The sequence below is a fragment of the Podarcis pityusensis genome (assembly GCF_964106645.2).
Source record: "Podarcis pityusensis genome assembly, chromosome: 2".
Taxonomy (NCBI): domain Eukaryota; kingdom Metazoa; phylum Chordata; class Lepidosauria; order Squamata; family Lacertidae; genus Podarcis; species Podarcis pityusensis.
The window spans coordinates 119,206,974-119,271,445 of NC_138029.1; the positions used below are offsets into that span (position 1 = coordinate 119,206,974).

The window sequence follows — 64,472 nt, forward strand, 5'->3', positions numbered from 1 at the left end:
ATGGACCAGGTTCTAATCTTAATCCAGGCGTTAGATGGGACGGAACCTATCTTAATGCAAGTATTGCAGGGGTGGGAGCCTTAACCAGGTGTGCATTGAAATTGCTAAACAAGTGCCAGTAAGAATTGCCACCCCAAGATTTCAGCTTCCATATGCTCTGGTCAGTAGGGAGGCAGCACGAGAGTTCAATCCACCCAACAGGGTTAGTATGGTGATAGGCCCAATAATGCTTCTATTGCTTTTTTGCTTTTGTATTCCCTGCTTGATGCAATGCTTGCAGAATATGATGGGAAAGATGATGTCTCGCATGATGGGACCTCGCGTGATTGCTGTAATGAGAGAATATAGACCCCTACCCCAGAACGAATCTAAGTAATAGATTGTTCAAAAGAAGAGGAGGGAGTAAAGGGAGATGGGAAAAGGTTTCTCTCAATATTTTCTGTGCTTAGAACTCTGTACCTAAGAAAGGTTGCTCTCAAATATTATCTGCAGTAAATTCCTGTGCTAATCCTGTGCTAATCTTACTTCTGCAAATTTTGGCCAGACAGTTAGCACACCGCCAGTGACTGCTTGCAAAATTTGGCTGACAGGTCAAAAGTTCGTTTCCTGCCTAGCCAGCTAGCAAGAAACCGCTGCTGTTAGCAATAACTAACCAGACCTACTAAATTTGGCTGGCGGGTCAAAAGTGCAGATTTAACCAGGCCTGCTAAAGAGGCCCCTTTTCCTGTCTTATGCTTACTAATGCAAAGATGAGAAAAGACACGTGTACAAAGGAGAGGGGAGGAATGTTTAGCAAGCAATAAAATGTGTTTAGCAAGCAAAATAGAAAGACAGGAATGTTTAGCAAGCAATAAAATGTGTTTAGCAAGCAATATAGATGTGCCATGTAAGGGAATAATTTGAGAAGGTATGGGAGGGGGGAAGAGTGCTCAGAGAGTATAAGAAAGTTTGCTGAAGTGTCTTGCTTTACAGCCAGTATATTTTCAGGAGCTATCCAGCTGGTTGTCTCTGTGTACAGATATTGTCTCTGTGCACAGATTTCAATAAACTTTTTCTCCAAAGAAGATTTTGCTTTCCTGGTACTTTTGTTCCCTCCAAGGTCCGGGGATGGCGTGGCTGATGGATCCCTAGGTAAATAAGGCTTCAACACCACATTGGGGCAGGGGGAGAGGAAGGGGAGCTGAGGAAAGAGTAGAGCCACATACTTAAACAGTACGGCCTGGGATCCTTTCGACTGTCAGTTTTGAGGACAAAACATGGGGCCTTATGCAGGGAACAAGGGATGCTGCCTTATAACCCATGGGTAGGCAAACTAAGGCCCAGGGGCCGGATCCAGCCCAATCACCTTCTAAATCTGGCCCGTGGACGGTCTGGAAATCAGCATGTTTTTATTTGAAGGGACAGTCCCTTATTCCAGCGCCATGTCCCGCTGCTGTCCCTTATTGAGTGGATGTCCCTTAAATTTCAAAGGAAGCAGCTCCTCTCCCTCCCTCCCTGCCGGCCAGGGAGGAGGGAGGCTCCAACTGTGCTGCTTGGCTGTGTTGCTCACCCAATAAGAAGTCTAAGAACGACTGGGGGGTGGAGCTTGCATGCCTTGTGTGTGGCTAGTTAATGCAAGCTGAGTGGTTTTTTGAATGCTGGACGCCATTTTGTTGCATGTGCTGCTGCAAACTTTGCAGTGCAAGGCCAGGCCGGGGAGCCATCTTAAGTTGAGGCTGCATAGGCCTTCTGGTGCATGTGATTCAGATTCTATTCAGTTGAACCTCTGGTTACAAAGTTGGTTGGACAGTGTTCTCAAAGCTACCAGCATGAGTTTGACCAGACTTCAGGAGGTCAGGAAGACTGGAGTGCCTGGAACAGGTGAGGCTGCAGGTCCCTTATTTTCAAGGCTGCTGGTCCCTTATTTTCAAATCTGTAAGTTGACAGCTATGGTTTTTACATGAGTAGAATGTGTGCTTTTATTTAAAATGCATCTCTGGGTTATTTGTGGGGCCTGCCTGGTGTTTTTACCTGAGTAGAATGTGTGCTTTTAATAATAAATTAATAATAATAAATTTTTATTTATACCCCGCCCTTCCCAGTTCAAAAACCGGGCTCAGGGCGGCTAACAACAAATTTAAAACACTTAATTGATGCAACAAAAAACAGCATAAAATACAGTATAAAACATGAATAACAATAAATACAGAATTCAGAAATCAATTTGGGGGGGGGGAACCATCCAATCAACATTTAGCTGGCTAAATTAGTCCTATTTGGACCAGCGTGGAGACCAGGGGAGAATTAGTTGTGGGATCCCAGAGTGGGTAATCTTCATAAAAAGGGGAGGGGGAGGGGAGGAAGGGGAATAAAAGATCAGGCTAAGTTCAAGTTGAAAGCCAGGCGGAATAGCTGTCTTACAGGCCCTGCGGAAAGAAGTTAAATCTTGTAGGGCCCTGGTCTCATGGAACAGAGCATTCCACCAGGCCGGAGCCATCACTGAGAAGGCCCTGGCCCTGGTGGAGGATATTCTGACTTCCTTAGGGCCCGTGACCTCTAAACTATGATTATTCATTATTCATGGACCTTAAGGCCCTCTGCGGGGCATACCAGGAGAGGCGGTCCCATAAATATTTATTTAAAATGCATCTCTGGGTTATTTGTGGGGCATAGGAATTCGTTCATTCCCCCCCCAAAAAATATATATATAGTCCAGCCCCCCACAAGGTCTGAGGGACAGTGGAACGGCCTCCTGCTGAAAAAGTTTGCTGACCCCTGTTATAACTACATCAGGCCATTGGTCCATGCAGCTCAGTATTATTTTCCCATATCTGCCTTTTCCAACATGGTGCCCACGGGTGCCAGGGCACCCGCAATGTCCTAGCAGTTGTTGGGAAACCTCGTTATTTCCCTCGCAAAGCTCCAATGACCAGAGGGCTTTAACAAACAATCTCCCTTCCCAGGGAATTATGGGAATGGGGGGGGGTGTCTCCTGACAACTCTCTGCAGGTGGTGCTTGTATGTTTTCTGAAGAGGGGGATTGTTTTAAACCCACTATATAATTTATTCTATCCAGTTTGGAAACGCTTGAAAAAAAACACCACACAACGTGAACTCTATGTTGCATGGCGTGACTTTGATCTGAGAGCGAACGAGAGACAGCCCTTGGAGCAGTGATGGACTGGCGTTAACAGAACTAGCATGCTACTTTGCTGAAAGACCCCGGACATCCTAATATTGCAGATACGAGAGGTGGACTCATGGCCTGTCAAACTCTATCCCGAGTGAAATCTACCAGACCCCATTGTTTCAGGCCTGGCGACACCCTGCTCCCAGCGTTTCCTATGGCTGCCAAAGAGCTCTTGCCATCAGAAAGTTCTTTCTAATGTTTATTTGGAATCTCCTTTTTTGTAATTTGAATCCATTGGCTCGGGTCCTACCCTCCAGAGCAGGAGAAAACAAGCTTGCTCCCTCTTCCGTGAGACAGCCCTTGAGATATTTGAAGGTGGCTATCGTATATCCTCTCAGCCGCCTCTTTTCCAGGCTAGTCATACCCAGATCCTTCAACCGTTCCTCATCAGGCTCGGTTTCCAGACCCTTGATCATCTTGGTTGCCCTCCTCTGTATACATTCAAGCTTGTTGATATCTGAAGGAAGGTGAAGACAGGTGACCCCACCTAGGCCCGAAGTCACCTCCCCAACCAGGCCTCAAAACTGTTCAAAATTCCTTTTGTCTTCTAAAAACCCACAGCTACAGCTTTTCTGTGGATTCTCACAAGATGTTGGTACATAGGCAAAATGTTACTTTTAAAGGCTAATGAATAGGCTCTATCATTGCCAAGAATACTCAGGCCTGAGAAACGAATCTTATCTCATTCGGTTGCAACATATTGGACATGCCGAACCACCAGGGCTCCTTGACCCACCCCCTCGGCTTCTCAGGCCCCCTTTCCTGGGAAGGGTGCCAAGAGTCCCAATAGTCCCAAGACAGCTTTCTGTTCATGCTCAGAGGAACTCATGGGCAGGACTCCTGAGGGAGGAGAAAGGGGGAGGGAACTGGAAATGGGTATATATGTTTGTGCACATGACTGTGAACCCGTGCATGCTTTCTGTGAACTATCACACTTGCTCCTTCTACCAGTTCATGGATGGTAGAAATAAAAGCTTTTTCTCTGAAACTATTCCTTGAGTGTCTGTTGACTCCCACTTCCCTTTCCCGGGCGCAGTATTTTTCCCACCCGAGGGCAAAGCCTCATAAGGCTACAATGTCCTCCTTAAATTGTGGCGCCCAGAATTGGACACAGGACTGCAGGTGTTGTCTGACCAAGGCAAAATAGAGAATATTACTTCCCTTGATCTGGACACTAGACTTCTGTTGATGCAGCCTAGAACAGCATTAGCTCTTTTTGCTGCTGCATCACACTGTGATATTAAGCTTGTGGTCGACTAAGACCCCTAAATCCTTTTTCCCCCCCCACATGTACTACTGGCAAGTCAGGTCCATTAATTTTTATGAGTCTTCTCTGTGTACGGCTCTGTGTACAACCCTTACCATTTTTCTCGATTTTATTTTATTTTGGTGAGTTGGCAGTATTTTTCTTAACAAATTCTGCACCTCAGGTTTTTTACACAGGACCCAGTTCTGGTGGTACTGGACATGCAAAATTTAATATGTGCAAAGAAATTGTCATTCATTACTCTTTATTTGCAGAACATTTTGCCAATACACTAAAAAACTCTTAAAGCAACCATGCATAATAAAGGCAGCCACCTACAACATCCAGTTATTAAAAAAAAACTCAGAAACAAACCTCCACACATAGACGACTCCCTACACAGTGTAACAAAATAGGGGGAGGACTTAATTTGGAGGAGAAGCCATTTGTTTTGCTCTCTATCCTGAATTTACACACAATGGTCAAAGAGAACCCAAGGCAGTGTACATTTGTAAATTCAGTTTCTTTTGAAGAGTTGGCGACTTTTCAAAATGGAGTCCCACATCTTGGGGATCGTGGCGAGCTTTCCCTATTTCCCCTCACCTGCCTTTATTTATCTTCACTTGCATATTAACATGGCGGAAAGTCATATTGCAAGGTACTCCAGATTGCGGTATTTCACAGCAAAAACTTGCAAACACAGTAAACGAACGTGATTAAAATGAGAGGATTTCGACGTAAGACAGGTAACAATAATGTGGACTAAGCATGGATAACAATAAGCAAAATCTAAGTTAAAATATTTTAAAATGTACAGAATGTCTATGATACAGTACAACTTGGAATCCTTGACGTTGATGCTTCGTGACAATGTTAAGGTCGCTGGAGCCCAGGGGAGGGGTGCAATGGCAATCTGAGAAAATTCTGACATTTATCAGTAAATCCAAAGCACAAGATGATTCGGTTAAAAGAAGAAGATGATGATGATTCGGTAAATGACCAAGTATTTTTCTTGCTTCTGTTTTTTGCAAGTGAGGAGTGACATTTAGCATTTATTTGGTTTTACGTTTCCAAAACAAGTATAATGATAAAATTCTTTCTAATACAGTACCTTACTGTAAGTTTCAAGACCAACTACAGTCAGCTAGAATCAATTCTACAAGAGTATCATTTCCCATGGACTGGTTGCAGATCCCTGACAATCAGGGACAGATCTCAAAAATACGGAGTGCCTGGAAAGAATCATACCCTCTTTCTCCATCATTAACTGGTAAATGTCAGCATTTAAGAAGGGCAAGGTTTGACATGTCCAGGATGATTTAAGAAATGAAATGATTTTCATACAATATCCCCCTGTCCCTTAATCATCCCCGTAGATGAGCTACTGCTATGAAACTCTGAGAAACGCCATGCACTATAGCAATTTTCTTTGAATTACAGGATGCTTTTATTGGCAATTTATAAAATGTAACCTCTCAATAGTCAAAAAGCTTAGCATAACGCATTCGTGGAAGGTAATATACCCCACAGAGACGGTCCAGCGTGCTCACCCGACCCTCCGTACTGTTCACAAAACATCCCGTGCACCCACTAAGCCCAGTTCCCCACTAATATTGTTGCTCTCTAGTCTACATTACAAATGACAGCCCAACTGTTTTGCATCTTTATGCAGAAGCAAAGTCCCGCTGCAGTCCGAGAAGCGATTTCAGCATTGCAGGCTTAAAAGTACTCAAAAGTGTTAGCATACGTGTTGGAGTGAAAGGTTGCAGCATTCATCATCCCATACCTTTGATTTAGTCTCAGAATAGCCCATAATATTTGCTTTTAAAACCATACCAACCAACCAACCAACCAACCAACCAACCAACCAACCAACCAACCACAATTGCTTATTGATCAAGAGCTGCTTCCTTTATTAACATTTATTTGGGACTTGTGTGGAGGCGAGACTGTTTTGCCTCTGTGAAGGATTCTTTGCTCCCCAAATTATGTATGGGGGGGGGGGGTTGGTCCTCTGACCAAGCCAAGAATCTAAGCCAGCCTTGTAAGTAAGCTCATAAAAATCATTTGCCCACAAGTCCTCTTCACTACCAGCCACTGAGCAGGCTGGGAAACTAAACAACAACAACAACAACCACAACCACAACAACCACAACCCTGCTTTCTATTAAGCATCCTGGTTGATGTGGGGAAGGAGGGTCTGTCCATCTTCTACCATTTGCCTCCTGTGCTGTTATGAAGAGGGATTTCCTTCCTTTAAGGCTAGAATGGAGTCCAACAAGGCTGGTACAGGAGAACTGGCCTGAGCCCACTCACTCGCCTGCATGGCATTCCTGCTCGCCTGTGGCGACCAAGCGAGCTGTTAAAACACAAGGCTGATCTCGGTGCAGTCCTAAAACGTGTTTACTTGGAAGTAAGGCCTTCTGATTTCAAGGGGGTTTTACTCCCTTGCTATTTTGCATAGGATTGCAGCCTATATAAAAACATTTGTATGATTTTTTTCAAGAGCCCACACAGAGACCAAGGAAAATAAAAGCGCTGCAGCATGCTGAACTATCGTGGCAGAGGTTGCTAATACAAAAAACTAAAGCCCACACATGCCAGTACATTCGGGAATAAGGTAAGCTCCCTCAATATTCATGACGCAGCTATATCGCTTATTCTTAGACTCTAGTTCCCATCAGCTCCAGCAAGCATGGCCAGCGCTCAGGGATTATGGGAATTGTAGCACCAGTAGCACCATTTGCAGGGAGTGTCTGCATCCCAAACTCAATTAATAGGAACCTGTTCTCAGTAATGTATTTTATTTTTGCCAGATTTCAGCAGAACCTGTTAACCTATGTCTCAATCTCACAAATCAGCTGATAACTGTTAAGCAGAGTGCTCTTTCGCATGCTTCCCATTGCAGGCTTGGAGATTTCCAGTTCAGGTGATGTACTATCTAGTTTTGTGATTCTATAACTGTGACTTTCTTCAGCCGTCAAACAAACCCAAATACGCTGAACTGCCCTGCTGCCCAACATTGTGCGACTCCCCCAATGCGGTGCAAAATCCAACGCACATGTTTCCAGAAATATCATTTTGGAAAATAATCCCTTTTTAACTATGTTAGAAGTGTGGAAAACAACAAACCTTTCTGATGATACCCCTCCCTTCCACTTCCATCTCTGCTAGAGCAAATCTATACGATCAGGTTAAAAAATGTGAGAGTCTAGAATTTTTAACCAAACTGATACCAAGAGGCAACGAACCCCTTTTAAAACACCCTCTTTAAAATTTGGTGTGGGTCAGAACAAGCAGGATGGGTGTCCAAATTCCCTCCCCTCCCCCCAAGTTAAATAATGACCATCTTTCGAAATATGGGGGAGGACACAAGCGGGGTGTTTTTTTTACAGACCACCCTGATTGTCATTCATTCTGCCACAGCCCGTTGCTGAATCTCATTCAGTCGTTTTGCTTCCATCTAGTCCGAGAGAGTACAGAATCACCATCGATTTTGGAAGCTAAAGAGAACAACAACTGGGTCAGAACCAAAACAGCATTATTTTTATCTGCCTCTTTTCCCTTTCTTTTGAAGGCATACACCCAAAAATGTAATCTTTGAGAATCCCTGTTCAGTAATGATAGATCTCTCCTCTAAGTCAAGCAGGAAGTGGGCATAGCTGTGAAATGCAAGGAATCTTCCCTGCAGAGCTGGATCTCCCTTTCTGAAGATCCTGTGCCTAAAGATCCAAACGGAGCTTCTGCCAGTCAGATCTTGGATCGATACATCTCTGCTTTCAAACATGCTTCTTTTCAAGAATGTCTAAAGCATGGCTTTCTTCCTTGACCGGACAATCTCACTCGATGGCCGTAGGCCTGGATGAAGCCCCTTCCCTGCTCTGAGCATCCTTCACAGCGTCAAGGTCCTGTCCTCGGTTAACTCTTTCATGACTAGGATGGCTTGATCTCCGACGGAAGTCTCCTCGATTGTCCACAGGTTGGGCACCCCTCCTTCTCCGGCCTCCGCCGAGGGTGCGTAAGACGTAATGGGCCAGTGAAACGTTTCCGCAGGGTGAGCATATCCGTAATAGTTCTCTTGCGTGAAGCCGATGCTCTCTGGAGTGAAGCTCTGAGTGATGTCCAAAAAGATATTGGCTCCGACCGCAGCCTTGGCCTTGCGCGACCGGCCTTTGTGGCGCTGGGCGTCGTGCGTGTTCTGGTGGCGGATGAGGTGAGAGCTCTGGTTGAAGCTCTTCCCGCACTCGGTGCACCGATAGGGCTTCTCGCCCGTGTGGATCTTCTGGTGGCGGAGCAGCGTGGCCAGGTCGTTGAAGCTCTTCCCGCATTCCGTGCATTTGTAGGGCTTCTCCCCGGTGTGGATTCTCTGATGTCGGAGGAGGGTCCTGCGGTCGCTGAAGCTCTTCCCGCATTCCGTGCACTCAAAGGGCCTCTCGCCCGTGTGCACCCGCCAGTGGGCCTCCAGGTTTGACTTGTCGCAGAAACTCTTGCTGCAGCTGGAGCACTTGTAGGGCTTTTCCCCCGTGTGGCTGCGCCAGTGAGTCTTGAGACTGTACTTGTTGTAAAAGCTCTTGCTGCAGCTCGAGCAGTGGAATGTCTTCTCCCTGGTCTCCACGTGCGTCTTTTGATGCGTAATGAGATTTGTGGTCCGGTTAAAGCTCTTCCCGCACTCGGGGCATTTGTACGGCTTCTCGCCCGTGTGGATTCTCTGATGTCTAAGAAAGCTGGTTTTGTCGCAAAAGCCTTTGCTGCAGACTGTGCACTTGTAGGGCTTCTCCCCCGTGTGGATTCTCTGATGCACCTTAAGGCTCGCCTTGCGCGTGAAGCTCTTCCCGCAAACCTTGCACTGGTTTTTTCTTTTGCCTTTGTAAACTTTCGCCGGAGCTGGCAACCCGTTGAAGTCGCTGCCCTGGCAATTGGGTTTATCCCGCCAGTCTTCTTCTGTTTGGTCATCCCCGTTTTGCTCTAGTCCTCCTCGATCTCCAACATTATCTTCATCCTCTGTATCGTCTGACAACACTCCGTATGGTTCCCATTCACTCTCGCTCTCCCAGCCATCACCTAGTAGAGAGGGAGAGAGAGAGATCAATACAAAAGTGAAGGAAATATAAAAGATTCAAACTCTGTGAAATCGCACCAAGTCTATTTCTGCGAAGAACAAAGAGCTGAAAAATGGTTCTTTTGCCTGTAGATCCCTTTGGCATCTTTAAGGGAAGAGACCACAACCTTTTTGACACCTGGGAAGGTTATTTATTTATGCCACTACTGCGGCTTGTGTTCTGTTAGCCCCAAAATAGAAAACAAGCAAAGTCCCAACTAAAGAAGAATGCCAACTGAAACTGATGGAACATGCGCAGCTTGTGGACCTAACATATAGAAGAGAACAAGAACATACATTTAAAGATGATTGGAAAATGTTTATTGAATATACGGAGGAAAATTGTGTATATCTGAAAATGTGGACAGCATGAAGATAAATTCAACAGTGTAAATAAGTTTGGGTGGATGTTATAATGGAATACTGAATGGTTTAGTTTATATAAAATACACAGGGATTTATGTTGTGCAATATGAATCATGGAAAGAGAGGAACGGAAGTCACTGATGTTTTAAGGTTGTTTAAGTGAATATTCTAAAATGTAAAAAAGAAATTTAATAAAAATTATAATAATAAAAAAAGGAAGATACCACAGATCGGTGGTAGACTTGCTTTGCATGCAGAAAGTCCCAAGCTCAAATCCTGACATCTCTGTGCAGGGCTGGGAGAGACTCCCACTTACAGAATCATAGAACTGTAAAGTTGGGACCATAGCTGTCAACTTTTCCCTTTTCTTGCGAAGAATCCTATTCAGAATAAGGGAATTTCCCTTTAAAAAAGGGAAACGTTGACAGCTCTGGTTGGGACCCCAAGGGTCATCCAGTCCAACCCCCTGCAATGCAGAAATCTCAGCTTAAACATCCATGACAGATGGCCATCCAGGTTTGAAACCCTGGAGAGCTGCTGCCAGTCAGGGAAGACAATACTGAGCTGGGTGGACCAAGGATCTGACTTGGTATAAGACAGCTTCCTGTGTTCCTCAACTGACTACAGTGGTACCTCAGGTTACAGACGCTTCAGGTTACAGACTCCGCTAACCCAGAAACAGTACCTCAGGTTAAGAACTCTGCTTCAGGATGAGAACAGAAATCATGCTCCGGCGGCATGGCAGCAGCAGCAGGAGGCCCCATTAGCTAAAGTGGTGCTTCAGGTTAAGAACAGTTTCAGGTCAAGAACGGACCTCCAGAACGAATTAAGTACTTAACCCAAGGTACCACTGTAGTCATACCTTGGGTTAAATATGCTTCAGGTTATGCTCCACGGCACCCCAGAAGTAATGTAATGTGTTACTTCCGGGTTCCGTTGCACGGACGCTCAAAATGACATCACGTGAACGCGGAAGCGGCAAAACACGACCCGCGCACGCTCAGTCGCGTATTATGTTCTACTCAGGATGCGAACGGGGCTCCGGAATGGTTCCCGTTCGCATCCAGAGGTACCACTGTATTGTTATTAAATTTATATCCTTTCCTTTCCTCCAAGGTGTTTCAAGTGTTATACCTGCCCCCCCCCACCTCTACTTTATCCCACAACAACTCTGCGAGGTAAATTAGGCCAAGAGAAAGTGACTGGCCCAAAGTCACCCCAGTGAGCTTCCTGGCCGAGTGTGGATTTGGACTCCGGAGTCACAGGTCCCAGCCTGCCATTCTAACCACCAAAACACACCTGGGGTCAGACGGGGGCAGCTCCATGTCATCGCTACCCTAATCCAACAATGGGTGCCTCATGCCTTGGTGCCAAATGCCCCTCCCAAGCCCCCCCCCCAGTTACCTCACAGGCAACACCCCTGACCAACCCTACCTTGCACCCTCCTTGAACTCTGGTGTTACCACCTGATTGCCTGGATGAAGGCCGGAGGCGGTGGGTGAGAGTTTGTGTAGAAACCATCATGTCCTCTCCCAAAAAATCTTGGGAAGTGTGGTTTACTAAGAACTGTGGGGAGGGCCCTGCTCCCCTCTCAGAACCCCCACTCCCAGCATGGCTTAACAGTCAATCCCTCTTCCTATCGAACTCAGGGAATTGTATCTCTGGGAAGAGAAGGGCTGTGCTTCTTAATAACTATCAGCACCCCTCAACGAACATGGCTTCTGAGAGGGAAAGAAGAAACAATCCCAAACAGGGAAGAATGGCAAACCAAGTTGATGGACTACGCTGAAATGCCAAAATTAACTGGAAAGCTTTAGGAACCAAGAGGACAAGAACTTTAGAAAAAGAATGGGGGGAAATTATAATTTATAAGCGTCTCCACCCCCATCGTTCTGCCTGGACGCTGAGGTCCAGCTCCGAGGGCCTTCTGGCGGTTCCCTCATTGCGAGAAGTGAGGCTACAGGGAACCAGGCAGAGGGCCTTCTTGGTGGTGGCGCCCGCCCTGCGGAACGCCCTCCCATCAGATGTCAAAGCGATGAATAACTACCTGACATTCAGAAGACATCTTAAGGCAGCCCTGTTCAGGGAAGCTTTTAATCTGTGATATTTTACTGTATTTTTTGTTTCTATGGAAGCTGCCCAGAGTGGCTGGGGAAATCCAGCCAGATGGGCAGGGTACAAATAATAAATTATTATTATTATTATTATTATTCAGGAGACCATTGTAAGAAGATGAAAACATTAGCAGGATTTTAACCTCACTTGTAAGGTAACAAAGACTATGGGCAATTTGGATGGATAAAAAAAAGTGGATAATGGATTGATATGCAGTTGTAAATATTGACATTAGGACCCATGGAAGGGATGGTGGGGGAAAATCTTGAGATTTGGGGCAATCTCTTTATATGGACTTTTAATTGATTTTGTTGTAAGTTTCTATTTTTTTAAACCAAATAAAAATTATTTCAAAAAGAGAAAAGAAACATGGCTTGTTTAAAACGGGATAAGACCACTTTGGTTGTCTGGTACAGATGTGGCCACAGTCAAACAGCATCTGGTGGGAAGGCAGAGGGGCCCCATCCTGGCTCGTAGCGGACACTCACTCTCTGCAGCTTCAGCCACAAAAGAAATGCCCTCTTGGGATCCTCCTGGTTGTGCCTCGAGTGGCTCTTCCAACAAAATGCCTTCGTCTTGGGAGTCCTCTATGCTGAGGGAGGTCCCAGTCGCGTTATCTGTAGCGAGGGGGAAGGGAGAACAGATCACTTTCTGTCTGAATTGGACAGAAAACCAGGATATGAATCTTCAAATAAGTAAATCTACCAGCTGATTCCTTCTGCCATGTCTCTCTCGGCTGATTTCCCTCAGGCGTCTCGGCTTCTCTTCCATTTCCAACGTTTTCCTTCGGCTCCTCCATCTCGCTCTCTTTCGGAGCCACTTCAGCCGGTCCCCCGCTGTGTTCGCTCCCCCAGAGATCGGCCACTGAAATAGGAGACCAAGAAGATCGTAAGGGGAAAATGGCACCTTAAACCACGAGATTTCCCCCCCAAACCCTGGGGAGATGCCTCACGAATCAGACGGTGGCCTGGTTCACACAACAGGCCAGGCCAAAACTTGGCTTGGAGAAGCTCCTGAAAAGGACCTCACAGCTGCTTTTTGCTTTGCTCCTTCTAGCTGCGTTTGCTGTCCAGAGCTCAGCCATGGTTTGGCTCAGCGTGGCCTCCAAACTGGGCCTCGTGGTAAAGCTCTCTCCTACCTAAGGACATAACCTTGTTCCTCAGTAACCATGAACTATGACCAAGGGAAGGAGCTTAATCACGAGCCCCGGGTTTGGAAGACATGCTAAGTCAATCCTTGGCAGCAAAAACCAGGGAGGGTCAGAGTTTCCTTCTCCTAGATGGGCTACCTTCCCAGGTTGACAAGCCCCGCCTGCCCCCCTAAAAGGTCCCAAATGCTGCAATTAAGAATCTACCTGTTGGTTGTTCTCCTTCTTCAGAGTTCTGGTCAAATATCTCTTCTTTTTCTTCCAACCAGGAGATGAGATCAGGTTTAGGAACCGGAGGTCCTTCTGGAGAAGAATGAAAAAAGCCCATCACACACACCAAAGCTATTATTTCTGGCTTTCTTGAGGAACTTCAAACCAGCCACTCTGAAACTACCCTGGCCACTGCCACTCCAGCACAATATTTGGGAAGGCAAGATCTTCTAACTGAGGGACTGAAGGGGAATCTGCTGCAGGCTTTCAGATTTTCTTGGACTCCAGTTCCCATCCGCACTGCAGCCAGCATGGGCAGCAATCAGGGAAGATGGGAGTTTAGGGTCTTGCAGGTTCTGCAGGCCAGGAAGTTCCTCACCTTGAGAGTTAGAGAGATCCTGTCAATGGCTGTTAGCAATTATCTGCTACTTATTTTAGAAAGTGGTCTGTTCATCTGTCCTCTGTAGGCTTGGACGCCTCTCAAGATATTGGGGATTGAAGCTGGGATGTCCTGCCTGCCTCTACCAGTGAGCTGTGGCCCTTCCTTATGTCTCAACATAAAGGTAAAGGGACCCCTGACCATTAGGTCCAAGTCGTGGCCGACTCTGGGGTTGCGGTGCTCATCTTGCTTTATTGGCCGAGGGAGCCGGCGTACAGCTTCTGGGTCATGTGGCCAGCATGGCAAACCAGAGCAGCGCACGGAAACACCGTTTACCTTCCCACTGGAGCAGTACCTATTTATCTACTTGCACTTTGATGTGCTTTCAAACTGCTAGGTTGGCAGGAGCAGGGACCGAGCAACAGGAGCTCACCCCGTCACGGGGATTCGAACCGCCAACCTTCTGATCGGCAAACCCTAGGCTCTGTGGTTTAACCCACAGCGCCATCTGCATCCCTATGTCTCAATAAAGAATGGCTCAAAATAGAATCAGAGTTGGAAGGGACCCTGGGGATCATCTAATTCAACCCCCTTACAATGCAGGAATATGCAGCTGTCCCATACGGGGATCGAAGAAGAAGAAGAAGAGTTTGGATTTGATATCCCGCTTTATCACTACCCGAAGGAGTCTCAAAGCGGCTAACATTCTCCTTTCCCTTCCTCCCCACAACAAACCCTCTGTGAGGTGAGTGAGGCTGAGAGACTTCAGAGAAGTGTGACTAGCCCAAGGTCACCCAGCAGCTGCATGTGGAGGAGCGGGGAATCAAACCCAGTTCCCCAGATTACGAGTCTATCGCTCTTAACCACTACACCACACTGGCTCTCAGCTCTAACCAACTGAGCTATCCAGCTGACATATTTGAGATGACTTCACCCAGAGACGTGATAGAATTATAAGAAGATGCTTTGTCCCAAGCCAGACCACTGGTCCACCTGTTTCAACACCGCCTACATTGACTGGCAGCAGCCTTTAAGGGTTTCAGGCAGGGAACATTCGCAGCCCAGAACTGAACCTGGGACCTTCTGCATGCAAGGCCCGATTCTCTGCCACAGGGGCTGCAAGTCCTTCCTCAGTGTCCCTCCACCAAAGAGCGAAGGGATCCTTACCCAGAGAGGCGACGTTCCCATAGTTCTCCACCATGACGTCCCTGTAGAGGGCTCTCTGGTCTGGGTCCAGCAGGCCCCACTCCCCCTCCGTGAAATGCACAGCCACTTCCTCAAAGGTCACAGGCCCCTGGAAGGAAGTGGGGATGGCGGGAAGTCATTCTCACAAAGAGTCCCACGCAAGGTGGAAAACTTTCCACTTCCCTGTATCCCAGGATTGGAGAACCCAGCGCTATTTTTTCTCCCCCCCCCCCCTTATATTAATTTTATTTTATTACTACTATTATCATTCAAATGCTATTTTTTCTTTTAAAAAAATGTTTACGGGTTGTCTCATTTTGACTCAAGAAAATCACCATTTTATAGTTCAAATCGGGGGGGAAATAAAGACAGTAAATGGACAAAGAACATGCATTACTCATATTGAAATACTGCCCCTCAACGAGGCCAAACTTTCATCAGTAAAACACCACACATCCACATTCTACATTGCTTCACACATTAAACGCCCGCTTCCGTCTGAGACTTAGGAAACACCGGGAAAGGAAATGAAGCCGCCATCAGGCGTAGCAGCGGAACTGACGATTCACCGTGCTAGAGAAAAAACTAAAAACTTTAATTTTTTTGGTTTCTTCTCCCCTGCATCCCCCCAGAATAAAGCACTGAGGGAGCCTAAGACTCAAGGGCCAAATGTGGACCTCCAGGGTGTGTGTGTGTAACAAAAGGAAGTCCCTTTGAGGGTCTTTGCCTTACCTGATCGGAATCCATAGCATCTGTTTCTATCCCAGCACAAAATGAAGATGAGCCATGACTTATTTCAGCAAACAGCTCTCCACCTGCAAAGCAGACAACACGATGACAAGGCAGTTACCCTCTCAACACATTTAAAACGTGGCACTCGACTCCTGTCATTATTGGTGTGCTAGATAAGAAATAACTCTAAAATGTGTTGAGAGATGTAAAGAAGAAAGAAAGAAAGAAAGAAAGAAAGAAAGAAAGAAAGAAAGAAAGAAAGACAAAACATACTTTGATAAGCTGCGAACCTGTTTTGAGTGCACAAAAATTGTTAGAATTATTTATTCAATTTGTAGGATAATAGACTATACAGAACTGGCCAAATTTAGAGAATCTAATGCTGTTTTAAGGAAGAACGGATGCCTTTTCAGACTATTATAAAGAAATATTATAGTATGATGAACTTGTGAGCAGGATTTGAGCTATGAGCTACAGAAGTAATTAGATTATTATACTGTAGTTATGATTTAATAGATAGACGATAAAGGGCAAAAGGGGGGGAGCAAGAACATGGAAAATGGGGTGAGAAGTTGATAAAAGTAAGAGAAAAGATGAAATTTTGTTTTGACTGTGTATGTTAAAAACACTGTAACTTAATAAAATGTAATCAAATAATAATAATTTGCGTACCACCCTTCATCCGAAGATCATGGGACGGTTCACAACATAAAAACGTATTCTTACGTACACTACGTAACAACATACTCCATTTATTCTAATTCAATCACTAAACTATATCTTTCACCTGGAATGAGGTGTGGCACTCAAAGCAATAATTAATTGCTCATTTTACCAGAACAAAATGGCTGGGATGATCCCAATGACAAAACTAGGCTTACTCTTCTGGATTAACACACGGTCTCTCTCCACTGTGCTAATGCTCAATGTTTCGTTAAGGATTCTCCATTAAAAGAACAAAGGAAGGTATCGCTTTCCAGTCCATCGTGCTTGAACTGGAAGGCTTCCAGAAGTAAGGATAACTAAAAAGTTTGGGTTGCAAGGACAACTGTTAGCACTCACCCATCAAATGAGAATTGGAAAAACATTCTGGTCTGCGGTACAAATGTTAACCGCAGTTTTTTGATTCACTGTCACAGGTTTAAGGTTTTTTAAATAGTGACTAGACTCTTGAATTACAGGGTAAGGTAAAGATAAATGTAACAAAACCCTTATATTGTTGCTGCTGAATCGTATATTGAATTCCACAAAAGAGCAAGACAAGGAGCTATAAATGATGTTACTTTGCTATGATGGCTAAATTAGCATCTTATTAAGAGTAGGAGCCTCAAGCGATAGAAAGAATACATTTTGGGAAAGTTGGTCCAACCTTCCAAAATACAGTGGTGCCCTGCAAGACGAATGCCTCGCAAGACGAAAAACTAGCTAGACGAAAGGGTTTTCCGTTTTTTGAGTCGTTCCGCAAGACGAATTTCCCTATGGGCTTGCTTCGCAAGACGAAACGTCTTGGGAGTTCTTGCGAGTTTGTTTCCTTTTTCTTAAAGCCGCTAAGCCGTTAATAGCCGCTAAGCCGCTAATAGCTGCTAATAGCCGTGCTTCGCAAGACGAAAAAACCGCAAGACGAAGAGACTCGCGGAACGGATTAATTTCGTCTTGCGAGGCACCACTGTATATAGGTGATCCAGGGACCTTCAAGCACCAGAAATTCTTACCAAGAAAATCTGTGTCGCCATCATTTTCCTGCGCCATCACTCTGAACAGGGGCCTCTGCAAAATGTCTGATGGAGCTCCTGCCTGGGACGAGTCAGCAGCCACGTCCATGAATGCCACCTGTACACAGAACAAAGAGAGGGCATCAATGTTCTGTATGCAGATTTAATAAAAACCAATATGAATTGGAAAAAAAAAAAAAAAACAAAGAGAGGGGACCCCCCCCCTCTAAGTCAGGAAAATAAAAGGGGCCAGCTCTTCACGCATAAGCCTGACCGGTCCACTCCAGTCTTCCAACGGGGGCCCTGCTCCTGAAACAACTGCCAGATATTGGGCATGCAGGGCCTTCTCTGTGGCACCACCCAAAGTAACGCAAAGGATTGCGAGATCAGGAAACTGGCAACAAACTTTCTCAAAGCCTTAGGTTTTCTGCTTTCAAACATTGCTGCCCTGGGCTGGCTCTTCCTTGCTGGCTTCCCAGTAATCAATTCTCTTCCTTCCCACCACTTTCATTAATTGTTCACCCTAAACCAGTGGTTTGTAATATTGTTAAATTCAGAACAAAATTGATCTAAAAATAAAAGTTTTTTTTAAAATCAGCCTTACTTCATTTGGTACCATTAGCAGTATTAAGCACTTTCAGAAAATCATTTTAAAATATTTGACTGCTGTTTTACACTGTTTTGCTTAACAGTGGAGACTCCTGCCACAGTGAAACATTTGAGAATCGCCCGACTAGGATGACCAGCATACCTGTTAAAGGTAAAGGTAAAGGGACCCCTGACCATTAGGTCCAGTCGTGGCCGACTCTGGGGTTGCAGCACTCATCTTGCTTTACTGGCCGAGGGAGCCGGCGTACAGCTTCCGGGTCATGTGGCCAGCATGACTAAACCGGTTCTGGTGAACCAGAGCAGCACACAGAAACGCCGTTTACTTTCCCGCCAGAGCGGTACCTATTTATCTACTTGTTACCAGTGCTTTTTTTCTGGGAGGACGCAGGGGTACACATACCCCTAAACATTTTGTGAATCTAACGGGAGAATAAACTATTATTATTTTTTTAAGTTTCTTCTCTAGCACAGTGAATCGCCAGTTCCATTGCTACCCCTGATGGTGGCCTTTTGTCCATTGACTGTATTTATTTTTCCCAATTTGAACTATAAAATGGTGGTTTTCTTGAGTCAAAATGAGAGTACCCCTAAACATTTTTTTAAAGAAAGAATGCACTACTTGTCACCCACCTGCGGCACCAGATAATCACTTGGAAAAATACCAGGATGCAACTCGCTCACCTGATCATCTTCTTCTTGCTTCTTCATGAGGAAATCTTTGGCCAGGCCAGCGGTTGGGATACAAGCCTCTCCGTCACTCAACCTCGCCACGAAGCTCTGCATTTCTTCAGCTAGGGGTTGTTCCTTCGTGGGCCAAGTCGAATTCAGCATCTGGTGCAGAGGCGCGTCTAAGGGGATTGCATCCTCCTCGCTCAGGACAACCGCTGCTCCGTTTCTTTCCCAGCATCCTCTACTGCTCCCAGCCTGGGCGGCAGACAGGTCCACGGCCACCGCTTTGGGGCCGACCACGTCTTGCGAGTCTTCTGTCTTCACTTGGTTCTCCAGCGCGGCCTCCAACTGCAGACCGACAGCCAACGGGTCTCCTTGTTCTGCTCTCATTCTGTCGTTTCTTGGGGGAAAGGCAGAATTTGGAGGGGAGGAGGAGGAGGTCGGATGCTAGTCGCGGGCCCGCAAAAGTCCGCAGGCTGCTGTTCTGCCACACTGCCAAATGAGGCAGTCACATCACATCAGAAAGGCAAAACTGAAGGGTTCCAGAAAACCATTGGGTCTCATCCCTACAGGAAAGGGAGAGAAAGGCCGAGGATGAGAAGAACAGAGAAAAACAAGAAGGGTGTTTAAGCATCTTCCCATCAGTCATTCATTCGTCCCACACTTTTCCACACTGTCACTTTCCTAACTGCAAAATGTGGGTGTTTTTGAAAAAGCAGGTTTGCTGGAACAGAGCACTTTGAAGGAATAATAATAATAATTTTACTATTTATACCCCGCCCATCCAGCTAGGCAGCCCCAGCCACTCTAAAACCTAAATTTCCAGAATGCAGTAGAATCACTGCAGCAAAATACTGTACAGTGCATTTTCCTGTCACTTTCCTAACTGCAAAAAGTCGATTTCTTTCTGTAAGTGCTTTTTTTTGCAACAGAGAGAGCACCTTAACTGCACATAACCTAATTTTCTCTAATGTGCTTAAATCCCTCCGGCAAAACACTGGCTGGGAGGAGACCTATTCACTTGGGATAATTATTTTTTAAAGGTGAGGTAAGGACTTCTGTTTTGCCTAAAGCTATAGCCACATGCATGCCTACTTCTGAGGAAACACACACAGGACTAGGCTGCAACTCATTGGCAATACTGGCTTCTAGTCAGCTGCTGAGCTAAATTCAATGTGCTGCTTTTGGCATATAAAACCCTATACCTAGAAGATCGTCTCACTCCTTATATACCTAACTTTGCACTGCACTCTGCAGGAGGGGGAATCCTGCAAATACCGTCCTATCAGGAGGTCCATCCTGCACAATATTGTGATATTGGGCCTTTAGTATACCTGAAGGAGCGTCTCCACCCCCACTGTTCAGCCCGGACATCGAAGTCCACCACCAGGGGCCTTCTGGCAGTTCCCTCCCTGCAAGAGGTGAGGTTACAGGGAACCAGGCAGAGGGCCTTCTTGGCAGTGGCTCCCACCCTATGGAACTCCCTCCCATCATATGTCAAGGAAATAAGCAATTATCTGACTTAGAAGACATCTGAAGGCAGCCCTGTTTAGGGAAGTTTTTAATGTCTGATGTTTTATTGTGTTTTTAATATTCTGTTGGGAGCCTCACAGAGTGGCTGGGGAAAACCAGCCAGATGGGTGGGGTATAAATAATAAAATTTTAATAATTATAATTATATTGTGGATTTCCCTCCTCTCAAATATTAGACAGGCATCGTCTCTTGTTTCCTACTGAAGACCGTCTTCTTCCAACAAGCTGATTAAGCAGAGATTCTCCCCGACCTGCTTCAGTATGGGAATTGTTTTAAGTATGTTTTTTTAAATAAAATAAAATATTTTAATATATATTAATGAAAACAATTATCATATTAATCCTAGGGAAAAAATGATTACGTTTTGCTTTTTATGTTGTGGTCAACTTACTATGCCTCCCTGGTTCTGAAAACTGGTGCAAGGCAGGCTCCTGCACATTGTTGTATTATTAAAGTTTAACAAATAAATAATTCATTTTTAAAAGGCAGGCTACCGCAGGTCGCAAATGAATTTACTGGACATTTAGCAGAGAAGAATTTGGCAATTTGTTCTTGTTGCTATTATCAGGACCCGTTCAAAAGCACTGCAGTGTGGAATGCAAGCGGGTCCATGCCCTTTCTCAGAATATTCCATTCCGTTCCTCCCTCCCAGTTTTCCCTTCCTCCTCACCACAACCACCGAGAGGCCTCAGAAACCCTTGAATGAATTGGGGCATTCCCTTAATTTCATCCCCCTAAGTACAGTGGTACCTCAGGTTAAGTACTTAATTCGTTCCGGAGGTCCATTCTTAACATGAAACTGTTCTTAACCTGAACCATCACTTTAGCTAATGGGGCCTCCTGCTGCCGCCACGCCGCTAGAGCACGATTTCTGTTCTCATCCTGAAGCAAAGTTCTTAACCCAAGGAACTATTTCTGGGTCTGTAACCTGAAGCGTATGTAACCTGAAGCGTCTGTAACCCGAGGTACCACTGTATATTTTTCTGCTCGTGCAAACTTTGGGGTCCTCACCCCCACCGCGGCCTGCTGCTCCCAACCTCTTGGGAGCCGTTTTGCCCATGTAAGGATTTGAGAGTCCCACTGGTACAGATAATTATTAAACATTTATATTCCACTGGCAAAGCACCTGGGAGGGCTGCTTCCATGAGGCTCAGAACAAGTGTGCAAAACTAGTCCTTCCTTTTGCTTGTCTACCAACATCCGGTTTCATTAGCATCCTAAAATTCTAGAATTAGAAGGGAGGGAAGGAAAACTTTTTGTGACCCACTTTTTGTGACACACCCTGCATAATCTTACATGTCCCCTCTTACTTTCCCTTTTCTCTATAAACAATGCCTCCCCCCCACAAAATGCTGCAACCTTTTCATAGAATCATAGAGTTGGAATAGACCACAAGGGCCATCGAGTCCAACCCCCTGCCAAGCAGGAAACACCATCAGAGCACTCCTGACATATGGTTGTCAAGCCTCTGCTTAAAGACCTCCAAAGTAGGAGACTCCACCACACTCCTTGGCAGCAAATTCCACTGTCGAACAGCTCTTACTGTCAGGAAGTTCTTCCTAATGTTTAGGTGGAATCTTCTTTCTTGTAGTTTGGATCCATTGCTCCGTGTCCGCTTCTCTGGAGCAGCAGAAAACAACCTTTCTTTTCATCATATGCTCCAACCCCCTTGATCATTTTGGACAACTTTTTCTGAACCTTTCCACAGCTCTGCGATCTCCCATTTATTTGTTTTTCAGGTGCGGCGGCCAGATGGATAGGGAAAATGACCTCAGGTGGATGGGGAAAGTGACCTCAACGGCCGCCCTCCTTGCCTTGGGGGTCAAACCGGGCTGCGTTTTCCTTGCCCCTCCCCTTTCCACACTCTCACAATTGAAAACTGCCTTCTCCCCTTTTTTCTCTTTTTTTTGGGGGGGGGGGCTTCCCAAAATCCCACCCCACCCTTCAAATTAAAAGGCCAAGCTTGCTTCCATCTGCCCCAACTGGGGAGGAGGATGAAGAAGGGGGCAGGAGAAAGGGAGCACATGTGGCAAATTATTGGACACCCCCTTGAGTTTCATGACAACTCTCATGCTGCAAATCTCCCCTGCACCGCTCTCTTTAATCTACCCATGCACACTTTTGCAAGAAACTCACCAGATCCCCTCCAGCCATGGACATCACCGCCTGGATCTTACCCACAGTGGCTGGGGGAGGGTTTTTTGGGGAGAGAGAGAGAGAGAGAGAGAGAGAGAGAGATGAAAAGCAGGAAGTGACTTAAAGCAGTTTACAACCCTCCTTCCTCAAAGGTATCCTAGGAATAGAGACTCGGTCAGCTTAACCCTTAGAGAAGCATTTCAGATGTATTGCAAAGGCAAAACACACACAGACAAGCAAACACATCACAACACTTTGAGGGCTAGTCTGATGCACATGCACACACACACACACACACACACACACATCTGGGTACTCTAAGGACAGCTCTGTTTTCCTGCAAACACACCATACAGAAAAGACAGTGCCCGCACACTGTCCCTTTAAAGCAGTTACCAAATTGCTGTTTCCCTCTCAAAGAATTCTGGGAGCTGTAGTTTTCTGGGAATGGTGGCTCCGCCCAGGGTAAAACTACAGGGCCCAGAATTCTTTCAGAGGGAAGGATGTGTTTCAAAGGTGCTTTATAAGCCAAAGAGCCATAAAGAGCTTTCAAAGCCCGACCTGACCGTGACCAGAAGGAGGAGTACCAGGAAGAATGGATGAAATTTAATGGCTATTTAGTTAAATACGTTAAGTTAAATTAATTGGAAAAAGCTTGCAATAGCCAGATAGGCTTAGGCTTTAAATATGTAAAATGATGGATTAATATGTTTAACGCTGAATGAATAAGAAAGAAACATGTTAAGTGATTAAGTTAATTATATAAGAATTTGGAAAACCGTTAAAATGATATACATTGAAATTCAACTAGGGGGATATGAGGAAGTCACTTAACAATGTTAATAAGATTAGTTTTAATAAGGTTATGATTTATGTTAGTTTATTTGTTTGTTGGTTTATAATTTTGTGAAAATCAATTAAAAAATTGGGGGAATCGTGGGGACCTGTTGTTTGTAGACGACACCCCCCCCGAGCTTCACATTCAAAATAAACATTTCCTTGCATTACACCAAATATTTTACTGATAAGAAATACACTGGGAAACAAAACAACTCCTAGCTGTGCTTGATTCATAACATAAAACACAGCTACCATATAATATCACCGGAGGATATCCAGGCAGTATAAAACAAAGCAGCTACGTAAAAGCGCTGCTCCTTCCCAATGTAGACCCCCCCCATTAATACATTTATACATACATATTACGGATATACAAACTGTTGTAAACAAAATCTGCCCTTTTCCCCTTATGGGGTATCCAAGAGTCCTTACATAGGCTCCCTATTGGTAGGAGAAAATAACAGAGGCCAGCCAACCAACCAAACAAACATTCATTTCAGACAATCTTTAAAAATATTCATACATACCCACACTCAGTCCCACCACCGCCCCTCACCCCCACCCTGTGCGTAACAGAATGTGTAACAGAAAAAGAAGTAGAAAGTTGGTTTAATAGTGTGTGAAAGAAAGTAATAGAAATGGAAAGAGAATGCAATTGAGTAGATTGGAAGTACAATGTAAAATATTGATAGGCCTTGCATCTTCCTGCCATCCTTGCCATCCTCTCCTGCCACAGCCTTTGAAAACCACTGGAACACTATATGAAGCTATGCACCTCAGGTATCAAAGGACAGAATACCGTATTTTTCGCACTATAAGACGCACCAGACCACAAGACGCATCTAGTTTTTGGAGGAGGAAAACAAGGAAAAAAATATTCTGAATCTCAGAAGCCAGAACAGCAAGAGGGATCGCTGTGCAGTGAAAGCAGCAATCCCTCTTGCTGTTCTGGCTTCTGGGATAGCTGCGCAGCCTGCATTCGCTCCATAAGACGCACACACATTTCCCCTTACTTTTTAGGAGGGAAAAAGTGAGTCTTATAGAGCAAAAAATACGAGAGTTTATTATTCTCTCTCCCCCCCCCCATTGATTTTCCATTTTAAACAAACAAAATACAAACAAAGTACAATAAATTTCAACAGTCATCCACACACTTCCTTATCCATCACTCTGCCGAGCCATGACTTCCCTCCCTCCCTCCATCAGGTTTTCGTTTTCAGTCTACTTCCCGCAGTTTCTTCTTATTTTGTCAAGTCCACGTCGTAAGATTTATTTCAGTCCTGCTAGTGTCTTCAGATTTCTACAGTTATTATTTATATAGTCCATGAATTTACTCCAATCCCTTTGGAATTTTGGTTTTGGATCCTGCAGGTTAGTTTTGCTAGTTCTGCATAATCCACCATTCTCGTCTGCCACTCCTCCACCATTGGTAATTCCTGTACTGTACTTTCCATTTTTGGGCAAACAAAGTTCTAGCAGCAGTCGTTGCATACATAAATAACCTTTGATCCGCTTTTTCAGTTTCCTCTGTCAGCATTGCCCTTGAGCCAGTGCCACCAACTGGACTCATCCACTTCAGCCCCGACTGGGCTAGGCGAGCTGGGTAGCACTTCCAGAGACCACCTTCTGCACAGGAACAGGTCAAAGTGCTGTGGACTCACAGCTTGGAGTTGTGAGCACCGGATTCACTCCCACAAGAAGACAGTCGTCGCACAGCAGAGTACAGCAGAGTCTAGCAGAGTATATAAACAACTCGGAGAGCAGCTCTATAGAATATCTTCTTTATTCTATAACTGCAACTATTATACAACTATATACAGAGCTAAATGGGTCTAAGCATAAATGAATGCTGCACTGCACTGAGTGTCTGCAGCTGCTCTTAGCAGCAACCTTATCTCTACACATGATCTCTAACACTCAGTCTCTCTCTCTCTCTCTCTCTCTCTCTCTCCCCAACACTGACTGACTGACTTGGTGCTGGAGCAGAATAAGTAGAGAGCAGAACACGCCTCCTGCTCTCTGGAGAATCAGCGGACTTAATCATAGAATCATAGAATCATAGAGTTGGAAGAGACCACAAGGGCCATCGAGTCCAACCCCCTGCCAAGCAGGAAACACCATCAGAGCACTCCTGACATATGGTTGTCAAGCCTCTGCTTAAAGACCTCCAAAGTAGGAGACTCCACCACACTCCTTGGCAGCAAATTCCACTGTCGAACAGCTCTTACTGTCAGGAAGTTCTTCCTAATGTTTAGGTGGAATCTTCTTTCTTGTAGTTTGGATCCATTGCTCCGTGTCCGCTTCTCTGGAGCAGCAGAAAACAACCTTTCTCCCTCCTCTATGTGACATCCTTTTATATATTTGAACATGGCTATCATATCACCCCTTAACCTCCTCTTCTCCAGGCTAAACATGCCCAGCTCCCTTAGCCGTTCCTCATAAGGCATCGTTTCCAGGCCTTTGACCATTTTGGTTGCCCTCCTCTGGACACGTTCCAGTTTGTCAGTGTCCTTCTTGAATTGTGGTGCCCAGAACTGGACACAGTACTCCAGGTGAGGTCTGACCAGAGCAGAATACAGTGGCACTATTACTTCCCTTGATCTAGTTGCTATACTCCTATTGATGCAGCCCAGAATTGCATTCTCAGGAGATTCTTGGATATGGGAGGGGTGAAATCTCCTCATCCTCTCCCATCAAGCCCAGCAAAAAAGGCTTCTGACTTTTTTGGGAAGGTATATTTAAGCATCTTTTTCAATTCGTTGCAAATCAGTTCCCAAAATGATTTTGTTTTCTCACATGACCACCACATGTGATAAAAATCGCCATCCTTCTCTTTACATTCCCAACATAATTTACTACTCATCCTATACATCTTTGCCCATTTCGTAGGTGTCAAGTACCATCGGTACTTATATTCTCTTTCAAGGTGGCACATGCTGTAAATTTTAGACTCTCGTTCCACCATCTCACCTACACTTCGTACTTGATATTGTACCCAAAATCTATTATTTATTCTCAGAACAGTTAATGACCCCTGTACTTTGCACCAGTTTACTTCTCAACCCAGCCGACCCCACAGGGTTGTTGTGAAGATAAACGTAAAGTGAAGAGCTGCCCATCAGGAAGGGTGGAGTCAAAATGCAATTAATTGTTAATAAATAAATGTGCATGTATATATGGACTGCAAAATCTCATCATGCTTCTGTCACCTCCAGGTGTATGTGGGACTCCAACTCACATCAGTCCCAGACAGCAAGGTCAATGGTCATGGATTATGGGAACTGTAGTCCAGCAACATCTTGAGGACCACAGGTTCCATCACCCCTGCTCTAAGGAGTTCTGGGCAACGTTGCAGGAGTCCCTTACTCTGCAAATTCTATTCCCAATAACAATTCTATGAAAAAACTGAGGCCTATAGAAAGTGACTAGCCCAAGCCTAGTCAGGTAACTATGTTGTTGTTTAGTTGTTTAGTCGTGTCCGACTCTTCGTGACCACATGGACCAGAGCACGCCAGGCACTTCTGTCTTCCACTGCCTCCCACAGTTTCGTCAAACTCATGCTGGTAGCTTCAAGAACACTGTCCAACCATCTCATCCTCTCTCGTCCCCTTCTCCTTGTGCCCTCCATCTTTCCCAACATCAGGGTCTTTTTCAGGGAATCTTCTCTTCTCATAAGGTGGCCAAAGTATTGGAGCCTCAGCTTCAGGATCTGTCCTTCCAGTAAGCACTCAGGGCTGATTTCCTTCAGAATAAATAGGTGTGATCTTCTTGCACTCCATGGGACTCTCAAGAGTCTCCTCCAGCACCATAATTCAAAAGCGTCAATTCTTCGGCGAACAGCCTTCTTTATGGTCCAGCTCTCATTTCCATACATCACTACTGGGAAAACCATAGCTTTAACTATACGGACCTTTGTTGGCAAGGTGATGACTCTGCTTTTTAAGATGCTGTCTAGGTATGTCATATGAATGAGCAGAAAATTGAACTCAGTGTCATGTTGGGCAAAGTCTAGCACTAAGCCCTCATCAGTCTTAATAATAATAGTAGTAGTAGTAGTAATAATAATAATAATAATATAGGTTCCATTTTAGGGCAAAGCCCACCCAAGGGAGCTTGCAGGAAAACCAGCTGTAAAACACCAAAGCACATTTAGCATATTTAGCAAATTTATATGCCATTCCACAGCGTGAAGTCACAGAAGTGTTGTGTGATATAAAAGCGGAACTTAAAATAGCAGCCTAAAATAATATAAATGGCCCTAATATAAACAGCCTAAAAGAATAAAAATAATATGAAGATAAATAACAGAATATAAAATAGAAATAATATAAACAGTCTAAAATAAGACAAAGCAGTCTAAAAACAAATTTCAAATCAACAGCAGCACTACATGTTAATTTTTTTAAAAGAAAAAGCCGCCTTCAATATGTAGGTATTCAAAGTCCACTTAAAAGCTTTGGCTCACTTGGTGTTGTTGGACTACAACTCCCATCAGCCTTGAATACAGGCCATATTAGCTGGAGACGCAGTTCAGCAACACTTGGAGGGACAAAAAGTCTGGTCTATACTGATAGGATCATATGCGTATCACTTTGGAGGTTGTTTTGTAAGAGTGGAGCTACCAGCAAGAAGGCTCTGCTTGTTTCTCCCAGAACACTGATTGATCTTACAGGCAGGATTCTGATCAGGACTTTGGGAAGTTTAGTTCTGTGAGAGAAAACAGGAATCTCCTAACAACACTCAGCACCCTTAACAGACTACGGTTCCCAGGATCCTTTACAGGGAAGCCGTGGCTGTTTAAAGTGACATGTAAAAGGTAAAGGTAAAGGGACCCCTGACCGTTAGGTCCAGTCGTGACCGACTCTGGGGTTGCGGCGCTCATCTCGCTTTATTGGCCGAGGGAGCCGGCATACAGCTTCCAGGTCATGACTAAGCCACTTCTGGCAAACCAGAGCAGCTCACAGAAATGCCGTTTACCTTCCCGCCGGAGCGCTACCTATTTATCTACTTGCACTTTGACGTGCTTTCGAACTGCTAGGTTGGCAGGAGCAGGGACCGAGCAACGGGAGCTCACCCGTCGCAGGGATTCGAACCGCCGGCCTTCTGATCGGCAAGCCCTAGGCTCTGTGGTTTATCCCACAGCGCCACCCATGTCCCTTAAAGTGACATGATATGGCTCTAAATGTATAGTGCAGGTGGGGCTGAAGGCTGCCCTCCTACACAACAAAGGTGGAGAAACTGTTGGCAGAGAATGAAAACCTTAGTCTCAGGGTTGTGGGTTCAAGGCCCACGTTGGGCAAAATAGTTCTGCATTGCAGGGGGTTAGACTAGATGACCCTCGGGACCCCTTCAAAACTCAACAGTTCTATGATTCTGTAACCTCCGTCCCTCCCGATGTTGGTGGACTCCCATCATCCCTGGCCCATTGGCCATACAGGAAGTCCTGCAACCACTAGAGGAACGCCACAGCTTCCCCCTACATTTCTCTACCCCAGAGGTGCTGGTGGTGAAAACTTGTGGCCTTCCAGATTTTTGTTAGACTCCAACACCCATCAGTCCCAGCCAGCATGGCCAGAGGGCAAGGATGATGAGAGTTGTAGTCCAGTCCTATCAGGGAGCATCGCAGGTTCCCCAACCCTGCGAAGTTCATCCACTTACCTGGGAATCAGTCCCACTACACTCACTGGGACTTACATCTGAATAGACTTCTAATCATAGAATCGTAGAGCGAAAAGGGACCCTGCGGTCATCTAGCTCAACCCCCTTGCAGTGCAGGAATCTTTTGGCCAATGTGGGGCTTGAACCTGCAACCTTGGCATTATCAGCACCAGGCTCTGACCAAGAGAGCTATCCAGGCTGCACTTTGAGGTTTACTCACCCAAACTCCTCTAAGAATCCGATCTGGCCGAGAGACTGCTCCAAATCTCCCTGGAGGATTCAGCTGGGCTTCTCTCCTCCTTTCTTCCCTTCTTCCTCCATCTGGACCCCTCATTCTTCCCTCCTTCTCACCAGCCACCTCCTCCTGCTCCTCCTGGTTAAGGAAAGAAACGGGTGCAACAGCAGAGGCCATGAGCCCCCAGCTCCTTTGCGTGCATTTTAATACCCAAATTGCTATAAAACAACCCAAACAGGCAAGAGAAAGGAGAGGCACACAAGCACACTTTGGCTCTGGAATGGTTAAGGGGACAGAGCTCTGGTTCCTAGAGAGGCAGGAAATGGAGGGCCACAGGAGGGGGGGTGCTGTCCAAAGTGGAAGACCTTCCTCCTCTGCCCAGCTGAGCTCCTGAATCTTCTGCAGGCTGGCTGCAATATTTTTTTCTTGTGGGGAGCCTGTAAGTAGAAGGTGCATTTGGCTGGGGGGCAGAAAAGGGGCATTGGGGGGAGAAGAGCAGGAGATTGCAAGCTGAGGAGTTAGCAAAAGGCAGGGAAACACATGTTGGAATGGGGAGGGGGGAAGCAGTTTGTGCCAGAGTCAGACCACTAGTCCATCCAGCCCCAGGGCTGCTGCCTCCTTGCACGGGCAGAGGATCTCCAAAATTTCCCAAGCTCCTAGTAGCTGGGAGCTTCCCAGTTTGAGATGTTGCCTGGCATTTTCTGCCTGCAAAGTGAACACAGAAATCAGCCTCCTACGGAGTCGGTCAACTGGGTCTGTCTCGCTCAGCATTCCCTACACTGACCAGCAGCAGCACTTCAAGGTTTCAGACAGGAAGCCTTTACTAGCAGCACTTGGGAGATTCTAGGGGGTCAAACCTTCTGCATGCCAAGCAACTGTCCCGCCCACACTTCTGCAAACCTTGCAGCTCCCTGGAGCCTCCCGATAGCTCCCTCTTCCGTCTGGGTGGAACTGTTTTGGCCCCATAACAAACAGCGCAAGGGGAAGCAAGATTGTTTTCGTTCTGTGTCAGGATGGGGAGCCTTTTCTGGGCAGCCTTTCGAGGGCCACACATCAGCAGGAGGCAGCACTAGAGACAAAAGCAACAGAGGAACAAGTGTAAATGCTGCTGTCACACAGTAACTGTAAAGTAAAGGGACCCCTGACCATTAGGTCCAGTCGTGACCGACTCTGGGGTTGCGGCGCTCATCTCACTTTATTGGCCGAGGGAGCCGGCGTACAGCTTCTGGGTCATGTGGCCAGCATGACTACGCCGCTTCTGGAGAACCAGAGCAGCGCACCTTCCCGCCGGAGCGATACCTATTTATCTACTTGCACTCTGAGGTGCTTTCGAACTGCTAGGTTGGCAGGAGCAGGGACTGAGCAACGGGAGCTCACCCCGTCGCGGGGATTCAAACCGCCGACATTCTGATTGGAAAGTCCTAGGCTCTGTGGTTTAACCCACAGCGCCACCTGCGTCCCCACAGTAAGCCAGTTTCTATTCACACTCTCCTCTCTGTCCTCAATCTAAGGAAGCAAAGAGGTGCTGTCAGAGTTCAGGGGCATATTCCAGCCAGGCAAAAATGCCCAGGAATGGGGCCAAAGCAAGACTGTTGAGGGTGTGGCCTGGGCAGAGGGGGTGTGGCCTTGGGAAGATTCTGAGGGCCAGATACAGAGAGCCCCAGGGGCCATATTCAGCCTGAGGTCCATGATTCAACACACACTGCATTCTCCCACTGTACTGCATGTTTCATTCCTCCAGGCTTCTTAATTCCCAGGTCTAACTGGAAACCCAGATGGTGTAAAGTGTTTTGGGGGAGAGGGCTGCTGCCCACCACGACATCTCCTTGTGTGTCAGCAGAACAGAGCAACAGGCAGGCCCCTTCCCTGCTTCTCTAAGAAGCGATGGAGGGCCCAGACTAAGCTGGGTCCACAGGGAACCATCCTCTCTCCCGAGTCGCCAGCTCCGGAGACACAAAGCCAGAGAAGAGATGGATGCTGGAATCATAGAATCATAGAGTTGGAATAGACCACAAGGGCCATCGAGTCCAACCCCCTGCCAAGCAGGAAACACCATCAGAGCACTCCTGACATATGGTTGTCAAGCCTCTGCTTAAAGACCTCCAAAGTAGGAGACTCCACCACACTCCTTGGCAGCAAATTCCACTGTCGAACAGCTCTTACTGTCAGGAAGTTCTTCCTAATGTTTAGGTGGAATCTTCTTTCTTGTAGTTTGGATCCATTGCTCCGTGTCCGCTTCTCTGGAGCAGCAGAAAACAACCTTTCTCCCTCCTCTATGTGACATCCTTTTATATATTTGAACATGGCTATCATATCACCCCTTAACCTCCTCTTCTCCAGGCTAAACATGCCCAACTCCCTTAGCCATTTCCAAGCTTGAGGCCAGAGCAGAGAAAGGCATGGGAGATGCCCTCCCTATCATCCAAGTGGAGGCAGTTGGGCAGTTTCTAAAATGGCCGTTGCTGAAACGTGTTAAACGGGAGCAGGACGAGGGGCTGCTACAGCAGAGCTGGCAAGCCCAGTGGAAAGACTTCCTCAGAGTGGTTCAGCCCCACAACTCCAGCATAGAGAGCCCACAGCCGCCGTGGGGGGACACCAAATTATCTTTTATCCACACCGAGGGACCCACAACTGCTGGCCCGCAGGCTGGATGTGATGAGCGCATACTTCGTGAGCTGGTTGAGGATATGCGTGGCTCGCCGGATCCCAGAGACAGAGAAGATTATGGGGAAGTGGAGGGAGATGGCCAACATGCCCTCGGCGCAGACGGAGAACGCCGGCTGTTCCGGCAGTTCTCCTACAGGGAGGCGGAGGGGCCCAGGGAAGCATACAGACAGCTCCACAAACCTTGCCATCAGTGGCTCAAGCCAGAGAAGCAGACAAAGGAGCAGATCTTGGAGCTGTTGATCCTGGAGCAGTTTCTGGCTGTCCTGCCCCAGGAAATGCAGAAGTGGGTGGGTCGCCCTGAGACCTGCAGCCGGGCGGTGGCTCTTGCAGAGGATTTTCTGCTGAGGCGAGGAGAGGCCAAGACACAGGAAGAGCAGGTGAGGAGAGTTTTTCAGGCTGTCCTGTGAAAGGCAGGGCAAAGAATATCTGACTTTTAGAAGACATCTGAGCTTTTAATGGTTGACATTTTACTGTTTTTATATACACTGGCATCTTGGTACTCAAACGGCTTCGCCCCCAAACAAATCGGCTCCTGAATGCTGCAAACCTGGAAGTAAGTGTTCCAGTTTGCGAACGTTTTTTGGAAGCTGAACGTCCGATGTGTCTTCCGCGGCTTCCGCTTGAGTGCAGGAAGCTCCTGCAGCCAATCGGAAGCCATGTCTTGGTTTTCAAACTGTTTCGGTAGTCAAATGGATTCCCGGAACAGATTAAGTTCAAGAACCAAGGTACTACTCTATGTTGGAAGCTACGCAGAATGGCTGGGGAAACCCAGTCAGATGGGTGGGGTACAATATTATTATTATTATTATTATTATTAAGCTAGTATAGGTGTAGAAAACTGACTTTTGTGTGGATGTAAAGTAGGATTCTGTACAAAATGAAAAAGGTCACATCTGCTTCCCCAGCTGCTTTTGTCTCTGGCCCTGTCCATCCTAAGCATTTGGCCCCCAGAGAGTTGACCATGTGGGAATGTGCCCACTTCAAGACTGGAAAAGGTTTCCTCCTGCCCCTCCATTAGGAGAAACTGCCTCACCGTAGGAGCTTTCATTGCAGTTTGCAATTTGGGAATTGGCTGTCCTCTGGTGACGAAGAAGAAGGGGGGAAAGTGTTCACTGTTCTTTCAGGAGCTGGGCCTAATCCAGGAGGTGGCGGTGAGCTTTGCAGAGGCCGAGCGAACTGTGTCCGAAACTGCTCCGAGGCATCTCATTGGAGAGGCTGGGAAGGGGAAGGAGGCCAGTTCGCCAGGTAAGGATTCCCTGAGCTTGAGGTTTGTGGAGGTACATCTGCCCCTCCCTTAATAATATTCAGAAGGAATTTGAAAACAATTCTGTCTATGGAGGCAGCTGAGGGCTGAGGGATTTTTCCAGGCAACCCAGTGATTATTATTTTACTATTATTCATTTTGCTTCTATACTGCTTTATATTTTTAAGAGGAAAAAATCTCAAAGTTGTTTGCAAGTTGCATTAAAACTTAAAGCAACCCAGAAGGAAAACATTACAGAAGGAAGTCAAATATACATTCAAAGCTAGCTAATTAACAGGAAACTAAAATGTTATCTTAAAGATTTCAAAATGAAACGTTACAAAGGGTGTAGGTCAGCTACAGAATGCACATTTAACATAGCAAAGTTAGCAAAAATAAATAAATCTTAAGCATTCCAAAAGGAAACATTATTAAGGGAAGTCAAATATAAGATGCACATTTCATACAGCATAATTAGCAAGAGGGGGGGAAATATTAATTGTAAACACAGAAGGTAACCTGCCACCTTTGTTGGCGATCCTGTCAATGGTGGTTCACGGCAGGAGGTGGTTTGGGAAACTCAGGGCTCCATGACCTGGGTCTGCACCAAGAGCAGCCAAGATGGTCTCTGGCCTCTTCTGCAGCTTCTGCTTTTGTAGCTGGAGTCAGTCAGGCCCCGCCCTCCCAAGTAGGTGGGAAAAGGCCAGCAAGGCAGGGAGCAGGACCTCCAGGACTCACAGCCGATATAACTGTTTTTTGGACTGCTGCTAGACTGTTTCTAAATGCTTTTAAAAATGTTTTTGCAAAATGTTTTATTACTGACGTGTTTGCCGCCCTGCACTCCCTACAGGAGTAAAGATGGGATATAAACTGAATTATTATTAGTATTACAGTGGTACCTCAGGTTACATACGCTTCAGGTTACATACGCTTCAGGTTACAGACTCCGCTAACCCAGAAATAGTGCTTCAGGTTAAGAACTTTGCTTCAGGATGAGAACAGAAATCATGCTCCGGTGGCACGGCAGCAGCAGGAGGCCCCATTAGCTAAAGTGGTGCTTCAGGTTAAGAACCGTTTCAGGTTAAGAACGGACCTCTGGAACGAATTAAGTACTTAACCTGAGGTAACACTGTATTAGTATTATCAGGGATGCGGGAGGCGTCGTGGTCTAAACCACTGAGCCTCTTGGGCTTGCCAATCAGAAGGTCAACAGTTTGAATCCCCTCGACGGAGTGAGCTCCCGTTGCTCTGTCCCAGCTCCTGCCAACCTAGCAGTTCGAAAGCACACCAGTGCAAGTAGATAAATAGGTACCGCAGGATATTGCAAGCTGAGGAGTTATCAAAAGGCAGTGAGAAGGTAAACGGCGTTTCCATGCGCTCTGGTTTCCGTCACAGTGTCCCATTGTGCCAGAAGCGGTTTAGTCATGCTGGCCGCATGACCCGGAAAGTTGTCTGTGGACAAATGCCAGTTCCCTCGGCCTGAAAGCAAGATGAGCACCGCAACCCCATAGGCATAGCTGTCAACTTTTCCCTTTTCTTGCGAGGAATCCTATTTGGAATAAGGGGGAATTTCCCTTTAAAAAAGGGAAAAGTTGACAGCTATGCCCATAAGTCACCTTTGATTGGACTTAACCATACAGGGGTCCTATACCTTTTGCCTACTTATTATTAGTACTATTAATATTAGTATTTCCATTTCCCTGAATAAATAGGTCCATTCGTTTGGTCTGTTCACTCTTTTGAGCCTTCCTTTCTCCTCTCCTGTTCTTATCACTCTCTTTTTTTCTTTTTTTCAGGTGGTGATGGCTGGATGAGTGACAGCGATGGGGAGCCATAGGGGATGTCGTCCAAAAGAGCCCGTAGTCTAGAGCTGGAGCAGATTTTTTTTAGTTATGGTGGATCCAAGAGAGACGATGGAAGGGGAGACTGGAGGAGGGAAGCCGTTGCAGGCCCAGAAGGCTCAGCCTGCAAAATAGCCCCGCAACAACGGATACGCAAAGGAAAGGGAAGGAGTTTGTACACTTTGTGTGAGAAAAGCTTCAGCACTAAATCGAGTTTTAATAGGCACCAGAGGATCCACACAGGAGAGAAACCGTACAAGTGCTCGGACTGCCAAGAAAGCTTTCTCGCCAGATCCAACCTCATTAGGCATCAGAGGATCCACTCGGGAGAGAAGCCGTACAAATGCTCGGACTGCGGGAAGAGGTTCAGTCGGAGCGCGAACCTCATTACCCATCGGAGGAGCCACACTGGAGAGAAGCCATATAAATGCTCCGGCTGTGGGAAGACATTTAATCATGAGGCACCAGAGGACACACCTGAGGGGAAAGCTGTACGAGTGCGCCGACTGTGGGAAGGGGTTTGCTCACGGGATAGCTCTTAACAATCATCAGAGAAGCCACACCGGAGAGAAGCCGTACGAGTGTTTGGACTGCGGCATGAAATTCCGCAATAAATCAAGCCTTAATAGACACCAGGGACTTCATAGGGGCAGAAAATCGTACCGGTGCCCAGACTGTTGGAAAGGATTCAGTCGCTGTTCGGTACTAGCCAGGCATTGGAAAACGCATTTGAGTGAGAAGCCAGGCCCCTGCTCACACTGTGGCAAATCCTTCCTTAGCACATCGGACCTTACTGCACACCAGAGAACCCACACAGGAGAGGAAGTTGTGTAAATTCTCAAGGGTTGTGGGAGAGAGATTCTTTCAGAATCGTGCACCTTACTAGAAATCAGGGAATTCTCATGGGACAGGGGGCATAAGGCTAGCTCACACAATAGCCTGGGAAGGAGCAGGTACCCAGGGTTGACGCCATGGCATCAATACTTGCCATTGTCCTTGCCAGTAATTCCAGTGGCACCTGTAAAGGTAAAGGTAAAGGGACCCCTGACCGTTAGGTCCAGTTGTGGCCGACTCTGGGGTTGCGGCACTCGTCTCGCTTTATTGGCTGAGGGAGCCGGCATACAGCTTCCGGGTCATGTGGCCAGCATGACTAAGCCGCTTCTGGCAAACCAGAATAGCGCACGGAAACGCCATTTACCTTCCCGCCGGAGCGGTACCTATTTATCTACTTGCACTTTGACGTGCTTTTTAACTGCTAGGTTGGCAGGAGCAGGGACCAAGCAACAGGAGCTCACTCCGTCGTGGGGATTCGAACCGCCGACCTTCTGATTGGCAAGTCCTAGGCTCTGTGGTTTAATCCACAGCGCCACCCGCATCCCCTGTACAAGGTCTCAATAAATAAACCCTTAAAAATCCACAATACGCTCCTCCTGCTCAGTTCCTGTTCTCAGTGGCTTGAACACCTCCCCTTAAACATGTCTGCATTTCCATTGAATGCCAGGACCCTGACTTCCATTATGAACTGAGGAGAGGTGCCAAAAGCTTCTCACTGTGAGAAAGCGTGGCAGCGGCTAATGTGGGTTCCTTTCAACCCATAGATACTGGGGGCATGGACATTTTCTGTTTTTTCAGGTGTGGCAGCCATTTTGTCATCGTCCCCCGCCATGTAATGCTACCCACAGATACGTGGCAGCCATTTTGTGTCATGCCACACACTCTACGGCAGCCATTTTGTGACTGGCACTCATGGCGTTTTCTCAAAATTCCAAAGATGCCCACTAGTGAAAAAAGATGATCAGCAATGGCCAGAGGCCTGTGGCTGCTAACAGTTTTCAGTTCTGGCAGCTGCTAGCGGCAACTGTGGAAAAGCCCTGCTAGTTTCTTACCAGCCTTCAGGAAGGCGATGATCCAAAGATTTAGCAGAATACAGTGGTACCTCAGGTTGCATACGCTTCAGGTTACATACGCTTCAGGTTACAGACTCCGCTAACCCAGAAATAGTGCTTCAGGTTAAGAACTTTGCTTCAGGATGAGAACAGAAATCGTTCTCTGGCGGCGCGGCAGCAGCAGGAGGCCCCATTAGCTAAAATGGTGCTTCAGGTTAAGAACAGTTTCAGGTTAAGTACGGACCTCTGGAATGAATTAAGTACTTAACCTAAGGTACCACTGTAATTGGGAAGAGAATAGAAGAGGGCACCATTTGTGGAGCAGAAATGAAAAGTGGTTTGGGAGAGTCACTCTGTTCTTTTATCTCTATGACGCCCTGCCTTTTTTATTGGTATTGGTTATTCCACACATGGGTAGCTTGTGGCCAGCTTACAGCTTTGGGGCCCATTGTTTAGCGACTCTTATCTTTCCTGTCTCCATGGCTCAGAGTCCTCCTTTATACACCCTTCCTTGTAAAGTTTAAAAGCCAATCTGCGCATGCAGTAGAAGAGACGCTTTTATTGAATTCTACCATCTTTAGAAATGTGAGTGGAGCTGGATCTAAAATGCTCTCCCCGTGTAAAACACAAAACATCCTGCACACAGGGAGCTTTAAGGAGAAAGATTATGGTCTACTTCAGTTTTCTACGTGCAGCGAAGTAATCAAACACAAGTGCCTCCTAAGCTGCATTCTGATGTGGAACTGTTTTGACATGCGATTTTACTTGCGTGTATGGCATTTCAACAGTCAAATTCAATTATATTTTGTTTAAAAAAATATATAAAATGGGCTTTTACTGTACTGGGCTGTGATTCTGTTTCATGTTTTTTGCGGGGAGTCAGTCCTATTGAATTAGGCGGTACTTATTTACTTCTACAGGACGCGGGTGGCGCTGTGGGTTAAACCACAGAGCCTAGGACTTGCCGACCAGAAGGTCAGTGGTTTGAATCCCCGCGACAGGGTGAGCTCCCGTTGCTCAGTCCCTGCTCCTGCCAACCTAGCAGTTCGAAAGCACGTCAAAGTGCAAGTAGATAAATAGGTACCCCTCCGGCGGGAAGGTAAATGGCGTTTCCGTGCACTGCTCTGGTTCGCCAGAAGTGGCTTAGTCATGCTGGCCACATGACTCGGAAGCTGTACGCCGGCTCCCTCAGCCAATAAAGCGAGATGAGCGCCGCAACCCCAGTCAGCCTCAACTGGACCTAATGGTCAGGGGTCCCTTTACCTTTACCTATTTATTTCTACAAGGCAGGTACAGGGTCTCTCTGGCCTTCCAGTTGTTGTTTGGACTACAAATCCCATCATCCATTGGCAATCCTTGCTGAGGTTGATGGGAGTTGTAGTCCAGCAACATCTGGAGGGCCAAAGGTTTCTCCACACCTTCTATGAGATCACCAGGAGGAGCTCTGCCAAATCCAATCCAAGTTCCTTCTAGTCCAGTAACTTGTTTTCCCAAAGCGGCCAATCAGATGCCTCTTGAGATGATACCAGGCAGGCTAGAGAGGCGCTGCCCTTCCTGACTGCTGCTGTTCCGCATCTCATATTCAGAGGTACACTGCTGCCGAAGATGGAGGTTCCATATATCCTTCATGCCAACGGGCCATTGATAGCCTCATCCTTCATGGGATTGCCTGGTCCCCTTTTAAAAGTTAGCAGCCATCACCGCCTCCTGCAGTGCTGTGAAAGACCATGCATGAAGCAGGGACAAAATAAACTTCCATTTGTTTAGCTAGTTAGCTAAAACTTTTGCTTACCTGGAGGAGAGAATTATCAGGTGAATATGCAATTTAACATTTAAAGCACGTGCCATGCCACGTCAATCAGCCATGGCTTCTCGAAAGAATTATGCAAACTGTAGTTTGTTAAGGGTGCCTGGGAAGCAGTGGTTATGCGTTGCTGGCCTCTGCAGCCACAGCAGGCGCTGTGATCCCCCATCCGTTTGACTTCACCTTTGGAGGCACATGTGACATTAATATATGAGAGTGCTGGAGGTGAAATAGTTAAACAGCTTAGCCAATCAGAACCCAGGGGGTGGAGTCAGAGAGATTATAAAACCAGCTCTGGGAGGGGTGAAGGGGGAAGTTCATTGGGAGTTGGGTGGTTGGTTGGTGTGGGAATGAATTGGGATAGAGTCTGGGGGTAGGTTGAGTTACTGTAGTGAAATAAGCTGAGTCAGGAACAGTTAGGAGCTAGGAAGACAAGTAAATATCTGAGAGGTGGTTTAGTGAGTGAGCGCAGGTAGCAGAAGTTATAGGTCTGGATAGGCACCCCATTATTGTAATTGACCGATACCATTTATGAAACCACACGCTTGTTAAACTGCACTAAATAAACAGCAGTTTATGTTCCAATTTAACCCTGACTGGACTCAGTATTGTACCAGGTAGGGCCTGGGTGGTGGCAGCGAGAAATAAAGTGGTGGCACAGGGATCAATAGACGGTGAAACGTCTGGGGACCCTGTGTGATCGCCACAGCGCACTCCATTGTCTCTCAAGACAGGCAGATGCCAGCCATTTTAAATACCTATTGGGCAGCATGTGAACAGTTGCGATACCTGCATTTTGCACCAACTGATGGGCAAACAACATTTGGAGGGCCGAAGGTTTCCACCGTTGATCTGAGGAGCTCGTGGCTTTTCCTCCTTGCGGAAAACCAAACCCAAGCAGATTCTTACGGGTGCTCTTGTTTTGTGGAGTGGGTGGCAAACATTTCTGTGCCTTCCACGAGCTCAGCAACACTGATCTTCGCCGAAGACGCCAAGCCAAGAGGCTTGAAATAGCATCGGCCTTTGTTACAGGACAGATCCTGTTTATATTCCTCCATTGTGAAAGCTGACGGTTGGTCCCTCTGCCTCTGCTTCCTGTTTTTTAACCGTGGTTCATCAGTTCAGGTCAGAACACATACTCCCCCCCCCCCCATCAACTGAATGGGTTTCCTGATGGCTTTCGACACACAGCCAGTTTGTCGTCACGAACGGGTTGCTGTTTCCCAGCAGATGTCCCTAGCAAAGCACCCCCTGGACGTGGAGAAACTTATGTCTCTCCCGATATTGGTGGACTCCCATTACCCATGGGCCATTTTCCGTATGTTTAGTTGGAAACTTCAGGCTGCTCTGTGTCCTGCCTTTTCCCTTACAAGCAGTCCAGAAAGTGGCTCTGGCCGTCACCTTCCTCCTCCTCAGCTTTTGTGTTGCCCTTGCAGAACGCAGCAGGGAAGAGGATGGGGACTCTATGTCATTGGCTCTCTGGCGCCACCTACTGTTGGGCTCCTTGCCTTCTGCCCTACCAGCCCCGATGGGCACCAGCCACCACTGACCAGGGACTGGAGACCCAACACCCAGAGATGTCCAACTGGAGGAAGGCTGAGGAATGGGAGAGACCTGGCACACCACCTCTAGATGCACAAGCCCCCACCCCTGTGATGTCACGGACTGGCTGGATGCAGAAGAGTGGTGGGAGGCAGCAACCGGGGAACCCCCAGGGGAAGAAGGCTCAGAGCCTGGGGATGTGTGGTGGGACAACAATGAGTGGTTAGAGCAGGCATCCCCAAACTCGGCCCTCCAGATGTTTTGGGACTACAATTCCCATCATCCCTGACCACTGGTCCTGTTAGCTAGGGATGATGGGAGTTGTAGTCCCAAAACATCTGGCGGGCCGAGTTTGGGGATGCCTGGGTTAGAGGGAGAAGACTGGGAGGTGGAGGTGTCAGAAGCTGGAGAGCTAACAGGGTTTAGTGAGCAGGAAGAGGCTGTGGCAGAGAGAGCAGTTCAGAACTAGCGGCAGAAGAGGAGCCTGGAGAGGTGAGGGGCCCAGAGGCAGAGACTGAGTTAGCTGGTGAAGCATCATGTGTGTCTCCTCCTCCCCTCTCCACTGGTCTCCCAGGACCAGGAGAGGAATGAAGAAGGTGGAGCGGTGACAGACAAGGCCTTGGAGTCTCAGATTGCTCTGGAAGGATCTGAGGGAGAAGACTGTAGGAAGGCCTTCAGTCCTGCCTGATAGAGGCAAGGCCTAAAGGGAAGACTGGCTTTGCCTGGAAAACTGTTGCTATGGAAGTTGCTGCGCTCACTAGGCCTGAGACGCTTTGTTTCTTTGAATAAAGAGTTAACTTCACTGACGCCTTGTGAGTTACTGCTGACCTGTGCCTTACATCCACCCCGACACCTACTCTTGAGCCTCCATGATTATCCCCAAGACCCCAAGAGCAGAAACGGGATGGGTCTAAGCCAAAATCTGAACCAGAAAGCACAAAGCACGCTTGGCAGGAAGGGGACAGGCTCCAGAGTTGCCTCTCTAAATCCTTTCATTTGCCTGTTGTTGGGGCAACATCTCATTTTGAACAGCTACTAGATTTGCACTCTAGTTCTGGACGTCTGGGGAAATGGGGAATCTAAGCTGGACGGCAGTGGTGGAGACCGGAACAACAACAAGACACCTAGCCTCAACCACAGATCTTGCAAGAAATGCATTATTATTTTTTATACAGGACCAGGGAGAGGAGAAACGCAAAGGGAAACAAGTTTATCTCGCACAAGGTGCAAGCAGATTGGAACAGGTACAAAAATTTTAAAAAACTGACCATCTAGTATCTAACGCTCTGTCACAACAGAGGCCATGATCGGCTCCACAGTTGGAGGCAGTATACTAGGTGCTGGGAACTGCAGTTTGGAGAGGGTACCATTTGTGCTCAGGGTCTGCTTGGTGGCTTCACACTGGGGCATCTGGTTGGCCACTGTGAGATGATGATGATAATAATAATAATAATAATAATAATAATAATAATAATAATTTGGCTCCCAACAAAATATTAAAAAAATACAGCACTAAACATTAAAAACTTCCCTAAACAGGGCTGCCTTCAGATGTCTTTTAAAAGTAAGATAGTTGCTTATTTCCTTGACATCTGATGGGAGGGCATTCCACAGGGCAGGTGCCACTACTGAGAAGGCCCTCTGCCTGGTTCCCCGTAACTTTGCTTCTTGCAGGGAGGGAACTGCCAGAAGGCCCTTGGAGCTGTACCTCAGTGTCCGGGCAGAACGATGGGGGTGGAGACGCTCCTTCATGTATACTGGACCGAGGCCGTTTAGGGCTTTAAAGGTCAGCACCAACACTTTGAATTGTGCTCGGAAACGTACTGGGAGCCAATGCAGGTCTCTCAGGACTGGTATTATATGGTCTCGGCAGCCACTCCCAGTCACCAGTCTAGCTGAACCTGATCCAGAAGGGCTCTTTCTTATGTTCTTATCAGTTGTTTGAGCACTACATTTACTTTTTGTTTTGATTTATTAATGAAAACTTAGCACATTCACACTTCCAACTCTATAGCTCTACCTTGCTTATACTACTAGGATGGGACTGCAGTCTCTGCAGGGGAAAAAACCCCAGAGGGATCTAGGAAAACGTTACATGCACATGAAACTGTTCTGCTGCAGAAGTGGAGGGTACCCAAAGGGTCATCCAATCTACCACCTGCAATGCAGGAATCTTCCACCTCTCATTTGTGTGAGCAATTTCCTTCTCTCGTAAGACATCATCTAATGTGTCATTCTCTTGTGCGCTGATTGATGCTTTTATTTTTTTCATAAAAGTCAAAAAGCCGTCGTTACGTGTTCTGTCTGGCGTGAATTTTCCAGTGCCGAATGAGATTTGGACTCTGAGTGAAGCTCTTCCCACATTCCGAGCACTTGTAGGGTTTCTCTCCAGTGTGGAGCCTCTGGTGCCTGATAAGATGTGAGCTCTGGTTAAAGCTTTTCCCACACTCGATGCACTTATACGGTTTTTCTCCCGTGTGGATTCTCTGGTGTGTGAAAAGGTTTGTGCTCTGATTGAAGCTCTTCTCACAAATGAAGCATTTATAGAGCTTCTCTCCTGTGTGGATTCTCTGGTGCCTGATAAGACTTGATTTGTCGCAAAAGCTTTCGCTGCAGTCCGAGCATTTATAAGGTTTCTCCCCTCTGTGGTATCTCTGATGTGTAAGGAGGCTCCAGTTGCGACTGAAGCTCTTTTCACACACTGAGCATTTATATGTTTTTTCTCCCGAGTGGATGCCTTGATGTGTCATAAGACTGGTTTTGTCTGAAAAGCTATTGCTACAGAATTTGTATGGTTTCTCCTCTAAGTGAATTCTCTGATGCTTAAAAAGGTTGGAGCTCTTACTGAAGCTTTCCCCACAGTCAAAACATTTATAAGGATCTTCTTCTGCATATATTTCTGGATGTCCAAGAAGACTCATGTCATCAGAGATGCTCTTGCTAAAGATTACGGAACTACACAGATCCTTCTCTCCTTTGTGAATTTTCTCATGTGAATTGTACTTAGACTGAACAGAGAAGCCCTTGCTGCCTTTGGAGTGATTACGGGGTTTCTGTGTCGTGTGGATTTTCTGGTGAGCAATAAGGTTTGAGCTGCGGCTGAAGCTTTTCCCACAGTTCAAGCATTTATAGGGTCTCTCTCCTGTGTGGATTCTCTGATGGGCGTTAAGACTCGATTTTTCGCAAAAGCTCTTGCTGCAGTCTGAACAGCTATACAGCTTCTCCCCTGTGTGCAGCCTCTGATGTGAAGTGAGTCGCGTCCTTCGGTTGAAGCTCTTTCCACAAAGTGCACATTTATAGGGCCTCTCGCCTGTGTGGATTCTCTGATGAGTAACAAGGCTCGATTTGTGACTGAAGATCTGCCCACACACAGCACACTCGTTCCTCCTCCTTACTTTGCACGGTTCCTTTTGGAACGAGCTTTCGTGGAACTCCACATCCTGCAAATAAAGGAATCTGTCCTTCACTACCGGCTTTCCAACCGGAATCTCTGGTCCATCTTCACTCACAAATATCTCCTTCACATCTCGAGTCTCAGTTCCCTCCGCAGCAGCCTCATAAAGTTCATTCTCGTTCTCCCTCTTCCAGCCTGAAATAAACAGAGATGCTTGTTTATTTCCTACTTCTAAGTTGTGAACAAATAAACGGCCTCGGTCCTGTATACATGAAGGAGCATCTCCACCCCCATTGTTCAGCCCGGACACTGAGGTCCAGCGCCGAGGGTCTTCTGGCAGTTCCCTCATTGCGAGAAGTGAGGCTACAGGGAATCAGGCAGAGGGCCTTCTCGGTAGTGGCGCCCACCCTGTGGAACGCCCTCCCATCAGATGTCAAAGAGATAAACAACTACCTGACATTCAGAAGACATCTTAAGGCAGCCCTGTTCAGGGAAGTTTTTAATATTTAATGCTGTATTGTTTTTAACACTCGATTGTAAGCCGTCCAGAGTGGCTGGGGAAACTCAGCCAGATGGCGGGGTATAAATAATAAATGATGATGATGCTAAAAGAGAGAAACAAAAGATGAGTCTTTTGCCCACCTTTAAAACTCTCCCCTTCCTCAGTACACTGCTCAATGAGCTCTTCCTCTTCCAACCGGCAGATGAGGTCAGGCTTGGGAATCAGCAGAGCTTCTAGATATTCAAAACATAAAAATCAAACAGCTGGTTATGTAGGGGCCGCAAGAGAGCTTCCAAGATCTTTCCATCCACGCAGGAAGGACTGTTGCTCGGTGCTACAGCATTTACTTTTGTATGTAGAGAGTCCCAAATTCAATTCCTGGTACCTCCAGGTACGTCTGGGAGAGATTCACCGGCCTGAATCCCTGGACAGGGACTGCTAGTCAGGCCACATTCACACCTCACATTTAAAAGCACTATCATGCCACTTTAAAAGGCAATACTAGAGTTTTCACAGCCGAGTCCTCAATTCCTTATCACTACGGCTTGGCTTGCTTTAAATAGGGCTGTGTCTTAAACTTGCTATTGAGGTTTTCAAACCTTTTTTGTAAACTCAGGGGAGCGTTTCAGCCCTGTTCTTGAGTTTGTTTAAAATCATTTAAGGTTTATGATTTTTCTATTTCCTTCTGAGGAAACTGAATAGTTCAGTGAAATGAGGTTTGTAGCCAGCATCCCGTTAAGGTTTTATTCAATTCTAGGTTTTTCTAATTTTTCCCTTAAACTTTGTGATTTTTGTTATTTAGTTTAATATTTTTAGTCGATTACTTCTCGTTTCAGGGATTTTCATGGTATTTCATTTGTTTGGTGTTGTTTTTGGTTCCGTGACTGTCTTTTTTCTACTACTTTAAATGATCATGGCTTCCCCCAAGGAATTCTGGGAGATGGTGTTTGATAAGGCTGCTGGGAGTGGTTAGGAGCCCCCCTATTCCCATTATAGAGTGAGAATTATAGAGAGGTTTATCTGATTTGGCATGGGCTGGCCGGTGGTGGGGGCTGAGGGAAGTTGGAATCCAACAACACCCCCTGCCTCATCTGCGGCCAAAGGCATCCTTACCTAGAGAGGCCACCATCCCATAATTCTGCAACATGACCTCCCGGTACAATGCTCTCTGGCCTGGAACCAGCAGGGCCCACTCCTCCTCTGTGAAGCTCACAGCCACCTCCTCAAAAACCACAGGCTCCTGAAACACATACGAAACTATTTTCTTTTTCTTTATTTTCTTTATGCTTTTCGGGTTTATACATTTCAATCATTCTACAATCATTTTAACATTTCAAAACTCGTCTTCCTTCCCCCCTCTTTCTGCGGTCCCTCAAGTTTATTTTCAATATCTTCTGCATATCCAAATGAACTTTATCTGCTCATTTATTCATCTGCTTTAAATGTATACTCTTATAAAACTGCAGGTTATTACAATAATCCTGCGAATGTTCTTATCTGTTTACAATTTATCTGTAAATATTCAATAAACCACTTCCATTCTTTTACAAAAAGTTTGTTATCTTGATTTCTTATTCTTCCGGTTATTAATTCTGCGTATTCTGCAAGTTTTTGTATTCATTCTTCCTTTACTGGGACTTCTGCTTCTTTCCATTTGGGGGCGAATAACATTCTTGCCACTGTAGTAGGATACATGAATAAGTTTCTATACAGTTTGGGTAATTCTGTCCTTATAATACAAAACTATTTCCTAGCCAAACATCCCAGAAAATGGGGTGATGACTGCTCTCCTTCCATCACACGCCCAAAGAAGACAATAGGAACAGGTGGTTGTTTTCAGGGTGCAGAATCTGCAGGTGATATTGGACTTTCTGTTCCTCATCAGGCAATGGTGTTTCCTCCTGCCTTGCCCCACCTAGCCTTTCCCAGACTATGACTTTGAGAATAGCAGCCGCAGTAGCTGGCAACAGAGGAGTTCAGCGATATTTTTTAAAAATAGTTTTATAAGTTGTGCTTATAAAAGTGTGGTGTAGTGGTTAAGAGCGGTAGTCTCATAATCTGGGGAACTGGGTTCGTGTCCCCGCTCCTCCACCTGCAGCTGCTGGGTGACCTTGGGCCAGTCACACTTCTCTGAAGTCTCTCAGCCCCACTCACCTCACAGAGTGTTTGTTGTGGGGGAGGAAGGGAAAGGAGAATGTTAGCCGCTTTGAGACTCCTGAAGGGGAGTGAAAGGCGGGATATCAAATCCAAACTCTTCTTCTCTTCTTTGTTTCTCAGCTTGATCCTTTTACATGGTTTTGTATGTTTTGTGGTATTTTACGTGATTTGCTGTTACTTTTATTGATTGATAATTCTTTATTGTGGTTGAACTGTTTATTATTTGCTGATGTTTAATTTTACTGTTTATTAGATTCTGATGGATTGTTTTATATAAGTTGTTTATTTTAAAGTTACTGTGATTTTTATATTGGATCAGTCTGTTACTATTAATGTTTGATGTTTTATTGTGTTTTTATGTCTTGGAAGTCGCCCAGAGTGAAATATTACATTATTGTTGTTGTTGTTGTTGTTGTTGTCATCATCATCAGTCACCCAGCCAGCACAGCTGTCAGGCATGATGGGTGTTGCACTGCAGCGACACCTACAAGGCAACAGGTTCCGCATCCCTCTTCTGCAAGATTCAAAGGTTCATAGCGTCAAAATGGGCTGAACTCACAGCTTTCCCCGTAGGTGGCTTTGAGGGCTTTGAACAGGAATGAGGAACCCCCGGAAAGTTTTTTGGATTTGATATCCCGCCTTTCACTCCCTTTTAAGGAGTCTCAAAGCGGCTAACATTCTCCTTTCCCTTCCTCCCCCACAACAAACACTCTGTGAGGTGAGTGGGGCTGAGAGACTTCAGAGAAGTGTGACTGGCCCAAGGTCACCCAGCAGCTGCATGTGGAGGAGCGGAGACGCGAACCCGGTTCCCCAGATTAGGAGACTACCGCTCTTAACCACTACACCACTACACTACACACACACCCTCCCAGCCCCTCTGTGGGGATGCAATAGAAAAACAGCACCCTTGTGCAAGATTGTGCAAGAGGAAGCATCTGCTGACTTGTTCCCCCACACGCCTGGGTCACTGTCGCGCTGCCTAACCGCAAAGCTTATGCGGCTGTCTGGAGTATGGTAGAGAATAGTTATTCTAAGAAATGCAAACCCTAGCTGTTTTCCACCCGAGTGCTACACGTGTATATGCAACATGATGTAATGTGCGCAAGGCTAATAAACATGCAAGGCTGCTGGGAGAGAGAGCTCACTCCTTGCTTAAACCTTCACCCATGACTCCTCGTCATTTTTCCTCCGCACCTGGTGGGCTGGTTCCCCGACAAATGGTGCCTCGTGTGATTGCCTGAACGGCTTCCAGGACGCGTGCTGTCAAAGACGGTCCTTCCTGCTACTCACCCGCCCGGCTGTGGCTCAAGGCGCCTTCTCATCTTCGGATCCCCGGTGAGTAGCTATTTTTCTATTTTTATCATGGGTTCTGCGCTCTCCAACCCTCAGAAACAATTTTTAAAAGACATGCAGCACCTCCTTCGGGAAAATAAACAGCAAGTACCTGAAGGTGATCTAATTGCATTGATTCTGGCCATAGATGAACATTGTCCATGGCTCCCTGACAACGGGACATGGGAAATTCCAGACTGGGATAGGATTGGCGACCACTTTCATGGCCATGGCCGCATAAATGTTCACGTCCTTAGTGCCTGGGCTAAAGTCCGTGGCTGCATGGCAACTCTTACGCCCAAAAACATCCTCTTGGCTTCGTTGCAACCACAACAAGAAACAGTCCTGAATATGCCTTTCATATACCCGGCTGCACCGCTTCTACCACCACCTTTTACTCCGCCACGACCACCAGATTATCAGCCTCCGCCGACGCCACTGGGGACTGCAATTAAACAAGCAGCCCCCCTCTTAGGTCTTTCATCTGGCACGCCAGTGGCTAAAGTCATACTGCTCCCTGCGGATGCCACAACTCCTACAAATCCCCCCTTAATTGCTGCTGCAATGCCTCTCACAGCTCAGCGCCCTACCTTAAAAATGACACTGGGTGGACGTGAGGTAGAGGGGGTTCTGGATACAGGGGCAGATGTTACTGTGATTGCTAAACAAGACTGGCCTCCCGAATGGCCCACAAAGGCAGCTGCGCAGGTTTTGGGTGTCGGGGGAGAAGCGCCAGCCTGTCAAAGCCTCCACCCAATTGATATCCTTGTGGCTGCACAGGACATATCAGTGGAATTATTAAAAGACCTTACATCTGCCCTGAGAGATTTTGGACTGTGTATTGCCCCAGATAAGGTTCAGCAAACTTTGCCTATGTTATATCTTGGACATAAATTGACACAACAAGCTGCCATTCCGGTTGTTCCCCAATTGTCTTTTCCTGCCCGCCTACGGCTGGTTGACCTTCAACAACTTTTGGGACACCTGAATTGGATAAAGAATTACCTTAATCTGCCTACTAGCACCTTGTCATCATTGTTTTCTGCCTTACAAGGACACAACCTACCCGGAGAAGTCATCCCAGTTACAGAAGAAATGCTACAAGCCTTACAACAGGTTAATGCTTTATTAAGAGACCGAATGGTGGATCGCATAGACACTCTGCACAATGTGCAGTTATCCTTGGCAATTTTTTCCACACCTTTGCTGCCTACAGCCATTCTCTACTCACAGAAATCGGCTGCCCCCTCGGGTGTCAACATTGTGGAATAGATCCACCTTCCGCATACTCCACCGCGTAACATTTATTCCTCTCCAGCGGCTGTAATGGATTTGGTAATTAAAGGGCGCGCTCGAGCAAAAGCCCTCTCTGGACTGGACGTTGAAAAAATTTATTTGCCTTTTTCACTCACAGAAACACAACACCTGATTTCCACCTCCGTGGCTACTCAAGTAGCACTTGTGGATTTTTTGGGAACCATCACGCATAATCCCCCCTCTGATCCATGCTTGTCTTTCTTTCTCAAACTGTCTATACTTTAAAAACTGCTCTTTCTCCAACCCCCATCCCCTCTGCCCTTACCCTTTTCACTGATGGGTCAAAAACGCGGGGGGTGGTGGCATGGGAAGAGGGTGAAAAATGGAAAACTGAATTTACTGAGCAACAGAGGTCCGCCCAGCGGGCTGAACTTGCTGCTGTAATCCTTGCCTTTCAACTCTTTCCTGATAAACCTTTTAATTTGCTTGTTGATACACAATATGTGTATCGCCTTCTGTCTTCCCTGCCTGTTTCTTATATCACGCCTGTGTTAGATGCTGATTTGTTTGTTCTTTTTTCTACCTTGCAGTATCTTATTCAAGAACGCCGTCATCCTTTTTATGTTGCACACCTTCGTTCCCACACCAATCACCCAGGGTTTTTGGCTCAGGGAAATGCCGTGGCAGACGCTGCACTGCGATCTGAAGTGTTTTCCTTGTTTTCTGACCCTATTCTCTCTCATTCTACCTTTCACCAGCCTGCTAAAGTTTTGGCAAAAATGTTTAAAATCCCTATTGCACAGGCACGAGACATTGTCTCTCAATGTTCTATCTGTTCTAAGGCTCCAACCATGATTCCCTTTGATGCGGTGAACCCTAGGGGTACGTCCCCTCTTGCGGTTTGGCAGATGGATGTTACTCACACCCCTCTGCTCGCCCCATTTTCAAAAGTTCACTTGACAGTGGACACCTCATCTGGATTTATCTGGGCCACCCCATTGAAGGGTGAGACCGCTCGTCACGTCATTCAGCACACCCTGCGCTGTTTTGCGGTGATGGGTAAGCCACAAAGCATTAAAACGGATAATGGCCCAGCCTATATTTCCTCTCAGTTTTCATCCTTTTGTGATTTATGGAATGTGAAATTAATCCATGGTTTGCCTTTTAATTCAACAGGACAGGCGATTGTGGAGAGGGCGCACTTGACCTTCAAGACTCTGCTGTCCAAACAACTTGGAGGTCGAAATGCCCCCTCTGCCGAGATTCCTTCAATTGTGCATACTGTTTTATTCACTCTTAACCATATTTGTATCCCATAATAGGGAATATACACCGGCTGAGATTCATTTTCAAAAAGCAGAGCCTTTGGCTCGGCCTCTTGTATCTTACAGACAGCTGCCTGATCCAACATGGCATGGTCCTGTGCCACTCATCTCCTGGGGACGCGGCTACGCGGCAGTGGACCTGGATGGACGGCCTACCTGGTTACCAGCGCGCTGTGTGCGACCCTGGCGAGCTTCTGCCTCGGAATGAAATTTATGACTCTGATTAAATAATATAAAAAAGGAGGGCATGTGGGGATGCAATAGAAAAATAGCACCCTTGTGCAAGATTGTGCAAGAGGAAGCATCTGCTGACTTGTTCCCCCACACGCCTGGGTCACTGTCGCGCTGCCTAACCGCAAAGCTTATGCGGCTGTCTGGAGTATGGTAGAGAATAGTTATTCTAAGAAATGCAAACCCTAGCTGTTTTCCACCCGAGTGCTACACGTGTATATGCAACATGATGTAATGTGCGCAAGGCTAATAAACATGCAAGGCTGCTGGGAGAGAGAGCTCACTCCTTGCTTAAACCTTTACCCATGACTCCTCGTCATTTTTCCTCCGCACCTGGTGGGCTGGTTCCCCGACACCCCTCTACTGTACAAAGGTAAGAGTTGCATTTGCTGCTCTGCCTACTTTTGCCTCTGGCCCCGCCCACTGCTGGCCTGTGGCCCCTGATAGGCTGCCCAGAACACAATGTGGCCCTCAGGCTTAAAATTGCTCACACACACACACACACACACACACACTCCTTGATATTGAGGACTGAAAAGAGAAGGAGGGGAATTGAGAGAGGTTCTTTTGTGGAATTGTGATGATAGTATGTAATTATATTCTTTAGGGAATTGTGAGAATCCTTATTGGGGGTGCTAACGATGGTACTTTGTGAGCGACGACGAGTTATTGTGCTACCCTTCCTCCCAAAGAAGCCCAGGGATATATAAGAAAGTGGCACCCCAGTTGTCTGAAATAGGTCTCCCCAACAGGCTTTCTCCTACCTGAGTTGGCTGGATGGTGGCTTTCACCCCTCCAGCAGAAAAAGGAGAAGATTCAGAATGTGCCTCAGGTGCCATTTCACTGTCTGTTAATGAAACGGAGGTAGAATCAGAAGCAGAGGGCCAAACAAAGATTTAAAATCAGCCTCCTAGCCAATCAGGGTTTATTTTTTAATCAGCCTCCTAGCCAATCAATCAAGGTTTATTTTTTAATCAGCTTCCAAGCCTGAAGATGCAAAGCAAAACAAAAGAGCACATTATAAAGTGTCACACCCTGGTGGATCACATTAAGCTTGTGATCCACTAAGACACCCAAATCCTTATTGCGCGTAGTATTGCCAAACGAGATCTCACCACCTCCCACAACACTAAATGCAGGATTTTACCTTTATCTCTGTGGAATTTCATTGTGCTGGTTTTGGCCCCACGTCCCGGCCTGTCAAAGTCGTCCGACGGAACCTTCTTTCCACCAGATAAAGGGCCGGCCACCTCCATCAACGGCTCCTGGACCTAAAACAGGAGAGAGTATTAAGGGCATCAGAATATGTTCTTAATGGACGGCCATCTGTCATGGATGCTTTAGCTGAGACTCCTGCAGAGCATGGCGTTGGACTAGATAACCCTTGGGGTCCCTTTCAACTCTACAATTCTGTGATTCCCCCTTTTCTACTCCTTTCTCAACTCCATTCATTCATTTAAATTTTATTTAGTTTTTCAGATTTTGAAATTTACAAACGATTATCAAACAAGCAACATAAAAAGAGGATTCCAAAGAATCTCCTGGATTCCCCTCCTCCCCTCTGTGGGTCCTTGTCTTGCTCCTGCATATTGTCTATTAATCCATCATTTATTTATTTTAGGTGGGTGACCAGCAGAACAAAGCTTCTGAGAAAGGCTGTAAAACAACTTCCTTGTAAAACAACAATTTCTTCATGCCCACAGCATGAACCACCAAAATGTAACCCGCTCACCATTTGCCTTCTGTCCTCCTGCTGCTTCAGTAGAAAACCTTCCGCCAGGGCTACGGCCTGGACACAGCTCCCTGGGCGGCCTTCCCTGACCCAGCTCTGCATCTCCGCGGGCAGGACGGCCAGGAACTGCTCCAGGACCACCAGCTCCAACATCTCTTCCTTGGTGAGTCTCTTGGGCCTCAGCCACCGGCAGCAAAGGTCCAGGAGCCGGCTGCAAACCTCCTGGGGACCAATGGCCTCTTGGTACCTGAACTGTCTGAACTCGGAACTGGAATTTGGAGCATCCTGGTTCAAGATCTCCGGAGTTGTTTTTCTGCAGGTTTCCATGCCACACCCAGGCCGAGCGCTTTCGGTCCTCCTTCTCTCTGCTTTGAGGGCAGCTGAGTCTTGCAGAGCCTCCTCGGACTCCAGTCCCACAGCCAAAAGATCACCTCGCTTTACGGCAGCCATGTTCTCTCTCTCTCTCAGGACTGGCAATGGGGCTCAGTCCCACGGTTCAACAGCATTTGATCGAGCCAAGCAATATATCCAGTTACCAAGAGGAGATTCTTCTCCTTATGGAAACAGAAGCTGAATATAGTGGTACCTCAGGTTAAGAACTTAATTTGTTCCGGAGGTCCGTTCTTAACCTGACACTGTTCTTAACCTGCGGTATCACTTTAGCTAATGGGGCCTCCTGCTGCCGCCATGCTGCCACCGTGTGATTTCTGTTCTCATCCTGAAGCAAAGTTCTTAACCCGAGGTGCTATTTCTGTGTTAGCAGAGTCTGTAACCTGAAGCGTCTGTAACCTGAGGTACCACTGTAATAATAAAACAAAAGGTAAAGGAACCCTGGATGGTTAAGTCCAGTCAAATGCGACTTATGGGGTTGTGGCGCTCATCTCGCTTTCAGGCTGAGGGAGCCGGTGTTTGTCCACAGACAGCTTTCCGGGTCATGTGGCCAGGATGACTAAACCGCTTCTGGCACAATGGGACACCATGACGGAAACCAGAGTGCACGGAAATGCTGTTTACCTTCCCACTGCAGCAGTACCTATTTATCTACTTGGACTTGTGTGCTTTCAAACTGCTAGGTTCTGTGAGGGGAGAGACTCCATCAGGCAAGGCCTCCTTCCACCTGCCGTGCCCCACCCTCTGACCCTAGGAGTCCTCATAAGGGAGCTGGTCCTGGAGGAAGAACTGTGAGGGGGGAGACTTCATCAGGCAAGGCCTCTTTCCACCTGCCTTGCCAGACCCTCCAGTCTCTGCTTCTCATTTTGTATTGTATTATGTTGTGCACTGTGGCTTGCAGTTGTTTTATTGATTGGAGTTTAGAAATTACTTATTGTAACTGTTAAGAGTGGATTTCTGTTTAATCTTGAAATGCTGGTATTTAATATTCTATATTATTTTAATGAATGTTGAATGTTATTTTATTTGCATATTGTATATTGTATTATGCATATTGTCTGATTTATATGATGTTAGCCACTCTGAGCCCGGCTTTGGCCAGGGAGGGCGGGATACAAATAAAAATTATTATTATTATTAGGTTGGCAGAAGCTAGGACACAGAAATGGGAGCTCACACCATTGAGGGGATTCGAACAGTTGACCTTCTGATCGGCAAGCCCAAGAGGCCCTGTGGTTTAGACCACAGCACCACCCACATCCTGGAAGCTGTATATTGTACTGAGTCTCAGCTCACCCTAAGAAACTGGAAACATGCAATGGTGTGGGGAGAGAGCAGCTGAGCTCTGCTCTCCTAAAAATGATTAAGGACCCAAACCTTCACGTAGGTTGAGAGACGCAAGATACAGCACCCGTGTTTCTGCTCAGTCTTCTGAAAAATTGGGGAACGGCCATATCTTACTGGCAGAGTATGTGCTTTGCATCTGGAAGATTCCAGATTCAATCCCTGGCTTCTCCAGGTGGGGCTGAGAAGAACAGACTCCCATTTCAAACGCTGGAGAACAACTGCCAGCCAGTGTCAACAATTCCAAGCTACTTAGCTGTAATGCTTTAAGGGAATATGAAAAATGGGTTGTTAATAGGGAAAAATCTAATGTTACTATTTTAAGACCAAAGATTAGGATGGAGTCGGTGGAAGAAGATTGGAAAAAATTTAAAGTATATTTACAAAAATATTGCAAAATTAATGAATGTTAGAAGGATGCTGGAATGAAGCTATATGGTTTTAGCAGAAATGTAATAAAGAATTAAGTAAAAGCTGATTGATAATTGGCCAAAATGAAAAAATAAGGTTAGACCGTTAAGATAAATTATAGAACAAAAATTGTGAAAGATGGAAAGAATTTGCTGAAATAGTTAATTGAACTAGAATACAAAAAAGGGAGGTCGATGAAACAAGTAAATGAAAGGTAAAGATATGGTTCTTCTGGTTCTGGGAGACAAGGGGGGAGGGGAGCTTGTCACACCAGGAGGAGGAGAAAACCCATGATTCCTCACCAGCCTGACCCATCTCTGCCTCTTGGCCTTCCTCATCCCACTCTCCTGCTTCTGCTTCTGCCTCTGATTCTGGGCTTCACTCTGCCACAGATTCTCCCCGCTCACTAAGCCCTGTTACCTCTTCAGCTTCTGACACCTTCTCCTCCCAGTCTTCTTCCTCTGACCACCATTCCTTTGCATCCAACCAATCCGTGACACATACATATAGGGTAGTATCCAGACTTGAGTTTCAGTCAGTTCCCATTGAAACCAACTGGACTAAAGCCATTATTAACTTTTCCCAATGATTTTAAGCAGCCTAAGCACAACTGACTCAAGTCTAGATACAACTCAAAGTTCCTCCGCCTTTTTAAAATTATCACTATATCCTTGAAAAGAGATAGTGACTGGCTTACAGTCACACAGTAACACTTGAAGGTGAGGGGATTTGAAATAGGATCGTACCTGTCCCACTCCAACCACTACACCACGCTGCCTCTCAGTTTAATAGCTGGGTGGTTAACATAAAGAGTTCTGTGGAACTCAAAAGCTTGCTCGCTAATGGGTAACAACTGCAGGACAATCGCCCTAACTGCAAATCATAGCATACACCAAACAGCAATTACGTAAAACAAGGCATCATTGATTTGAAGAAAGGGAGCAGGAATTCATAAATATAATCTGCTAGCTCATTTCTAGCTTAACATCCGCCAGACCTCTGAATCTCCTACACAACTTATTTGCAATACTGTCTAGCTCTCTCTTTCTAATCTTTCTTGCAGCGCCACTCCACGCATCACAAATCTGCCAGCGTCGCACAAAAAGAATAAACCGTTTCTGCTTCCCGGAGTTAGCAAAGGTTTCAGGAATTGGTCTCTTGGATAACCCTACATTTAAAGTATGCTTCCCTCCCTGCCCCCACCGCCGGAACCCTGGGAACTGTAGTTTGCAAAGGGTGCTGAGGATTGTAGTTCCGTGGGGGTCGGACTACAGTTCCCATGATTCTTTTTTTGGGGGGTGCAGATTGGGATTTAAACATCCTTTAATTGCATGGTGTGTACACAGTCTTAAATCCCAATGAATAAATGGGATTTTATTCCCAGGTAAATGCAAGCAGGACTGTGGCCTTCTCTGCTCGCGGTAAAGGTGCCTTTATCACTACCATTACTTTTAGATATTTCCCCCACCCTCTCAATAGACCAACCTGCAATTTCTTTAAATAAACATATATTTGTGACAATCATTCCTACAAATATGAAATCTGGTCTGCAATATTTTTTTTTCTGCTACGCCAGCTCTTCAATTGCACCCTTTTCACCCCAAATGCATTTTGCACTCACCTCTTTCCAGGAGAAATTCCAAAGCCCATCCACCCCCCTTTTTTATTTTTTGCAAAGGTAGAGCGAAGGGGGATAGGCAAGGTTGGCCGGAAGTGCCTCCACCAACGAATCAACCTCGCCTCCTGAAGGGACCCTCTAGGAATGCAGCACTCGGTCAGATTAACCCTTAACCTGTAAGGCGGGGGGAACCCACTACCCTGGAAAAGTGGCATCTGGCTAAATAATGTTTTTTTCTTTTAAGTTTACAAAAAAAATATATATTATTATTTTAAATGGGAAAGGCTATTAAGAACTCAGAGAGCGGAAGTTTGGGATTTGCAGTCAGGTGTAGAAAAAAGGTTGTTGAAACCATATTCAATAACAGTGCAATCCTTCTGGGTGAGTCAATCGGGCCAGACAAAATGACTTGCTGTTTGGCAGAGAGCCCATCGCGAAATTATACTGTGGAAGATATAGAAGCTGCCCTACTAAGAGCAGCCGGTCCGTTAAGTTCAGTAATGTGAGATGCCCAGGATTTCATAGGAGAGGACTCTCCCAGCTGTGCTTGGGGATGTCAGGATTTGAACCTGGGACCTTCCGCAGGCAAGGCAAATGTTCAACCACTACTTACACAAGGGAGCATAGGAAGCTGGCTTCTTCTGAATCAGACCATAGGTCCATCTAGCTATGTATTGTCTGCACTGACTTGCAGCAGCTGTCCAAGATTTCAGGCATGTCTTTCTCCCAGCCCTGCCTGGAGAAGCTACAGGATTGAACCTTCGGCACCCCAAAGAGATGTTCTACCACGGAGGCAAACCCCTTTCTCTAGCCATCATTTAATTTCACTATTTAATCTCAGAAACAGACCCCATTTTCACGTAGGGAGCAGTCAGAGATGGCTATCCACAATATTAGCTGATTATTTTATTATGCCTACTTGTTTTTAAAGTCTTTATTGTATCTATGCATTCTTGCGTCTATGTTATACAATTTCATACAGTCCACTTAGAGGTGCTTTTTTTTAAAAAGGTAGTATATAAGTAAAATTAAAATCAAGCTAGCTGCTGATCAGTCAAATTAACAGGATGGCAGAGTTGGAAGGGGGCCAGAGGGTCATCTAGCCCAACCTCTGCAATGCAGGAATATTTTGCCCAACTGACATGCTGGAAATATTTTATTTTCCTCATCCAGGCCTGCCTGAACTTCAGGTAGCCAAGGGTGTGCAAACAGGTAGGTAGCTGTGTCTCCTACTTAAAAAAAGACTGAAATTTGGAATACAGAGTACCAGTTCTGGTCACCTCTCCTCAAAAAGGATATTACAGAGTTGGAAAAGGTTCAAAAAAGGGCAGCCCAACTGATTATTTCATTTCTATACCACTTAATATATTAAAAATATCTCTAAGCAGCGTACAGAAGACTGAAGCAACAACAGACAATGATCAAAGAGGTGGGCCAACTCCCCTATGAAGAAATGTTGAAGCATTTGAGAACGTTTAGAGAAAAGAAGGCTGATAAAGGCTGATGGTCAAAGGATTGATGCTTTTGAATTATGGTGCTGGAGGAGACTCTTGAGAGTCCCATGGACTGCAAGAAGATCAAACCTATCCATTCTTAAGGAAATCAGCCGAGTGCTCACTGGAAGGACAGATCCTGAAGCTGAGGCTCCAATACTTTGGCCACCTCATGAGAAGAGAAGACTCCCTGGAAAAGACCCTGATGTTGGGAAAGATGGAGGGCACAAGGAGAAGGGGACGGCAGAGGACAAGATGGTTGGACAGTGTTCTTGAAGCGGCCAACATGATTTTGACCAAACTGTGGGAGGCAGTGGAAGACAGGAGTGCCTGGTGTGCTCTGGTCCATGGGGTCACCTTATCATAGCCGATTTAACCGTTTCATCTTGTGTATTCCATTTTAACAGCAAGTTATACATCCTTGAAAGTACCTTAGTCTTTGGTTCTAACAATTCTGTTTCTAGTTTCGATTTCTCCACCTGGAACCCTAGTTTCTTGTCATTTTTAAAAACTTCTTTAATCTGAGCGTAATGTAACCAGTCTCGCACTTTGTCTTTCATTTTCTCCAAACTCTGCAATTTCCAGTTATCTCCATCCTTTTCTAGTATTTCCCAATATTTTGGCCATTTAGCCTCCATATTGGGTCTTTTTCGGGCCTTAGCTTCCAAAGGTGAAAGCCACCTTGGTGTTTTATTTTCCAGCAAGTCTTTATATTTTGTCCAGACATTAAACAGTGATTTTCTGACAATATGGTTCTTAAAGGCCTTATTTGCTTTAACCTTGTCATACCATAAATATGCATGCCATCCAAAAGCATTGTTAAACCCTTCCAAATCTAACACATCAGTGTCTTCAAGAAGTAGCCAGTCTTTTAGCCAGCAGAACGCTGCGGCTTCATAATACAACTTTAAGTCTGGCAGGGCAAAGCCCCCTCTTTGTTTTGCATCAGTTAATATCTTAAACTTAATTCTGGGCTTTTTGCCCTGCCAGACAAACTTAGAAATATCTCTCTGCCACTTCTGAAAGCATTCCGTTTTGTCCAAAACCTGAAGTGTTTGAAATAAAAACAACATCCTTGGCAATACATTCATCTTGATAGCAGCAATTCGGCCTAACAAAGAAAGTTTCAATTTTGACCAACTATCTAAGTCTCTCTTAATTTCTGTCCAACATTTTTCATAGTTATCCTTAAATAGACTTAGATTTTTTGCTGTTATGTTTACCCCTAGGTATTTTACTTTTTTAACCACATTAAGTTCCATCTCATTCTGAAACCGTTCTGACTCTGTATCAGTCAAATTTTTCCCCAAAACCTTAGTTTTCTGTTTATTTAATTTAAATCCAGCCACCCGACCAAAGTCATTAATCAGTTGTAATACTCTTTTCGTACTAGGCTCTGGCTTCTGCAAGGTCAAAACCAGGTCATCTGCAAAAGCTTTTAATTTGTATTGTTTCTGTCCGACCTGAATTCCTTCCACCAACCGATCCCCTCTAATCATATTCAATAGCACTTCCAGAACCGAAATAAATAACAAAGGGGAGATAGGGCAACCTTGTCGAGTTCCTTTTTCGATTTTAAACTCTTCTGTAACCACATTATTGACTATCAGTTTAGCTTTCTGCTCTGAATATATCGCCTCAATCCCATTCTCAAAACCCCGTCCCACTCCCATCTCTTTTAAATTTCCCATCATAAATTTCCAGGAGATGTTGTCAAAGGCCTTCTCCGCATCTATAAAGATTAAAACTGCTTTTGTGTTTATATCTGTTTGCAACAGTTCCAAGATATCAATAATGTTCCTTGTATTAGCAAACAAATATCTACCTGGGAGAAAGCCTGCCTGGTCCTTATGGATTACTTCATTTAAAACTTTTTTAAATCTACTTGCCAAAATGTCTGCAAATATTTTGTAATCCACATTTAAAAGGGAGATGGGACGGTAGTTCTTAAGTTGTGTCTTTTCAGCTTCCGTCTTTGGTATTAATGTGATAAACGCTTCCTTCCACGACTCCGGTGCCCTCTTCCCCTCCATAATTTCATTGCTGACCTCCATCAAAGGTTGTATCAAATAGTCTTTTAATGTCTTATAGTACTTGGAGGTCAGCCCATCTGGCCCTGGAGATTTGCCAAGTTGCATGTTCTGAATGGCTTGTTCAATCTCCTGTCGTGTTATTTTAGAATTCAGGATTGTCCTATTTTCTTGTGACAATTTGGATAGTCCATTTTTTGCCAAAAATTGTTTAATCTCAGCTTCGTCTTGCGGCCCTTGGGTGTATAGTTTTTTGAAGTATCTCTGGAAGCACTTTCTGATGTCCACTGGATTCTGAATGTTTTTTCCTTCAATCTCTAAGTTTGTAACCGTATTTAATCTTTGTCTTCTCTTCAACTGCCAAGCTAGCAGTTTTCCACATTTATTCGCCGACTCAAACGTTTTTTGTTTCATTAGTTTAACCTTCCATTCGATTTCCTGATTTATCAGTTTAGAATATTGTGTTTGATAAAGTTTAATTTCTCTCAGAGTTGGCTGTGACTTCGGATTCACTCTTAATTTCTTCTCTAATTCTTTTATTTTATCCAAGATCTTATCTTTTTTCTCATTTTGTGTTCTTTTCTTTACTGCATTCTGTTGTATCAAGAATCCCCTCATTACAGCTTTACTTGCGTCCCAGACGATTCTTTTTTCCACCGTAGTATTCATATTTATCTCAAAATAATCCTTCAAAACTTTTTGGGCCTTCTTAGTAATTTCCTGATCTCTGAACAAATTGTCATTCATCTTCCATCTAAAGGATCCAGTTGGTAGTAGTGTCATATCCATCTTTACTGCATTATGGTCGGAACAGGTCTTTGGGCAGATTTCCACTTTTCTGACCTTAGGTGCCAGGCCTCTAGAAATCCATATTTGGTCGATTCTTGTCCAGGTCAGTTGGGCTTCAGAAAAGAATGTTCCCTCTCTTCCTAGTGGGTTCTTTGTCCTCCAAATATCAATCAAATCCATATTGTCTGTCATTTCAAAAAAGGTTTTAGGTAGTCTGCCGTCTTTTGTAACATTTTGACTTTGTGACTTGTCCATGTTAGTTGATACGACCCCATTCATATCTCCCATCATTATGATGTTGTTGTAGTCCAGATAATCCAGCATTGTCTCCTGCAACTTCTTGTAAAATTCCGATTTCCCTTCATTCGGTGCATAGATTCCTAATATCAACAGTTTCTCTCCTTGATATTGTATCTCAATAGCCAAAATTCTTCCATGTTCATCTTTAAATAAGAATTTGGGTGACAGGCTCTCTTTTGCATATATCACCACGCCTCTCTTCTTAACTTTATCCGACGATACAAATTCCTGGCCCAATCTTTTATTTATTAACACTTTTCTATGGAGCCTCGTCACATGTGTTTCTTGTAAACAAATAATGTCCAATTGTTCTTTTTTTAGTATATGAAATATTTTCTTCCTTTTCTCCGGAATGTTACAACCATTAATATTCCAACTCAACAATTGCAGAGACATCCTGAATTGATCTGGTTATTTCTCCAGGGGTGGTATCTTCTCTGGATCTTCAGGTTCCCCAGGTGCTGGTGTTGGTGCTGGCGTTGCCCCAGGCCCAGAAGGTAGTTCAATTCCTTTTTGAAGGTCCTCTCCGTGTGTAAACAAAAATTTATCTCTCTCTTCCAATGTTCTAATTTTGACCTTTCTCCCTCTAAAGGTAAAAGATATTCCTTGGGGAAATTCCCACCTAAATGGAATTGCGTTGCTCCTTAGTAGTTTGGCAAGTTCAGAGTAGGCGGCTCTAAGATCCAACAGTTGTCTTGGAATATCTTTGTAAATTTCAATTCTTCTGTCCAAAACCTCCAGTGACTTTCCGTAATGTAGGCCCAAAATCTTGTCCCTTTCCTCCTTTGATCTCAATGTTATCAAACAATCTCTGGGCCTCTCCTTCTTTGTAAATCTTCCAAGTCTGAAAGCTGACACAATTTTAAAGTCCTTTTCTTCCAAATTCCAGAACTTGGAGAATTCTTTGGTCAAAAACTCAGCTAGATTTCCTTCTTCTGCCTCTTGTAGTGATCTAATCCTCAAATTATTCTCACGATTTCGGAGTTCTATCATAGAAAGATAGATCTGATGTTCCCCAACTTGTTTAGTGAGTGGTCTTACCTCTTGTTCTAAATTTTCCAATTTTTGTCTGGTATCCTCAGCCAATTTCCGATTTTCTGCTGTGGCCTCCGTTAACTGTCCAATTGCTTGTGTATTCTGTACCACTTGTATAGTTAATTTATTTAAGCATTCTGTATTTTTGTCAATCTTTGCTGATTGCACATCTACTTTCTTGTCCAAAGCTTCCAATTTTTCAAAGATTTTGTCTAAAACAGAAACAGATGCTCCTGAGGCCATATCTTCCAATTGTAACTGCTCTACTTCACCCTCTCCCTCTTTTGCCTGTAACGAGGCAACTTCTTCTACTTCTACTTCTGAGGGCAAAGTAGGTACAGATGATCTGCGTGTCTGCGAGGCTGAGGTTAGAGTTGTTAAAGTTGTTTGTCTAACTTTTCCTCTTCTTCTTGTGCCACTCATTCCAACGTTATCTATCAGTCAAGGTCACACTGAGTTATTCCCATGGGAATAGAAAGGCCCAGAGCAAGCAAACAACAAGGGAATCGAAAGTAAATGTAAATGTAAAGTCACTGTTTTAATCCAATCCTCTAGAGGGAGCTTAAAATGTCTTTCAGAGTCTAGTTTAGTATCCAGGAACCTTCAGATACAAATATTTAGCAGAGTTAATAAATAATCACTTTGTTACAGACAGTGCTTATTTGTCTCCAAAAAGAATGTTTCAAATTAAAAGGTCTCAATACCCTCAGATTGTTGCAAGTTCCAATATACAATATCCAAATCTGCAGTACTGACAGCTCAGTCTCTCAAAGCTCAGGCAGCTCCGGACCCTGGGTTTCACCTTTTGATTGTAATCCAATAAAAGGAGGAAAGTCAAGTGCAAATAATAATTCCAAATCTTTAACTTAGGATCTTTACTTTAGGATGCAGATTCAGTGGGTGCTTAGATCTGTAAAATTTAAAATCTCTTTCTTTCAGCCTCCACTCCTCCAACTAGTTGCTTTTTTCAAGTTCAATGGCAGCGGAAGACGGACTTCCTGTTTCCACGTCTCTCCGCTTTCAGCCAAGTTCAAATAAATTCAGATTTTTTGATTTAAAGTCTCTAATTTCAAGTGATTCAGTCTTTACTCACGAGTAAGTTGCTTTTCGTCCGAATCCAAATTTTGACAGGAAAAGGGATCAGCGCTCACCGGCAGCAGCAGCGCGGCTTCGCTCCACAGACTGTGAAACAGCTCTCAGCGCCGCAACCCCCCTCCACGCTCCGGAGCCCCTTACGGGGTTCCTTTAGCGTTTGGAGGGTCACTTAAGGCGCCCACCGAGCCTCAAGACCACAGGCTCTTGCTGCCTGTGGTTTTCCGGAGTGGGTCTCCGCTTCGCCGTAGCGGACGACCCGTTGTCTGTGGAGCCTCCTCTCCCGTTCAGAAGAGGACCGCCATTGCCGTTCGCGCCGCCCCCGGAAGTGCTGCATTCTTAAGGAAATCAGCCGAGTGCTCACTGGAAGGACAGGTTGTGAAGCTGAGGCTCCAATACTTTGGCCACCTCATGAGAAGAGAAGACTCCCTGGAAAAGACCCTGATGTTGGGAAAGATGGAGGGCACAAGGAGAAGGGGACGGCAGAGGACAAGATGGTTGGACAGTGTTCTTGAAGCGGCCAACATGATTTTGACCAAACTGTGGGAGGCAGTGGAAGACAGGAGTGCCTGGTGTGCTCTGGTCCATGGGGTCACAAAGAGTCGGACACGACTAAATGACTAAACAACAACAACAACAAAGAGAAAAGACAAGGAAGAAGGTGGCATGACAGAAGTTTATAAAATTATGTGTGGCACGGACAGGGTAGAGAGAGAATTTTTTTTTCTTTTTTTCTGTTTTATTTTTACAAAGTAAGAATCATAAATATGTAGGAATAAAAATGTGCACCCCACCACCAAGACCATTCCATTGTAACCATCCAACCTCCCAAAATTTCAACACCTCTTGTGATGGTTTGACCCCTTTCCGTTTTAACAGTACAAATTCTACAAACACCTTCCGTATCTCCTCAAAATCAAAATTTTTCCTGCGTATTCCCCGTCTTACCTTAATGGCACATGCTAATTTATCATTAACAGCTATACCCCACACCTCTTTATACTATTCTTCCATTTTATATTCTGCTTGCCCCGTCCACTTCCTGCCTATCATAATTCATGCCGCTGTCAATAAATTTGTGAGCAAGTCCTTCATAGCCTGCAAAACTTCCACCCCATCGTAAATTGATAATGATGCTACCTCTGGACTTTTGGTCAGCTTTAACCCAGTGATTTCTGTTATCTCCTTAAACGCTCTGCCAAAAAATGTACGGATTTACACCTCTACCGCATGTGAACAGAATTCCCAGTTTCCTGGCACCCCCTCCAACATAACAGAGAATATTCCTTGTTTATTTGATTTAATCTGACGTGTTAAATACCATCTCCAAAGAAGAAAATAAAGTTATAAAAGGGGAAACCAGTGAAATTTATAAAATATTAGTAGAAATGGAGGATCAATTAAGAGAGGTGTGGGAAAAGGAGACCAACAGGGCAGATAGATAGTTGAAGCTGGGGGGAAATATGGGAGAATCGTACATTGAAAATGTTGTCTATAAGAATAAAAGAAAATTATTATACAGTGGTACCTCGGGTTAAGTACTTAATTTGTTCCGGAGGTCCGTACTTAACCTGCAACTGTTCTTAACCTGAAGCACCACTTTAGCTAATGGGGCCTCCTGCTGCTGCTGCGCCGCCAGAGCATGATTTCTGTTCTCATCCTGAAGCAAAGTTCTTAACCTGAAGCACTATTTATGGGTTAGCGGAGTCAGTAACCTGAAGCGTCTGTAACCTGAGGTACCACTGTATATATATAAAAGATTTATCCCTCTCTCACAACACTAGGGACATCCAAGGAAGCTAAATGTGGGAAGATTCGAGACAGTTAAAAGGAAGGATTAGCTAATGCAGCACCGCTAGGATGGCTTTAAAAGATGAGATAACTGCATGGCACATAAGGCTATCAATGGCTACTGTCTGCCTCCACAGTCACAGACAATAATGTTGCTGGAAACCACAGAGGAGGAGTGCGCTTTTGTGCTCGGGTCCTGTTTCTCACAGAGATCTGTTTGGCCATT

General features: G+C 45.6%; 3 protein-coding genes and 1 long non-coding RNA gene across 7 annotated transcripts; 2 read left to right on the top strand and 2 right to left on the bottom strand.

Moving 5' to 3' along the window:
* Window positions 1–1,152: 1,152 nt before the first annotated feature.
* Window positions 1,153–6,478, top strand: LOC308470256. The gene is made up of 2 exons (XR_013982309.1): window positions 1,153–1,860; window positions 3,056–6,478. It is a non-coding gene; the product is annotated as an uncharacterized lncRNA (long non-coding RNA).
* LOC308469437 (uncharacterized protein) lies at window positions 4,664–29,289 on the bottom strand. Of its 3 annotated transcripts, XM_080991900.1 has the most exons (11): window positions 29,026–29,289; window positions 22,308–22,357; window positions 21,298–21,396; window positions 18,650–19,203; window positions 17,360–17,477; window positions 15,648–15,730; window positions 14,898–15,024; window positions 13,349–13,444; window positions 12,700–12,858; window positions 12,483–12,611; window positions 4,664–9,476 (listed from the first exon to the last, which is right to left on the bottom strand). In XM_080991900.1, the coding sequence occupies exons 4-11, from the start codon at window positions 19,025–19,027 to the stop codon at window positions 8,308–8,310; spliced, it is 2,259 nt and encodes a 752-aa protein (XP_080848026.1). In that variant the 5' UTR covers window positions 19,028–19,203; window positions 21,298–21,396; window positions 22,308–22,357; window positions 29,026–29,289; the 3' UTR covers window positions 4,664–8,307. The 3 variants fall into 3 exon arrangements, with proteins under 3 accessions (XP_080848026.1, XP_080848025.1, XP_080848027.1); XM_080991899.1 differs by lacking the exon at window positions 21,298–21,396 and having other exon boundaries at window positions 29,026–29,166; XM_080991901.1 differs by lacking the exons at window positions 21,298–21,396; window positions 22,308–22,357.
* A 2,149-nt stretch (window positions 29,290–31,438) lies between these two features.
* Window positions 31,439–39,071, top strand: LOC308470023 (zinc finger and SCAN domain-containing protein 20-like). 2 transcript variants are annotated; one of them, XM_080993235.1, is made up of 3 exons: window positions 31,439–32,084; window positions 32,726–32,952; window positions 34,747–39,071. In XM_080993235.1, exons 1-3 carry the CDS (start codon window positions 31,440–31,442, stop codon window positions 34,751–34,753), a joined length of 879 nt encoding a protein of 292 aa, XP_080849361.1. In that variant the 5' UTR covers window position 31,439; the 3' UTR covers window positions 34,754–39,071. The 2 variants fall into 2 exon arrangements, with proteins under 2 accessions (XP_080849361.1, XP_080849362.1); XM_080993236.1 differs by having other exon boundaries at window positions 32,832–32,952.
* A 2,091-nt stretch (window positions 39,072–41,162) lies between these two features.
* LOC308469454 (uncharacterized protein) lies at window positions 41,163–55,814 on the bottom strand. Its single transcript, XM_080991935.1, has 7 exons — window positions 55,720–55,814; window positions 51,954–52,753; window positions 51,369–51,492; window positions 50,986–51,068; window positions 45,033–45,159; window positions 44,060–44,152; window positions 41,163–43,612 (listed from the first exon to the last, which is right to left on the bottom strand). Exons 2-7 carry the CDS (start codon window positions 52,401–52,403, stop codon window positions 42,315–42,317), a joined length of 2,175 nt encoding a protein of 724 aa, XP_080848061.1. The 5' UTR covers window positions 52,404–52,753; window positions 55,720–55,814; the 3' UTR covers window positions 41,163–42,314.
* Window positions 55,815–64,472: the final 8,658 nt, after the last annotated feature.

Bases quoted from the DNA above. Each gene is read 5' to 3' on its own strand.
- LOC308469437 (XM_080991901.1), bottom strand. From the start codon at position 19,027: ATGAGAGCAGAACAAGGAGACCCGTTGGCTGTCGGTCTGCAGTTGGAG. The intron at 12,612-12,699 runs GTAGATTTACTT...CCCTCGCTACAG, and splicing joins ATGGCAGAAGGAATCAGCTG to ATAACGCGACTGGGACCTCC. The intron at 9,477-12,482 runs GTGAGTGTCCGC...CCTCTCTACTAG, and splicing joins TGTGGCTGAAGCTGCAGAGA to GTGATGGCTGGGAGAGCGAG.
- LOC308470023 (XM_080993235.1), top strand. From the start codon at position 31,440: ATGGGAGATGCCCTCCCTATCATCCAAGTGGAGGCAGTTGGGCAGTTT. The intron at 32,085-32,725 runs GTGAGGAGAGTT...CCCCTCCATTAG, and splicing joins CCAAGACACAGGAAGAGCAG to GAGAAACTGCCTCACCGTAG.
- LOC308469454 (XM_080991935.1), bottom strand. From the start codon at position 52,403: ATGGCTGCCGTAAAGCGAGGTGATCTTTTGGCTGTGGGACTGGAGTCC. The intron at 45,160-50,985 runs GTAGGAGAAAGC...TATGTGTTTCAG, and splicing joins CCACCATCCAGCCAACTCAG to GAGCCTGTGGTTTTTGAGGA. The intron at 44,153-45,032 runs GTAAGGATGCCT...TTGAATATCTAG, and splicing joins TGGGATGGTGGCCTCTCTAG to AAGCTCTGCTGATTCCCAAG.